Source organism: Nicotiana sylvestris, chromosome 8, assembly GCF_000393655.2.
Source record: "Nicotiana sylvestris chromosome 8, ASM39365v2, whole genome shotgun sequence".
In the NCBI taxonomy this organism is placed as follows: Eukaryota; Viridiplantae; Streptophyta; class Magnoliopsida; order Solanales; family Solanaceae; genus Nicotiana; species Nicotiana sylvestris.
In genome coordinates, this window is record NC_091064.1 from 192,559,734 (window position 1) to 192,631,822 (window position 72,089).

General features: G+C 38.5%; 4 protein-coding genes across 10 annotated transcripts; 2 read left to right on the forward strand and 2 right to left on the reverse strand.

The window, feature by feature from the left end:
* Positions 1-12,173: 12,173 nt before the first annotated feature.
* Positions 12,174-19,347, reverse strand: LOC104245676 (uncharacterized). 7 transcript variants are annotated; one of them, XM_070155619.1, is made up of 7 exons: positions 19,149-19,347; positions 16,391-16,542; positions 15,964-16,073; positions 15,786-15,871; positions 13,041-13,142; positions 12,789-12,967; positions 12,174-12,479 (listed from the first exon to the last, which is right to left on the reverse strand). In XM_070155619.1, the coding sequence occupies exons 1-6, from the start codon at positions 19,256-19,258 to the stop codon at positions 12,832-12,834; spliced, it is 696 nt and encodes a 231-aa protein (XP_070011720.1). In that variant the 5' UTR covers positions 19,259-19,347; the 3' UTR covers positions 12,174-12,479; positions 12,789-12,831. The 7 variants fall into 7 exon arrangements, with proteins under 7 accessions (XP_070011720.1, XP_070011718.1, XP_070011716.1 ...); XM_070155617.1 differs by having other exon boundaries at positions 12,174-12,482; XM_070155615.1 differs by having other exon boundaries at positions 12,174-12,513.
* An 8,971-nt stretch (positions 19,348-28,318) lies between these two features.
* LOC138876180 (uncharacterized) lies at positions 28,319-31,244 on the forward strand. The gene is made up of 5 exons (XM_070155084.1): positions 28,319-28,523; positions 28,894-29,464; positions 29,661-29,864; positions 29,972-30,236; positions 30,393-31,244. Exons 1-5 carry the CDS (start codon positions 28,319-28,321, stop codon positions 31,242-31,244), a joined length of 2,097 nt encoding a protein of 698 aa, XP_070011185.1.
* Positions 31,245-57,148: 25,904 nt separating this feature from the next.
* Positions 57,149-59,007, forward strand: LOC104248856 (probable methyltransferase At1g29790). The gene has a single exon (XM_009805190.2). The coding sequence runs from the start codon at positions 57,294-57,296 to the stop codon at positions 58,554-58,556; it is 1,263 nt and encodes a 420-aa protein (XP_009803492.1). The 5' UTR covers positions 57,149-57,293; the 3' UTR covers positions 58,557-59,007.
* A 3,807-nt stretch (positions 59,008-62,814) lies between these two features.
* LOC104248857 (protein IQ-DOMAIN 32-like) lies at positions 62,815-68,225 on the reverse strand. Its single transcript, XM_009805191.2, has 6 exons — positions 67,939-68,225; positions 66,371-66,688; positions 66,090-66,278; positions 65,751-65,831; positions 64,091-65,660; positions 62,815-63,134 (listed from the first exon to the last, which is right to left on the reverse strand). Exons 1-6 carry the CDS (start codon positions 68,020-68,022, stop codon positions 63,115-63,117), a joined length of 2,262 nt encoding a protein of 753 aa, XP_009803493.1. The 5' UTR covers positions 68,023-68,225; the 3' UTR covers positions 62,815-63,114.
* Between the last annotated feature and the right edge of the window lie 3,864 nt (positions 68,226-72,089).

Consider the following 72,089-nt stretch of genomic DNA (forward strand, 5'->3'; position numbering starts at 1 on the left):
CCAGATAATAGAGGCATACATTCCACGTCTTACCCATAGGAGATGCATTTCCTCCTAAGTTTAGTTTTACCCATAGGAGATGCATTTCCTCCTAGGTTCGTTTCAGTTTCACCCATAGGAGATGCATTTCCTCCTAAGTTCAGTTTCACCATAGGAGACGCACTTCCTAAAGCAAGTTTCACCAGTAGGAGACGCACTTCCTAAAGCAAGTTTCACCAGTAGGAGACGCACTTCCTAAGAAAGTTTCACCAGTAGGAGACGCACTTCCTAAGAAAGTTTCACCAGTAGGAGACGCACTTCCTAAGCAAGTTTTATCAGTAGGAGACGCACTTCCTAAGATAAGTTTCACCAGTAGGAGACGCACTTCCTAAGCAAGTTTCACCAGTAGGAGACGCACTTCCTAAATCCATTGTACCAGTAGGAGACGCACTTCCTAAAAAGTTTCACCAGTAGGAGACGCACTTCCTAAGTTTATTTCACCAATAGGAGACGCACTTCCTAAGTTTCAGTTTCACCAATAGGAGACGCACTTCCTAAGTTTCAGTTTCACCAGTAGGAGACGCACTTCCTAAGTTTCAGTTTCACCAATAGGAGACGCACTTCCTAAGTTTCACCAGTAGGAGACGCACTTCCTAAGTTAATTTCACCGATAGGAGACGCACTTCCTAAGTTTATTTCACCAATAGGAGACGCACTTCCTAGGTTCAGTTTCACCAATAGGAGACGCACTTCCTAAGCAAGTTTCACCAATAGGAGACGCACTTCCTAAGCAAGTTTCACCAATAGGAGACGCACTTCCTAAGTTAATTCCACCGATAGGAGACGCACTTCCTAAGTTTATTTCACCAATAGGAGACGCACTTCCTAGGTTCAGTTTCACCAATAGGAGACGCACTTCCTAAGCAAGTTTTACCCAGTAGGAGACGCACTTCCTAAGAACAGTTTTCCCAATAGGAGACGCACTTCCTAAGCAAGCTTCACCAGTAGGAGACGCACTTCCTAATTTGATTCATTTTAAGTTCGACCATAGGAGACACCATTCCTAGTCCAGTTTTTGAAGTTTACCCGTAGGAGACGCACTTCCTAGTCGAGATTTTATTCATAGGAGACGCACTTCCTAGTTCTAGTCACTGAAGTTTTCACCCTTAGGAGACACACTTCCTAGTTTAGCTCATTCCGATTCAACCATAGAAGACACACTTTCTAGTTTGAGTCATTGAGGTTTTTATTTTAGCAGACACATTTGCTAGCAAGAGTTTTGGTTTTACTCCTAGGAGATGCACATCCTAGCCTAGTCTTTAGTTTACTCTCATCATTGCATCAGTAGTGTAAGTGAGTTACAATTTTGCTAACGACTCACAAACCTTCCCAGTACAAACTGGGTTAGGAAATTTTGTTTGTTTTGTTTGTTTTGATTGTCAGGGACCCGCCTGTAGAACGGAGAAAACATTTTTCAAAATCAAGCAGTGACCCACTGGAGAGCAGAAGGATTACAACAAAAATCCCCAGCACTCAATCCAAGATAGAAGCAACAAGAATCTCGCCCCAAGAATGCGAGTCAACAGTCTGAGAGGGTCAACAAAAGCTAGTCAAAAAAAAAAAAAAAAAAAAAAAAAAAAGAAGAAGAAAAAGAAAAAGAGAAAAATGAATGAATCCGAAGCACGGATGTGGAGAACAAATGTGATCTGCTCAAGAACTAGCGCCTACAAAAGTATCAAGGTTCAAGTCCAAAAGTCTGTATGAAGCACCATTCAAGACTCAAGACCAAGTTTCAGAAGACTTAAGAGATAGGAATCCTTGTAACTAGTAGCTGATAGGCTTAGTTAGTCTTTTTCAGTTTTCATTTTTGTTGTAATGACAGGACCGCGGACCGGAACCTCGACGGAACGGCACCTCGATCGGCTCTCCACCTCGGTACACTTCACTATCTCTCTCATTCCCGAACTACACGTGGCCTGATTCCTGTATAACCAAGGATATGTAGGCAGCTCAGGTACCAGGGCTCGGTCACATTCCCTCCCTTTCCTTAAGTGTAGTCCGTCCAAGTAATGGTCGGGTCAAAAACACGTCCAGTCGTTCTTTGTCGGAAAACTCTTCGTGTTTCCAGTCAAAGAGGGGCAGCTGTAAGCACGTGATTTTTGACCCTCCCTGAGAATTTTCACATTTTTAGCGTGAATATGTGAAATTGGGTCCAACACGGTCATTTTAACTATTTTTACTTTATTTCGGCGCAAAAAGAAAATTTCAAAAAATATATATAAATTTTAGTTTATGTATCTCTCATAAACTTGAAAAATACAAAAATTGTACTTTATTTTGGTACTTTATATAAATTCGAAAATTACAAAAATATAGTTCTATTAATGTTTGCAGTCATTATAACTTTGAAAAAATACAAAAATATTACATCTTTATTAAAGAACGAAAATTACAAAAAATAATTTTATTAATATTCTATAGTCATTTTTAACTTTGAAAAATACAAAAAATATTACTTCAGATTTTATCTTAATATTTAAGAAAAACGAAAATTACAAAAAATATAGTTTCATTAATATTTTGTAGCTATTTTAAATCTTTAAAAAAATATATTTAAAAAGAGATAGTTTTGTTTAAATACTAGTCTTATTTTTGGTAGTTATTTTGCTTACATAGGACTAGTTAAGCAACGTGTTCCTATTTCTCGGGTCCTGGCAAAAGAATAATATTCGGGTTTAAAATACCCGGTTTTAGGCCTAATTTTCGGACCTAGCCCACAATAAACCGTGTCCAGGACACGTGGGGAACCCCACCACGCGTGGGGGACATATGCCTTGAACCCCACCACGCGTGGGGCTCATTTTTTGAGGGCAAAACATTACAAATACACGGACAAAACATGAAAGGGGGGAATTTTGGACTTTTGGTCAGAAAAAAAAAAAAAAAAAAAACGAAAAAGAAGAAGTACTGTTCCATCATCTTCTTCAGGAGAAAAAGGGAAACCTACTGTCCATCTCCAAAAAACGAACAACCCGTCAGCCACCCCCCCTCGTCGTCACCTCCACGTCAAACCACCCAACGACCACTGCCCACACTCCCAAACGTCCCCTCGCACCCCAGCAGTACCCAAACCAACCAGTCCAAAACCCTCACCCCAAAACCACTGCCGAACAGCCCCCTCCATCGCCCATCTCCATCGACACCGCCCAAACGACCCCTCGCTCACCAGCAGTGAATCGAACCCAGTGACCATAATCCACTCCCTCACGTTGTCGCTGCCTTTCGAGCGAGGCTGCCCAAGCAGTCCAGTAAATACCCACCGTAGCCACGTCGAGGAGCAACTGTGTTGCGGCGTGCCAAGCAGTTGCGACTGCGTTTCTGAGCAGCTGTTGCTGCGCATCTTAGCCTTCGACGTACCGGACCATCGTCCACTACCCGTCGTCACTATCCCTCGACCCCACTCCCTCATTGCCCAAGCATCCACCCCTTCTCCTCCCCATCTCCACGTCTAGTCCACCAAACCTCCGGCTCGACTTCACGTCAGTCATCGCCAAAATAGCCTACAGCCCGTCAAGGTCGTCGAAAGAGAGAAGGTGAGCGTCGAGGTCGTTGACAACCTTGGTTCGAGTTTTGTGTCCGTTGAGGTCGTCGTTGTTCGTCGAGGTCCGTTACGTTAAGGACAAAGTAAGGTCCGTTTCTAATCCTTCTCTTGGCATCTTACTCTCCTTAATTTGATGAATGGTAGTTGAATGAAGTTATTTTCTTATAAATATTGTTACTGTATTCAAATGCATCTTACTTGTGTTTGTTGTGATGGATGTTCAACATGTTGTAATTCTTACTTATTAGGATGGTCAAGTATTAAGAATTGTTGGTGCAGGCGAGAAAAATCACTCATATTATAATTATATTTTTGGCAAATAATCTATTTAAGGCATGCACTTGGGTATGGAATGATGATTCGAATAAATTAATTGTCGTTTCTGTTTCGTTGTGATTTGTCAAGTAACTTGTAGGGAAGAATTTTTTTGAAAGATTTTTATTTACGATATGTCTTTTGGGTTTTAACAGTTAAGTCGTTCATTCCCTTTTAGTAAAGATTTTCCATAACTCATGGCCCTTAATTAAATTTCAACTCTTTAGAAATCGAGGTGTGCTATTGGTTGGATTTTCCGTAGCCCTCGCAAAAAAAATTAGAAAATGTAGTTGCCTTTAGGTCTGCCGTTGTAAATAATAAATGAGACGAGCCTCGCCAAAAATAAAAAATGCAAATCGCGGGGCCCTCAATAATTAGTCATAATAAATGCTTAGAATTCGGGATGAGCCGTTTAGTAAATTTCACGGCCCTACCCCAAAATAATAATGCGCTAGTTGCTTTAGGCGCGCGTTTAATAATGTTATCTCCCTAAACTCGGGTGCACATTTATGTGACCCAAATCCAAATCTCAACGAAATCGAAATGTGCCTCTAATCACGGGTACATTGACTGTGACGTGGTATGAGATGCATTTCCATGACGTTGCAAATTCCTTTTAAAAATAAGCATGAGATGAGCCTCGCCGAATAACAACACAAATCGTGGGGCCCTCAGTAAATACTTGTTTAAAATTGCTTAGAATTCAGGAGGGTCGTTTGGCGAATTTCACGGCCTCCGCAAAATAATAATCCGCTAGTTGCTTTAGGCGCACCTTTAATAATTTAATTTTCTTAAACTCGGGTGTGCATTTCATGCGACCCAAATCCAAATCCTAAAACATCAAATAAAATATGTTTCGGATTGTGGGTGCATTTCATGTGACACAGTCCAAAGATATATTTTAAGCGATGTTCACATTCCTAAAAACAATAATAGTAAAGTGGTTAAAAGATAAATTTGCACATAAGTTCATACTTGCATAAAATCAGATAATCAAGCCAAATATAACAGTTGAGCGACCGTGCTAGAACCACGGAACTCGGGAATGCCTAACACCTTCTCCCGGGTTAACAGAATTCCTTATCCGGATTTCTGGTACGCAGACTGTAATATAGAGTCATTATTTTCCTCGATTCGGGATTAAAATTGGTGACTTGGGACACCCTAAATCTCCCAAGTGGCGACTCTGAAATAAATAAACCAATCCCGTTCCGATTGTCCTTTAATTGGAAAAAACTCCCCTGCGCCCCCCGGGCGCGTAAAAAGGAGGTGTGACAACAGGTGTTACCTGTTCATGTAGTGTTTGGATCATTGACAGTAGCTGCGGTTTCTGCGGGTAATCTGTCTTCGATATCTCTCCAAATGGGTTTCTCGAGCATGTTGTTCAAGGTGTTTGTCAACCATTCTTCTAATAGCCTTTTGACGGCCGGTGGCGCTTCTCTTGCTACGGATATTGAGGTTTCCCTCTCGCGCAAGATCGTTAGATCCTCGTGCGGGGGAGGTGAGATCTCTCTCTCAGGTGTAACACTTGGTGTTGCATTTTCGTTGTCTTCTCCACTGGCTTCGTTGAGGGAATTCAGGAGGTTGTTTGTGATACTCACTATCGCCTTTAGCCTTGTTTCTCCCTTTCCCGCCATTGTTGGCCTTTATAAAACTAAAGAAAATGATTATTTCTTTCAAGAATCTAGATGAAAACTACGATCTCAGCTATAGAAATTCCCACAGACGACGCCAAATTGTTTGACTCAAAAGATATTGAAACTTTTTTGGACAAATCAATCAAAGATGAAGGGGTAAATCTTAGCTAAGTATAATAATCTCTAGACGGAAAGATGGATAAGGAGAAGAAAGGTAACAAGATTTCTTTATCGATCAGAATTAGTAAAATCATTTCGAGAACACTTCTCATTCACAAGTAGAATTATAGCCAATATTCTAAAAATCCCCCTTACAAAGTTATGGTTCGCTATATATATAGGGAGTCAGTCTCCTCTAAGCTGTAAAAGACAGATTATAAGGAATATTCTTAGTATCTCCTAACGGGCCTGTATTATTACAAGGGTCGTACAATCTCTTGTTTGTCTCAAGGTCGTCCTCTGCAAGGCGTCAGGTTATGGGGAACTCGTCATTTCGTCGTACCCATCGATGGTCATGGTTGTTCAAATTTAGACCCATACACAAGTCATAGTAGAAATTTAGCATCACTAGGAATCAAATGGTTGGACAACTTCCACTTACAATTTGTTGACAATGTTGATCACTCTTTACGGGAAAAGTTAGACAACTTTAGTTTTTCTAGTGTTAATAGTTACGTTTTGTTAGAGCAATTTCAGATTTATCAACTTGCTTGTCACAAAATCAACTCCCTCCATATCATAAGAATTAATTGAACTAGTAAATTTTAAGTAGTTGAAGATGTTTTCTACTATATTAAGAGTATCCCTATATCTAGTGTAAGTAATATGTTGCTCAAAACTTAAGGGAAGTTTCTACTTCATGGTATGTATAGTAGTCAATGTTCCCTAGTTGAAGTTTATGAAGTTAGGTGTTGAATTATTCAATTCTAATTCTTCGTGTATTTTTTCCACTTTTCTTTTCTGGATTACAAGGTATTGGGACATCCGCCACCGTGCAAAATGAGGACCTTGAGGAGATGCGACGAACGATTCAACAACTTTCTAGAAATTGTACGGATAAACGAGAAAAAAGAAAGCATGAAGAGAATATTAGAGACGCACTTAGGAATGACATCGACTCCCTCAAGGCTCAAGTGAACCACTTAATCATTCTGCCCCGCTCTCCGCCAAAAAGCTACAATGAAGATGAAGAAAGTGATGGAAATAATATAAACGATGAAGAAGATGAGGGGGAATCCGAAGAGGAGGAGTGATTTTATGTTTGGTTGGATTGTTGTTTAGTTGGATATTAACTTTGAATGTCACATTTTGAAGTTTGGTCGGATAGTTTTGATGTTTGATGGGATAATATGGATGTTTGAATAGTTTGTAAAGTTTTGTTGTTGTTGAGTTGAGTTTTATTGTGGTTGCATTTTTATTTCTATTGTAATGTTCTAGCTGCCAGGTCTATTGTAATGTTCTGGCTGGCAGGTGGTGCATCAAAAAATAGGCACTCCCTCGCAAAAATGTACAAGATTTACCGAGGGACTTACCGACAGAGTCCGTCGAAAAAATTATTCATTTTCAATTTTCAATCCAGAATTCTTAATTAGCGAGGTAGTCCGTCGGTAGAGTTAAACCAAATTTTTAAATTTTGTTGAAAATACCGACGGATATCCATCAGAATATGAATTTATTCATATTTTTAATTTTTAATTTACTAAATTAAAATTTTAAACTTACCGATGGTATCCGTCGGTATTATTAAATTATTATTTTTAATTTACCAACAGATATTCGTCGGTATTGATATTATTAATATTATATTATTTTATAATATACCGACAGATATCCGTCGGTAAGTAAAATTATTTGACCAACTACTGTCAGAAATGTACCGATGGCTTTCCGATGGGGTCTATTGGTAATTACCGACGGATTCTGTCGGTTTATTTTACCGAGGAAGGAATTACCTACCAACCACTTACCGACGGACTTCCGTCGGTACAGCCTTGTTACCGAGGGACGTCCGTCGGTAAACAACTGTTTTTTTAGTAGTGGACTAGGCATAGAGTTTAACAAAGTAAGAATTTATTTAAATCTTGTGATCTTAAACTAAAGATTGTGTAATGTACCAAAATACCCTTGACTCTTATGGTCTTAAATATGTCGTATTTAAAGTTAGAGTTAAAAAGTTACTAATATAAACAAAGGTATTCTTTTTTAAACAGCCAAAAGAGAAAGTAAGACATAAATATTAAATAGAGGGGATATAATTTTTCGCAAAATACCTCGCACCATTATGAATATCCATACACCTTTATGTCTTGTATTTTTTTCTTAGCAACTTTCAATATAAAATTTTGTTTGCACATCTAAAAAACTTTAATTTATTTGTTGAAAGTGCAACGCGATTCCTCACCTGTGTCCTATCTTTAGATATATATTGTTGATAGGGTGACTGCAATTTGGAAAGGATATTAAGATACTCAAATACTATTTATTAAACTGTGCGAACATCTTATTTAAATATATAAGCATAGTGAATTATATATTCTCTGGTGAACTTAATACCTACATGTCTTGCTCCCCTCTAATCTCTATTATTATATTTTTCACTTTCCATAAAAAAATTGTGTTTCTATATATGATGAACATTAACAATTGTTGGGGTTCTCAATATTTGACCGAGACCCATGTGCGAGGATGCCCTTTCTTTTTTTATCCTTAACATTCCTTAGCTTAGGTGCCAAATATGAAATAAATGTTCTCCTGACCGATTATTCTAGCATAGCCCCTTCATTTTGAACAAAAAATTTCAACTGAATAATAATTAGTTTTTCTGGTAAAACGTTTGATCACTTGAATACAAAGTCTGTATCAAAATTAAAATTTTGAAATTTACATAAGATAAGGACAATATTACATAAATCTTGATGTTTCTATATACTGGGATTAAAAGCTTCTCACGTGGTGTTCGTACCTAAATTAAAACAAACGACAAAAAAAAAAAAAAAAAACATGCATGCATTTGCAAGATGGGTACTGATTAATTTTGTAATATTAAAATGTTCAAAACCTCATATGACGTTCAACGAATAGCAGCTATGCACTATTGGATTTGATTTTATTTGCATCAACCACATGCATTTCAATTCTCCAATTCGAGAATAATTAAACATATCTAATTAACTTTGTTCATATGTGTCACGACCCCAGTTTTTCCATTTTAGGATGTCGTAATGGAACCTAATCACTAAGATTAGGTAAGCCTAATATATGCTGATTATTATCAAAATCTAACTATTTAACTGCAATACATTAGATAACGACTGATACAACATAGTTGACCCAACGTCGATTGTAAAATTCCAAAACCGGCAGTACAAGTTATAAGTTTTTCTAAGAGTCACTAGAAATAATAATACATCACTGTCCCGGAATAATAAGAAACAATGAAAATAAAAGACAACAGAAGATGACTTTGAAGCATGCGAACGTCAAGCAGGTATATCTTGAAGTCTCCAGTTGCGCAGACATAAATCTCAAACCAACTCGATCATAAGTACCTGGATCTGTACAAAAATGTGCAGAAGCGTAGTATGATTACACCACAGCGGTACCCAGTAAGTATCAAGCCTAACCTCGGTAGAGTAGTGACGAGGCCAGGTCAAAATACTTACCGGACATGTAAACATGTACAGGATATAACTTAAAGCTAACAATAGAAAGAACGCCAATGTAAGATCAACAGCATAAGGATCACAAATTTACAACCAACACTGAATATAATAGAAGCACAAATAGCAACAAGAAATAGACAGTAATAAAGAAACGGATGACGATTCAATCAATCAAATCATTCCAAATGTACAATTTACAACAAGAATTACCCGAGGTACTACTCCTCATAATCTCAAATCATAAGTCGCAACTTTCAAATCTTACACATATGGCACCTCGTGCCCACATTTGTTCAAATCACTTTCGCACGGCAAAGCCCACGTGCCACCATGTACTGTACCCGTGTCAAATGCTAATTAAAATGTTCAAGAGATTTATTTATAAATGATAAGGCATAATAACAACCTTGAATAAAGTAGGGTATCAAATGAGAAAATAAGTTTAATTTAGAAATCATTTGGGTGAAGAAAATTAACATTTTCCAAGTAAAATGAAGCATCGGATAAGCTACTGAATTAAATATAGAATTTGTTAAATTAAAACATAATAAAAATTCTTTTTAAGTAAAGTAAAAACATCAGGTAGGGTAAGGATATTATGTCGAGAAATCAATTAAATTGAAATATGACGATTATTAAGAATAGTAAAGTACTGAATAAAATGTCGAGTTTTAACTTAAGAGTCACGTAAGGTAAGCATGTTAATAATTCTTTTATTTAAAACTATTATGTTACCAACAACTCAGCAGGGTATGAGATAATAATTTTATGCAGTAAATTCATCTTGAAAATCAATTCACCAAGTAACCACGAAAGCACAGATTGACACCTTGAATTAATACAACAGTTCACGTAGGATGCATGAGTCACACAAGACATAACAACCACAACAAGTATAACACACACAATCCATTGTAGCGCGCAACCCGATCCCACTGTATTATCATTTTATCAATATCATAATCCTCCATTATTCCACCATAGTATCAATAAACAATATCAAGTATCACATATACAAGTCGTCGTGGCGCGCAATCTGATCCCACTGTATCGTCATATATTGATATCATAATCCTCCCTTATTTCATCTATTGCGGCGTGTAACCCGATCCCACCGTATTATAATATATCAATATCATAATCTTCCGTTATTTCATCCGTTGCGGCGTGTAACCCGATCCTACCGTATTTCAATATCACAAGCTCCCTTATTTCACCCGTTGCAGCGTGCAACCCAATCCACAAGCAATTTAAATTAACAAACAATAATCCAATAACTCAATTTACAAGAATTTCTACAATCAAAGGGTAAGAGTACACGGTAATAACGGAACCACGTGATAATCGGAGGAATGCAACAATTATTACAGGACAACAGGACAAGTGAAGCACGTGACAACTAAGGTGTGCAAGTACAACAATTAAGGCAGGTAGCAAATAAGCACGGAGCCATGGAAGGGACTCAACAGTTAAGAGGAAGGAAGGCAATAACTTCAGCTAAAGCATATAAGGGCAAGACAACAAGAAAGAGGTAGAATAAGTACTACAAGTCAAATAGAGCATGTAAGAGTAGATTAACAATGAGGGATATAACATGTCATGACAATTCAATTAAAGGCATGGAAAGAGTTTAGATAACTTAAACCGGTCAAATACCACATATAGCCCATGTACCCACTTGTCACCTTGCATACACGGCTTTTACATAACACAAATAGCACAATCGACTCGAATCGTAAGGGGTAATTTTCTCCCCTCCCCATAAAGTTAGACAAGACACTTACCTCGAAGAAGCTAAACCGATACTAAAGTGTTGAAAACCTCATATGTCATTCAATGAATAGCAGCTATGCACTATTGGATTTGATTTTATATGCATCAACCACATGCATTTCAATTCTCTAATTCGAGAATTATTAAACATATCTAATTAACTGTGTTCATATGCGGTGCTAATTGTTGATTAGGGGTACTTATGGTTCTTGTCTCAAGATTGGCCTACGCATAGATAAGATTTATCCAACACACTTTTGTCTTTTCTCGAAATTAAACCTAGATTAGATTAAAAAATGAATTAGATTACTTCTAAATCGTGATCATCCTTATTACATTGTTAATGTTGAATTCGGGCGGTGAAGAAATGACGAACTTATTTGGTATATTCTGTTTCAATTCGAATTCCGGTTATTTCGATGTACAATATTTTAATAGGAAAAAGAAAAAAATGATCTTTATCAAGTAAGAACAGCACTGTTTGCATCAATTTATATATATGTAAGGTGTAACTTATACCCATCGGTTAAACAGTTTTCATATTAAAACCATTGATAAAGCCAAAAGATATATCAATTAATTCGCTTTAATTATAGAAGTACTTACGTCGGCCTAACTTTAATTGATTCAATCTTTAAATAACGGAATTCAGTAGAACATGATTACAAGAATCAAGGAGAAAATGAGTTAGAGCTCATACCAGAAAATAATTTAAATGGAAAGTGAGGGAGGAAAAAAAATCTTCGACTATTTGCTTAATTGAGTTCACAGCTGTGACGGTCTCAGTTGATGTGCAATTTCTAATTTGATAATTTTGGACCAATATGCATATAGATATCCAGCTATTTGTGGGGAAATTTTATAGTTCTTTTTTTGGGGGTGGTCTTTAACCAAAATATTTGTCCTTCCAACTAGAGCCAAAAAACCCCCCATGCAAGCCACCAAAAAAAAAAGCAGAAATATGACACCTTCAGAGGTGGACACTCGTTAAACTTGAAATTATGCCCATGGGCCAAGTGAGAATAAAAATTCGAGACCATCCACTTTGAGGGTTAGTTGTGTACTTCACGCCCTCCCAAGCCCCAAAACTGTTCTTGTCAAACCAGAAAAGGAACAAAAAAACATATTTTTGCCACGCCAAAAAATCCAGAAACCTTCGAAAGAGTATACAGAGCAGCACACCGAACCAACTTCAAATTCCAAGTGTACACACAAAATTTGGACATTAATCAATCAACCAATCATCCCTCATCAATTAATTGAGAGCAAGAATATGAATGCAACAGCTATTAGCAGCATAAATTTAATCAGAAGATTACATTGATATAGATAGTGCAAATTAACATATTATCTCCTATATAATCTTTGCCATCAAGGGCAGTAACAACAACAAAGACCAGTATAATTGTGGCCATCTGCAACCATATTTACCAGTCCGTTCTTCACAAACCACAGAATATATCACCTTGCATCCAAGCTGTTAACCAATTCTCCGTAGTTTTTGGCATTCACCTTCTGAGGTCAAATTCAATGCATGTAAACTAGCCTGAGAATTTCGCGTAAATGAGAATATTTGGTTGCATGAGAATTGAAGTGCTACAAAAACTTCCTATGTATGTGAATGTAGCTAAGTACAAGTATAATTAAAGAGGGAGGAGGTGCATTATAAGTCAGATCAAAACATCAAATTTAATTGGAGAACTATGGATGGATATTGATTCGAGATCAGGGGAACGAGTGAAAAGATCAACAAATACAGAGAATTAAAGAGCACAATAACTGAGACATGGAAACAAAAACAAAAGAAAAGGAAATGACTACCTTATCAAAAAATTGTCTTGATGTATGCATACAATTAGCACATTCAGCTAGCTCTGTTTTTAGATCTTCTCGATTTCTTGATATGATTTTCGGATTTCAATTTTTCCGAGTAGGGCACTAAGTTATCAGTCTCAAGCACTTCAACAGGCCTTTTGTTGCTTATGCTCTTTTCAGTAACACTGAAGTATCAGAACAATGTATGAGGCACAGTGATAGAATAAATAACTGAATAAAATTATACAGCTTGCAAACCTGTCAGCTTGAGACTCTTCTGCCTTCCTCTCCAACCACTGAACACTTCCCGTGTTAGTTGGAATTAATGATCCACATACATGCAGCATCTCTTCATCAAAACTACAATAAAAAATCACGATATGAGGTTAAAGTTATCCAGGAAAATAAAAATAAAGGGTAAAGCTGAAAGAAGAAGCAAAAAAGTAAAGAAATGCATTAGCAGAACCATTCTAAGGATTATTATCTAACCACAATAGCAATTCCGGAACCAGAACATGCAAATTCAGTAATCAGTAAATCATTTGTGAGGACAACCAACAAGTTAGGGCCACTATAGCTCATTGAAAGTATACAAGAATGATAACCCTCAGGGGTTGGCCTGGTGGCAATTGACTTGAGCCTTGGGGTTTGCTCCCTTTCAAGGTCTCAAGTTCGAAACCCACTGGGTGCAAACAATTTCTGAGGGCCATCGGACTGGGTAAAACCTGAATTAACCGCGGTGCACTTGCGGGAAACTCCTTGCCGAGGGCCTGTGCACCCCGGGAATAGTCGGGGCTCGAAGAGACTCGGACACCCGGTGCAAATCAAAAAAAAGTATACAAGAATGATTTTGAACACAGACAAACCAAGTTCTCTTGGTCGTGAAAGAAGATCCAGCCATGCTAGTAAAAACTAAAACTCACAAGTGACTTCAACAGTTCACCATGCATCTAAGATAATTAGCTGAAGCAATAGAAAAGAAATTTAAAAAGAAAAAGAGAAGGAACATCGATCTGCTGACATTAACATCACTTCCAATGGGGAATCACTTCTATTAAAAGCCATTTCATTAAGTAATTAAACAAACACAGGGGAAGGTGTTTTCCAGGCATAGAATAAACATCATCGATGAGCATAAATTCTAACCCCAAACATGAACTACACAGCAGCAAACTCACATTTCATCGTTGTCACATTTCATGCATATGCTGCTCTTTGTTTTACATCATGAATCAGGCCTAGATGTACATAATAATTCTTAACTATCTCTCTCCCTACCTCTAACTCTTGTTGTTTTCTTTTAAGATCAAATTAATTTCCCCTTTACAGAACCTCTATGAAGAGGAAAAAGATAAAAAGTTGTTCAAACCATGAGAATTTTTTAAAGACAACCAAACTTTTTAAAACAAAATGTTAAAAACAACCAAGCAGATAAGCTTACCTACCTTAAACAAAACAAAAGTCACCTCCAAGCTATTTCAACCAGAGACTTACATCTCAAATAAAAGAAAAATTATGTCTGCACCTTGCAAGTAATGGATTTTCTTCCTAAAAATGAACATACGAGGCTTGTCATTAAGCTAGACTACCAATCTTCCCAGAGATCGTGTAGCGTAAATTCTATGAGTATTTGAATATCACTTTGGCTCAGTTCTGATCACATAACGTAAATTCTATTTACTCATATAATTCACATTTTCATTCGACCATTAATTCGTATAAGCAGCAAAAAAAAAAACTATACTTTGACCAATGTCCCATACAAGAGAATGAATTTACATTACTGCTTCACTTTTAGAAATCTATAAGTACCAAATCAACCTAGCACAAATATGAGGCAAAAGTCAAACTGTTACAGTTTTTAAATAAAACTGACTCCAAATTGGAGAACGAAATATGTTTCCTTTTTTCTTTTTGTTTATAAGCATATTGGAGATGGAGTTATCTTATCCTTTGGGTAGATTTAGTCTTATGTACTTTTAAAAAGGAGCTAATGACATCTCACTGGTAATATGATACCCAAAAAGTAATTTACATTACTGCTTCACTTTTAGAAATCTATAAGTACCAAACCAACCTAGCACAAATATGAGGCAAAAGTCAAACTGTTACAGTTTTTAAATAAAACTGACTCCAAATTGGAGAACGAAATATGTTTCCTTTTTTCTTTTTGTTTATAAGCATATTGGAGATGGAGTTATCTTATCCTTTGGGTAGATTTAGTCTTATGTACTTTAAAAAAGGAGCTAATGACATCTCACTGGTAATATGATACCCAAAAAGTAATAGGAAGATAAGAGAATAGAAGTTTCTCCAAAAGTGGACATATTTTTAGGACAACAGAGATCAGAGGGATAGTTAACTTGGTACATAGAAATTAAATGACTTCTTTTTTTCTTTTGATAGACGAGAAAGCAATTAGCGTACATGAAACAATAAAAGAAGCAATTCATATATTAGATACATTATTCATATAATGGAATGGTAAAGAACCGGAATCATTAACACACTTGACATGAGAAGCAAGAAATGGAACAAGCTTGTATCAGCCTTCTATCCTACAAAACATCTGTTTATCTTGTCTCTTGAAGGGTGACTATTTGGAATAGACTTATTCTCATGGAGAGCTACCGAATTAAATCATCTGAACTATTTACATGATATTATAGCTTTCACACCATCCTAAATGGACAATTTAAAAAGTTGTGCCGTTGGATCATCCTTCATCATACTGAGACCAGATGTAACCGCTATTTGTTGCTAGAGTGTCTAGAAGTCCTCTGCGTCCAGGATGAGCTTGAAACATAGTTTAATCACAGAACAGATAGAGAAGAAAGGGGAAAAATGTGACTCTTCCTATTTTATTCTATACTATCATTGTTAGGCATCACTTCCAAATTTAGAGTAATGGAAAGTTCTAAATTAAGGTTGAAAGTTAACTTCAAGTGGGTACATGCAGGACAAGAGTTTCAGTGCTGGAAAAAAAAACAAAGAACATCTTACCTCTTGACTGAGAAGAGTAGAGTAGTTCCCACTTTGATCCTATGTTTCTTGTCAGATCTGCTGATATAAACTTCTTTCCCATGTTTCTACAAAAAGAGAAACAAATCCAAAGACAAATCAGGTATCAAATCTAGATCTCAGCTCAAGTTCTCAGTTCTCATCAGTTCAAAGTGCTTACAATTTTATACTTAAAATCTTCTCGAATGTCTTCATCTGCTATGAAGGCAGAAGCAAAACCAAGAACAATTATGTGAATAGACTGCTGGCCAACTTTGACGACCTCACCTTCTGAAAAGATAAAAATAAAAGAAAGATTAAAGAAACAATGTTAGCCCAAAAGAAGTTACAATCTTACATCTATCACATTCCACTTTTAAATATTTATTTATCTATCTCCGGGTGGGAGTTGAGTTTTGAGTTTTGAGTTTCTGAAATCAAGGGAGAACAATGAAGGTGGTGAAATTATGACACAATTTATTTTAACTTCACCCCCACCCCCCCCCCCCACCCCAGAAAAAAGCCTGGAAGATAACTGAACTAGAGTTTTCCAAAAAATCATATAGTGTGCTTGATCCACAAACACACATGAGAAGTTGCAGGAGTACCTAATAGCATTTCTGGCTTGGGATAAAAAAGTAGCAATTTTGCTTCAAATCTCACACCAAAATAAGGGTGAATTCCTGGCAGAATTTTAGCCAAATTGCTACTAAACTTTGGTTCATAAGTCAATACCACACCATCTAAAGCTTCATTGAACCTGTAAAAAATAAAAGGGAACCTGATGAACAAAAGTACCCAACAAAACAAGTGGAGTGGAAGTCCAATTACACTTAGACATCGAAATCCTTAGTGATAAAAGGAGAGCAGAGACAAGAAAGAGAAGATAGAATAATTAACGCATTAAAAGTTGGAGCTCTTAAATAACAGGATTGACAGCCCAACATAAAACAGGCAGGAAAAGGAAGGCTATCAGCTACCTCCTGAAATAAACTCAACACTACGTCCAATTGACTGAACAAGCTAAAACAAATGGGCTACACAATCCATTTACAGTCAATCATTCAATTAATCAATTAGGCATCAACCCCAAACTAATTGCAGAGATGTAATGGAACCTCTTTCCCATTTAACAAGATATAGCGCATGTCTAGTTGAGCACATCCTAACGAAGACAATGTTTAGAGGATTTATCATGTTATGACTACTTTTATGTTGTCAGTCAACCTACCACAACACTCTTCTATACGAAGCTCATATAGACAGAGCTCAACAGAAGCCCTATTCAAACAAGAAAATTGAGCATCAATTAAACGTATTTATAAAACCTCTATTCAAAAATACGTTGTTAGCTAATTAACTTTACACCAACAATGAGCACAGCCAACAATTTCTGATACCAAGAAAGTGATTTTTTTTAAGGTTCATCATATGAAACCTTAAATTCTCTACGACCAAAAATAGAAAATAGAAGTGAGAAGGATAATGGAAGATTACTTGAAAAGAAGAGAGCTGAGTTCACGATAAACAGCGTCCATGACATTTTTGGCCTTCTGTGGATGTAAATACACAACCAAATTCGCTCTACACTCTTTCAATGCCTCCATTTTATTGATTCAACAGATACTTTGATGCCAATTTTGTGAATGACAGGAGTGTAGAAATTGGGAGCAATAGGGTTTTTACATAAGCCTTGGAATCCTAGCAAAGTGTATACAAGTTTGTAATATTAAAAATTTTATCCTTGAGGTTTGATAAATAGCACTTAGACCTCTTTATTAGTGTTTGAAAAGAGTTCGACCTTTTCATAAAAAAATTAAAAAAAAACACTGTAACAGTTAAAACTTTTTTTCTTGGTATTTGGTTAAAAATATTATTTGCAAATAGTTGAAAAAGAAAATGGCTGAAACTTCTTTAAATTTGAGTCACCTAATAATTATTAAGGCATGCTAGAATATACTTGACTAGCGGACTCTTAATATCGAGAGTTAAGAACTCAAATTCCTTCAATTGCAATAGAGGTGTCAAATGAGTGGGTTGAACTGAATACGAGTAAATAGGCATATTCAGTAAATGAATTCGTAAAACTACCCAAAATTTACTTAGTCTAAGATGGAATTAGGGCAAAACATGTTTTTATGAATACGATTCAAGTTTGAAGCAAAAACAAAACATAGACAAGAATAATGCGTATTTAAGATTCAAGCAAAAACAAAAAATAGACAATAATAACTTCTTATCTTGCAATATAAATATACAATATTATATTTCTAACTAGAAATAACTAGTAAAACTTTTCGGATTTAGAATATTGACTTTTTATATTCACAAATCTTAAGAAACAAAACTGAGCTAGGAATCAACCAATGTAAATTAATGCGGAAATAATGTTTGAATATATAAACTGCATAAAAGCATGAAATGACATTGGTTTACATATCAGCGGATGCAAGAAATGATTTTAAGTAGTTGGATTTTTGAGCCTAAAGAATTTTATTTGATGATAAAAACAAATTCTGACCACTTAGGTCAACTGTCATTATATTCATTCTATCCTCCCTCTTGAAGTGTGATATTATCTGCTTTAAGTTAAGTTCGTGTCATTTTCATGTGAAACTTTTGTTTACATACCCTAATAATTCTTTTTAATAATAAATATCTGCAAATCCCGCACCTTAAATATCAGCTACCTCCTGAAATAAACTCAATACTCCGTCCAATTGACTGAAAAAGCTGAACAAATAAATGGGCTACACAATCCATTTACAATCAATCATTCAATTAATCAACTACATATCAATCCCAAACTAGTCGTGGAGATGTAACGGAACCTCTTTCGCATTTAACAATACACCCCGATGACCATATAGTGCATGCCTAGGTGAGCATATCCTGACGAAGCCAATATTTAGAGGATTCATCATATTATGACTTTTTCTTTTTTGTTGTCTTAACCTACCACAACTCTCCCTTATGCGAGCTCAGAACTGATATCAAAGCTCACATAGTTAGGAATGGTGGTACCATGAGCTTCAAAAGTTACATTGATATTTGAAGATGCTGAGTCAGTTTCTTCAACCAATATAAAGGTACTACTCCTAAAGCCCAATGTACCACCATTTTTAACACACATATGCAGAATTCTACACAAGCCCTCCTTTTTTTTTAATCGTCAGTTCTTCACGAGCCATCTTCAAACAAGAAGATTGAGCATCACCCTAAAGTATATTATAAACCAATGCATCATTAGCTATTTAACTTAACACCAACAATGCAGCATACCCAATTTTCCGATACAATTCATTTAGATTCACTGAAAAGCACAAAATCCAAAATCTGTAACTTCAAAGGATAAAGAAAGATTACTTGAAAAGAAGAGAGCTGAGTTCACGATAAACAGCATCCTTGACCCTTTTAGCCTTCTGTGGGTGTAAATATACAACCAAATTCGCTCTACACTCTTTCAATGCCTCCATTTTATTGATTCAACAGATACTTTGATGTCAATTTTGCGAGTAACGAATGGGGGTATTAAAAACGAATTTTGGGGTTTTTACATAAACCCTAGAAACCTAGCAAATTGTATGTATAGATAAAAGTTGTAATATTATAACTTTTATCCTTGAGGTTTGAAAATTAGCACTTAGACCTCTTTAGCGTTTGAAAAGAAGTCCCGACCTTTTCATAATTACAAAAAATCCCTCTTTAACAGTTTCATAACTGGAAAACGTTTTTCCTTGGTATTTTGATTTTAAAATAAAATTTGCAGCAGATGGAAAAGGTTTTGGTAAAGACTCCTTTTCAAATTTTGAATCAAACGTAACTTAAAAATTATTAATGTTTAAGCAATAAAGGCACCGTGATCAAGATATGGCTTAAGATTTAGCATCTTGTTTTAGAAAAAAGTTTAGGGTAAATTTTACAAATTGTCATATAACTATGACTCTTTTTTAACGAAAATCATATAACTTTATTTTCTCCCACAATAATCATCAAACTTTCACTAACTTACACAAAAATCTCAGTGGAAAACACAATTTTCCATAGTACTTTTTCTTATTCCGGGTTTTTTAATTTATTTTCAGTCTAATAAATAATAACTCAATTAAAATAAAATAAAAATATTTTTCGCCGCTCTAAAAAATAATAGCCGATAAAGAATATAGTTTTGTATATATTTATATAATGTACATATTCTATATATTTTTTGGCTAGCGAATAACAATTAGTTTTGACCGAATAGTTAATTTTATATTTTTCCCTTAAAATAGGAATGACTCAACTCAACGTGACTCAATTCCTATTTACATAAATTAAAATAATAATAAACTTGAAACCTTCTCTCACAAAAAATTTAGCGTGGAATACATGAGATTCTAACACACAAAAAAAAGGAAGAAATAAAATAATTATAGAGCACTTAGAAAAATGCCATCAATTTGAATGAATATCTCGAAAAGAAAAAGAAAATATAGAAGTATCGTGTTTTGAAGGATTCACTTTTTATATTATTTTAAGTTTTATATACGGTTATTGTGTCGGGTAAGTTAGACCGAGTTGGGTCACTCCTATTTTAGTTGGATTATATTATTTATTAAACTGAAAATAAAAAAATAAAAAAAGTTATGGAATAAGAAAATACTATTGAAAAGTTATATTTTCTGGTCACTATGATTTTGTGTGAGTTAGTAAAAGTTTTATAACTTTTGTATAAGAAAACATAATTATATGACTTTAGTAGGAAAAAAATCATACTTATCTGCCCTTTGAATTTACTATCGTACTAATTTATTTGAACATGATCAAACTTTAAAAAATAAAAGGCAGACAACCTTCCTTTTTTTGAGTTATTATGAAGGGCATGATACTTACAATGTAGATATATCTTTAACATTCCTGGAGGAGTCTTCAGAAATGCAAGCGGAAACTGGGTGCTGGGCTTCATGGGAAGCATGCAACATACTACCAACACACATGCAGAGCTCTTGGCAGTGCTGAGAGGATTGCAAATTGCTGAAGAAAGGCAGTTAACGCCTCTAGAAATTAACACAGACTCCACGGAGGTAATAAGAATGCTTGACAATGAAAATCTTGTTTTTGACTCACTTATCTTTGAATGCAGGTCAATCATCCAAAGGCTAGGAGACGTAGTGGTGAAACACATCTACAGGTAGACGAACAAAGTTGCTGACATACTAGCAAAAGAGGGAGCCAAGAAGGATTTTTTTGATAATCTTTTTGTAACAACAATTCCTCCGGTGTTTGTTATGTCGAGGAAGAAGCAAACCCGAAAATAAAGAAGATAAAGAACACCAAATTTTAACGTGGAAAACCCTTCAAATCGAAGGTAAAAACCACGAGATCACAAAGATCCAAAAAGCTCCACTATAATAATAAGAGGGTTACAAAAGTTCTCTAAATTGGCTACACAACAAATGCCAAACACGGAACAACAATAGCAACAAGAGCAACAACTAATCAATTGAAGAAAGAGTATAATCCACAAAAATGAAGCTGTTGTTCGAGGCTCTAAATCAGATTCTAAGAGCTTCCAAATCCGATCTCACCATTCAAATCCAAGACCAAGATGTTACGAACACTCAGTCAAAATTTCAGCCCGATCTAACGGTTAACGAATTAGAAAACGTGATTTGAACTTGGCCGGTCGGAATAAAAATTTGCAGCAAAACAAATACTTTTCTTCTCTCTTCTCTCTTGATGAAAGCTCTCTCAAAAACCACTTTTATGTGCTTAAGTCTTTCAAAGACTTGTATCAATGATCATAGAATAATTCTCCAAGGTTGTCCTATTTATAGATCATGAGTGGTGCTTTCTCTTAAAGCCAAAACCCGCTCAAAATAGGAATAAACTGAATCCAATTCCAAATAGGAATTGAAACCAAAAGAGAATAGGATTAGGCCATTGGGTCTTTGGCTGGACAACATGGGCATGTGCCCAACAAACTCCCCCTCCAACCAAGGGGCCAAATGTGTCTTCAAGTAGAGGAACTATTGACAGACTTCATGCCTGCCAATTTTCTACAAAATTCATGTTTATCTGCAACCAACGCCTTTGTCAGCATATCCGAAGGATTTTCATCAGTGTGTATCTTCTCAACATCAAATAATTTCTCTTCTACGGCCATTCTTATCCAATGATACTTTCTATTTATATGTTTGGTTTTAGAATGAAAAGTGGAGTGCTTGGTGAGACAGATAGCACTCTGATTATCATAAAATAAGATGTACCTTGGCTGCTCAAAGCCAAGATCATTAATAAATTCCTTCATCCATAATAGTTCTTTGGCACCTTCTGTGACAACAATATATTCGGCTTCTGTGGTGGATAGAGCTATGCACTTCTGTAGTCTAGATTGCCAAGAAACAGCTCCCCATACAAAAGTGATCAAATAACCGAAAGTGGATCTTGAATTATCAAGATTGCCTCCTAAATCAGAGTCTGTGTAACAAACAAGTTCAGGCTTGCCATTACCAAAGCACAACTTCAAATCTGCAGTACCTTTCAAATACCTTAATATCCATTTTACCGCATCCCAATGTTCTTTTCCAGGATTAGAAAGGAATCTACTAACAATACCAACGGCATGTGCAATATCTCGTCTAGGGCAAATCATAGCATACATCAAGCTACCAACGGCAGAAGAGTAAGGAATACGAGACATCTCCTTTTTCTCTTCATCAGTAGATGGACTCTGACTAATACTCAATTTGAAGTGTTTAGCAAGAGGAGTACTAACCACTTTTGCATCTGACATATTGAACCTCCTGAGTACCTTCTCAATGTATTGCTTTTGGGATAGAAATAACTCTTTTCTATCTCTGAGTCGGTGGATTTGAATGCCCAAGATTTTCTTTGCTGGCCCCAAGTCCTTCATCTCAAACGATTTACTCAACTGCTTCTGAAGGACTGCAATTCTGGATTTATTCTTGCCAACAATAAGCATGTCGTCCACATAAAGCAATAAAATAATAAAATCAAATCATCATCAGAGAACTTCTGGAAGAATACACAGTGGTCTGAAGAAGTTTTCTTGTACCCTTGTTCTTTTATGATAGATTCAAACTTCAAATACCATTGCCTTGGAGCTTGTTTCAATCCATACAGGCTCTTTTTCAATTTGCAAACATAATTTTCTTTTCCCTTAGTTACAAAGCCCTCAGGTTGCTCCATATAAATCTCCTCATCTAAATCACCATGGAGAAAAGCAGTTTTGACATCCATCTGCGCAACCTCTAAATCTAGACTTGCAGCTAAGCCTAGAACTACCCGAATAGAAGACATCTTCACAACAGGGGAGAAAATTTCATCAAAGTCAACTCCCTTCTTCTGGCCAAAACCTTTAACAACTAACCTCGCCTTGTATCCAGGCGCAGAGGTATGGTTATCTTGCTTTATTCTGAATATCCATTTGTTAGATAAAGCTCTCTTACCTTTCGGCAATTTCACTAACTCGTATGTGCTATTATCATGGAGTGACTTCATCTCATCTTCCATCGTTTCGATCCACTGATCTTTGTGAGTATCTTTCATGGCTTCATCATAATTCTCAAGTTCTCCCATGTCAGTCAAAAATACATACTCTTCAGGAGGATAGTGCATGGATTTTTGCTTCTCCCTTGTAGATCTTCTAAGAGAGGTTTCAGGAGCATTCGAAGTAGTTACCTGTGCAGGAATTGGTTGTTGATCAACCACAACTTCATCAACTGGAGCATCCATAACATCTACACCATGATGATCATTTTGATCTTGATCACTATCTCCATCATTGTCTTGGGTTCCTTCATGTGCAATAGGTGCCTTAGCAATTGAAACTGGATCAATATCAACTAAGCTCTCATTACTCTGAGAATCTATCTTCTCAGCTTTGTCAATATCTTCAATAGTTTGGTCTTCAAAGAATATTGCATCACGACTTCTAATAATTTTATTGTCAACTGGATCATAAAAACGATACCCAAACTCATCTTGACCATAACCAATAAAGATGCACTGCTTAGTTTTGACATTCAGTTTCGATCTCTCATCTTTAGGAACATGCACACAAGTTTTACACCCAAAAACTCTCAGGTGGTCATAAGAAACATCTTTGGCAAACCAAACTCTATTTGGGACATCACCATCCAAAGCAACTGTAGGAGACAAATTGATAACATAGGCAACAGTGTTAAGTGCTTCCGCCCAAAATGTATTTGGAAGTTTAGCCTCTGAAAGTAAGCATCTAACTCTCTCAACTAGAGTTCTATTTATCCTCTCTGCCAAACCATTCAATTGAGGTGTCTTGGGTGGAGTTTTATGATGACGAATTCCTTTTTCCTTGCAATAGTTATCAAAGAGGCCACAATATTCACCACCATTGTCAGTACGAATACATTTTAATTTCTTCCCCATCTGTCTCTCAGCTAAGACCTGAAATTCCTTAAACACGCTAAGTGCTTGATCTTTAGATTTCAAAGGATACACCCAGAGCTTACGAGAATGATCATCAATGAAGGTCACAAAGTAAAGTGCACAACCTTTTGACTTTACTTTAAAAGTACCACACAAATCAGAGTGTACTAGCTCCAATAAATCGGGCTTTCTTGAGGGAGGATGGCTATGAAAGGAAACCTTTTTCTGTTTGCCAGCTAAGCAATGGATACACTTTTTCAGCTTTGCTTGTTTCACTTCAGAAAGCAAACTTTTCTTAGCCAAACACGTAATCCCCCTCTCGCTCATATGACTCAGTCTTCGGTGCCACAATTCTGATAAAGTATCACTTTCCACCAGATTTATGGAGTCATTAAGAATAGATCCTTGTGTCACATATAATTGACCAGACTGACTCCTCGAGCTACTACTAACGAGCCCTTGGTGAGCTTCCATTGGCCATTAAAGAGGGCATTATGGTAACCTCCATCGTCTAATCTTCCTGTGGAGATCAAATTGAAAGTAAAGTCTGGAGCATGCTTGACATCTTGAAGAACTAATGTTGAACCATTATTAGTTTTCAAACAAACTGTGTCAACACCAAACACCTTAACTTCACTAGCATTGCCCATTTTTAACACTCCATAATCAATAGGAGTATAAGATGAGAAAAAGTCTTTTCTTGGTGTGACATGTAAGGTAGCTCCAGAATCTACTATCCAACTCGTCTCATGGGATACCAAATTGATGACGTTTTCATCATAAGCAAAAAGAAGGTCATCTCGAACAATAGCAGCAACATTGTTCTCGTTATTTTCAGCTTTCTTTCCTTCTCTAGTGTCTTGATTCAACTTGCGGCAAAACCTTTTGATGTGTCCTTTATTGCCACAGTGGTTGCATGTAATATTATAGTATTTGGACCTTGACTTGCTTCTACTTTTACCTCTATTCCTTGAGCCTCTTGTTCTATCTCTCCCCCGGTCTTCTGTAACCAAGATATCTTCTTGTGAGGACGAACCCTGAGATTTTCTCCTTACTTCCTCGTTCAACACACCACGCTTGGCATATTCCATGGTCACCTTACCTCCAGAAGCTGAATTTGTCAAAGAAACACGAAGAGTTTCCCAAGAGTCTGGTAGAGTATTAAGAAGCCAAAGTCCTTGTATCTCATCATCAAAATTAACTCCCATTCCAGATAGCTGATCAAGGACGCCCTGAAAATTATTTATGTGATCAAGGATAGGGTTGCCTTCCTTGTATTTAAAGGTCATCAATTGCTTTAGCAGAAATAATTTGTTGTTCCCGGTTTTTGAAGCATAAAGAGTCTCTAGCTTTTCCCATAATTATCTCACATGTATCTCGTTCACAATATGGTTGCGAACATTATCTTCAACCCATTGTCGTATATATCCACATACTTGTTGGTGCTCGAAATCCCAATTTTCATCGGATATACTCTCAGGTTTATGAGCTGAAAAATGGGTAGATGCATCTTCTTCACGAACAACAAGTCTTTCATCTTGCTTCTCCAAACATTATAATTTCTCCCATTTAAACATACCATCTTGCTCATATTCGCCTCCATTCCGTAACAATCCGGATAAATAACCAAGGCTCTGATACCACTGTTATGTCGAGGAAGAAACAAACCCAAAAATAAAGAAGATAAAGAACACCAAATTTTAAGTCTTTCAAAGACTTGTATCAATGAGCATAGAATAATTCTCCAAGGTTGTCCTATTTATAGATCATGAGTGGTGCTTTCTCTTAAAGCCAAAACCCACTCAAAATAGGAATAAACTGAATCCAATTCCAAATAGGAATGCAAACCAAAAGAGAATAGGATTAGGCCATTGGGCCTTTGGCTGGACAACATGGGCATGTGCCCAACAGTTTGCTATTCATGCTTTTTGGGCAAACATAGCAGGAACTGTTTTCTCAAGACAAGTTTTGGATTGTAATAGTGTTACTTATGCTCATAGCGAGGGGGAACTAGTATACACTTCGATAAACAATGCTACTATATTATATCCTAATGGGTAGTATTTTAATTAATGTTTGAATTGCACCGTTTTACCAAAAAAAAAAACATCCATGGATATGATACCGAACTCTAACAACGAGAGCCTTAGGTCTTTGTCGGGACCGATGCTAGTAGTTAAATTCAATATTTAAAAAGTTTTAAATCAGAGCCAAGTTCAGTTAAAAAGAGACGAGCACGGTGACATCCATCAACGGGATCTCGATCGAGACAACGATTCCCATGTTTGTAGTTCGAAAGATAGAGGAACTCAAAAAATTCATTTGAACCTAATTCAGACTAGACGAAAGCTTCCTTACCTAATAGGCTGCAACTACATTCCCTTACCTAAAGTTATGCTTGACTGGCGGGACCTTTAGTTGGAGCATTAACAAAATGCATTCATGAATAAAATCATTGCAGATTTTATTAGCCTCATGTTCAGATCATTTCTATTGAATCTGTGTCTAGCTCCAATGGTTGAAGATTCAAAGCGCAGGCAGTCCTCAAGCTTTGCTGGATACTTCAACGAGTTGATTGTTCATTAGTACTATTTACTACTACTACCTAATAAAATTCCTGACTCAAATTCTTTCAATTTCACGGGGTGTTAAATGAGTGAATTGAGCTGAATGTAAGCAGATTAAAATGGATAGGATTTTTATATGTTATAAATGTTTAATTCTTAGTTAAATACTTTTTGTCATTTAATTTTATGTGACTTTATTTGATTAAACATGAAGTTCAATCAATTTTTTCTTCAAAATGATCTAAAATATGTCTCCTTGATTATAAAGTTATATTATTAAGAATTAATTGAGAAATTTAAAATTAAATTATTTTTAACTAGAATTTTTTTTAAAATAAATTAAAAATATATGGTACATAAAATAAAATGGAGGGAATATTAACATATAAATTACTGACATATACTTTCTCAAGAAAATTATTGATATATAGAATGAAACAAAGAGAGCAAGTAATAATGCTTGCTGGCCTTTTCCCACAGTGCAGTCGTGAACACAGCCAACTAGCCCCAGCATTGAGTTAGTCCTTCGGTTTAATAAATGGCATTATTAGGTTTGGATTAGCTGATTTGAAGTAGCAGATAAGCATTATGTGCTGAAAAACACTTTTAAGTGTTGAAACTGATTTAATAAATAAGTAGTTATGCCTTTGGGTACAAGTGGTGAAATTGATAATAAGTTGTTGTAGTATGTGATAAAGAAATGTTGATGAGCTCTTTTTCTGTTAAAATGACTTAAATAACCTTAGAATTGCTTACACTTATAAGGGCGTAATTTCTTCAAAATTTTAGATTCCAGATCGATTCAAATACAAAATATTCTATTTGACATTTTATTTTAAATACATCTGTATTTAGATAAGATAATTTTTGTGATAAATATAATTTATTTTATGATAAGTATATAATCATAAGTTATAATAATTAATAAATTAATAAAAGTTTCTCAGTAAAAAATAAACCTAAATAGGACCAAATATTTGAAAAGAAACAAACATTGTCTTCATCACCACAACACTTAGAAAGCAATACACCAAAATATTGATATGTCCTCATTTATTACATACAGTTCAAAGATTAATACACAATCACATAGATACAAATATGCAAAGGAATAGAGAATTTGTTTATCTTAAATAGTCAATGAGAATTGTAGACTTAAAGAGGCGGGGGGATTTAGGTTGAAAAAATACTTGAGGCGGTGAGTATCGATGTAGGAGTTTTGTTCTAAAAAGAAATATTTTAAGGATAAAATAGTAAAAATCTTGGTCAAACTTAAAGTGTTCATAAGCTAAAAATTCATAAGCTTGTTGTGACCAGCTTATGGCTTATTTTTGACTTAAAAGCACTACAACATCATTTCTCTCTCAACGCACGTTAAGCGAGGTCTGCTAACTTGCGCTGGTAGGGATGGCAAGTTAGAGGAAGAAGAACTCCATAGCTAAGGTAACGAGTGCAGACAAGGAAGATAAGGTAGAAGATGAAGATACAAGGTTAGTTACACCAGAAACGGGGATTCCCCAAGATTTATACTCGGTGCAACTGTTCCATTGAATGAAAGGCATGGGTAGTGCACCAACTATTCTGCATGGACAAGAGAGGAAGGAATCGGAGGAGCTGGTGGCAATTCAAGCACAGGCAGCTCCGATAACAAAGACTCCTGCAGATCTAGCACTAAATGAGGCGGACATGACGACGGCAACAAGGAAATTTACCTTCTCGATTGGCATAGGGACTTCAAAACCAACTCTAACTGTTGTGGTTCAAGGTAATCGATCTATACAACAGGGTTTGAAATTGAACTATTACCCCTTATTGTTAAGGATGGAAGGAAAATTGTTAGATAGAACCATATAGAAGTAGAAGAGCAGAATAGGAGATGGAGGACTAACTTAATTGGCTATGTTATAGGTGGATCTCCTCAATTCAAAGAGATGCTGAAATTTGTGTATGGAGTTTGGCAGTTTGTTTCAACTCTACTTCATGATGAATGATACTTTATTTTTAAATTTGAGTATGATGATGGCAGAGATTTTGTTCTTCAAAATGGACCATACACTTTCAATAACAGATCAATGATTTTGAAAGAATGGGAACTGGATTTCCAAATGTGTAAGGAATCCACAAAAATGTTCTAGTGTGGGTCAACTTCCCTGGGCTACCTATACAGTACTGGACAGTGGAGAACTTGGGGAGAATTGCAAGCTCGATTGGGAACCCAATTTGTACTGATAAACTAACAGCACAGAAGGCTAGAATATCTTATGCTCGTATGTTGATTGAGATGGATGTGTCCCAAGCATTACCTGAGACAATGCTGATACAAACTGCTGAAAGAAAAATAAGGGAGCAAAAATTGAGTTATGACTGGCATCCTTCCTTCTGTCAAGACTATCTCACAATAGGTCATGACACATGGAAATGTAATGGCCAAACAGAGATGAAAAAGTACACAGGACCTGATGCCAAAGGACAGATAGGTGGACAGAAAAAAAGGAAAAAAAGAATAACCACTAAATGGATTGCTAAGCCAAAGACAATTGGGGAAGCACAGACTCAAGAGGCTAGAGTTGAGGTCAACAAAGAAGAACCAATTGCACCACCAGTCATCAATACAGAAATAGAGCAGAAGGACAATGATTTTCAGATAGCTAAGTCAAAAGCAAAAACAGGTGCAAAGTTCCAAGGAGAAAAGCTCAATGAGAAAGGGTATGACTGATGAGACTATTAAAGCTATGCTGCATAAAAAAAATTCAATGCCCTGGGAATTCAGGAAATGGAGGATCCTAGTTTGGCATCAAAAGAAGGAACAATACCTTTGGTTCACCCCCCCCCCATGATTATTAGTTCATGGAATATTAGAGGGCTTAATAAAAACCGTGATTATTAGTTCATGGAATATTAGAGGGCTTAATAAACCCTATAAGCAGAAAGAACTCAAGGTTTTTCTGCTTAAGAATAAAATTACAGTATTAGGGTGCCTTGAGACCAAAGTGAAAAATGGAATGAAAAAAGAGTTAGAAGGAAGATTGGGACTGAATGAGAAGTATTCTCAAACTATTCATATGCTCCCAATGGGAGAATATGGATATTGTGGAAGGCTCAGCAAGTATATGTTAATATAATTCAAGCTGGAACTCAATTGGTGCACTGTGAAATCAAGGACATGAATTCAACTTTTAGGTGTTGGATTACTTTTGTATATGGTTATAATAGTGTTACAGAGAGACAGGAAATATGGAGTCAAATTAGACAGATAAATAGCACTATGGTGGAGGCATGGTTGATCCAAGAAGACTTCAATACTATGATATCTGTTAATGACAGAATTAATGGTAATCCAGTTCACCAGAGTGAAGTGGTTGATTTTCAAACTTGTGTTGATGATATTGGTTTAGGATTGTTGAACAGAAAAGGATGTCAATGGTCTTGGTGCAACAAAATAGATGGTACTAATAGTATATACTGTAATATTGATTGGGCATTGGGAAACTCTTACTAGTTCATGTAGTATGGCTATATAGAGGCAGTATATGAGAACTACGGGGTCTCTGATCATTCACCCATAGTATTATATACTGAGATAATTAGAAACCACTTACCAAAGCCATTTAGGCTTCTTAATGTGCTTTTGCAGGAAGATGAATTCAACAAGCTAGTACAAGAGGTGGGGGATCAAAATATAACTGGATACACTATGTATTCAATTTGGCAAAAGCTGCAAAGACCGGGGAGCAGGGCAAAAGGAATGAATAGAGGTTATAATTCAGTAGACAAAAAGGTTGAAATGCTTAAAGATCAGCTACAGGAAGTTCAAAAGAGGATAGATAATGATCTATTCAACAATACTATAATTTTGGAGGAGAAAGAACTACTGATGCAAGTAGAAAAGTGGCAAGGTATACAAGAGAATGTCTACAGGCAGAAGTCTAGGGCAGTGTGGATTACAGTAGGAGACTCAAACACAAAGTTTTTTCATAGACATTTGAAGGCAAGGCAAGCTAGAAACAGAATCTGTACTATCTGTAATGAACTTGGACAAAAACTGACTGATCCTTTATTAGTTGAGCAACAGTTCATATCTTTCTTTGAAGATCTTCTAGGAACAAGGGATTCTGAATTGCCCTGCCTTGATGTAAACATAGCCAGGAATGGTCCTTGCTTGAATAGAGAGCAGCAATTGAATATGATCAAGAGTGTATCTGATTCTGAGATCCTACAAGGGCTTAAGGAATTACCAAGTGATAAAGCACCTGCCATTGATGGATTTCCAGTAGAGTTCTTCAAGAAATATTGGAATATAGTTGGAGAAGAGGTGATAAAGGCAGTCAAGGAGTTCTTTGAATCAGGAAAGCTAATGAAGAATGTATGCAATGCAACTATTACATTAGTACCAAAAGTGGCTAGTCCTTCTTTTGTCAAAGAATTCCGGCCTATTGCTGTACCACTATCTATAAACTCATTGCCAGAATTCTCACTTCAAGACTAAAAATAGTGGTGGACTTCATTGTTGGACCAGCTCAGTCAGCATTCATAGAAGGAAGAAGTATTCTAGACAATGTTATCATTGCTCATGAATTGGTGAAAGGGTATAACAAAAAAGGGATTTCACCTAGATGCATTATCAAAGTGTATATAAGAAAGGCCTATGATTCTATTGAATGGTCATTCTTATAAATGGTACTGTTGGAGTATGTGATACCTACTAAGATGGTGCAGTGGATTATGAAATGTGTAACTAATACAAACTATTCTATATTGATTAATCGTGGCCTCACAAAAAGATTTCAAGAAAAGAAGGAATTGAGACAAGGGGATCCTATGTCCCCATACTTATTCGTCCTAGTGATGGAGTATTTGAGTAGAACTTTGAAGACTCTCAAGGACATTCCTGATTTAAATTTCCATCCAAGATGTGCCAAAATGAATCTCACCCATATCTATTTTGCAGATGATCTGATCATGTGTTGCAGGGCTGACATGATCTCTATCCAACTACTACTAGACAAGTTCAACCATTTCTCAAAGGTGACAGGACTCATGGCTAATTTAGATAAAAGCTCTATCTATGTAGCTGGAGTTACCTAGGGGTTTAAAGAAATTATATGCTCTGACTATCAATTCAAGATGGAATCATTGTCATTCAAGTACTTGGGAGTCCCTTTATCCTCAAGGAAGCTATCTATTCAGCAATGTATGCCATTAGTGGAGAAGATTACAAACAGAATAAAGTGCTGAACATCAAAACTCCTATTGTGAGCACGTGATTTTTGCTTCACACGACAATCGCTCCAAAAAGAAATAAAAACAAATATAATTGGCCCTGCTGTACAATTTCGGATTTCTGTGCGGCACTTTGTTGATTTATTTAGGACTTTGGCCCATTTTTATTTACTTTATTAAAATAAAATTCAAAAAAATATATGTGTCCTGCATAATTCAAACCGTAACCCGGTCGTTAAATAGAAAATCGTGATTAGGCATTTTCGTCCGTGATTTTATTTGGTTTGACCTTACCTGTTTTGAAATATTTTAGTATGTGTGCAAATAATTGTATTTGAGTGTGTATTTAATTTTAATTTGATTTTTGGCTTAGTTTTGTTTTAAAATAAATAAGAAAAAAAAGAAGAAAAAATAATAAAAAAAAATAAAGAAAAGACCCCTTCCGGACTTGGGCCAATTTTAACAAAATTGGCCCAAACAAACAGCCCAAGACCCAGGCCTGCCCGGCCCAGGTCACCTGATGCCCAGGACGTCCAAACGACGTCGTTTGAGTCGTGCCTGATCTGGGCCGTTGATCTCAGAGTGATCAACGGCCAAGATCAATCCCCATAACCCATCAACAAACCCGACCCGTTTACACCCGGACCAAACCCAAACCCTCAACACTTGAAACGACACCGTTTCACTTAAGACCATCAGATCCAAACCGTAGATCTAGATTGATCTAACGGTTGAGATCAACCCACCCACTAACTATATAAGCCCAAATCCTTACCCTACCCCCCTATCCAATACCCCAGCCTCATCGTCTTCACCCAAACCCCCGAACCCTAGAGCCGCCCCTGCACACCTTCACCAAAAACCCGGCGGCCTGAACGCCGATGACCTCCACTTGAACACCATGGAACCTCCTCACCACCCTGAACATAGACCTATTAGCCGTTTGGTTCGAATCACCCCCCAGGTCCTCGAATCTTCATTTGAAGATTCGAGTCAAACTCGATCTACACGGTTTTACCCCAGCTTCACACCAGATACTCCCCAGACCCCCCTCGTGACCGAACCATACTTGGTTTGGTCCGAATCTGACCAGGGAAGCATGAATCCCAGATCTGAGTTCTGAGAACTTTGTAGTTCTTCATCGCTGGCCCATGCCAGTCCGAGCCAAAGAGATTAAGGTTTAATGGACCTTAATCAAAGTGTTTCTCATCTGAGAAACACTTCGATTAAAGTTCGTTCAGCCTTAAGAAAGGTCTGTCCAAATCCGGGTTCAAACTTTTTTAACTTTTCAAGTTTAAGGTGAGTCTGCTTTCTTTCCTTTATTTGTTTTAGTCCGTGTGATTTGTTTTAAAAGACTGTTCATATTTGTTTTAATTTTATCAACTTTTGTTTGTCCACTTTGTTTGAACCTCTGTGTTTGTCTAAATTCCCCCCCCCCTCCTATTCTGATAAGGCATTGTGTATTTGTTCGTGCAAGTAGCTGATTTTCGAATTTGGACCGATTAATTGACTCCTCGAGTGTATTCCTGTTTAGTCAGTATAATGCGAACCATGTATCAATACTGTTTAAATGTTTGATTTTTGGCTACGATTGTGTATGTTATAACTAATATAGTCGAGTCGACAAATGTCGTCAATTAATTTCAGTAGTTCGAATGTTAACGATTGAACATTTTGCCTGCTGCAACTTTGTTTGAATCAAAAGTAAGAATCAAGTAGGGTCATTTATAGTTGTATTTGAATCTGAAAATAAAAGGATAGATTGTTAAGCTGCAATCTGAATTGAGGGCATGTGCACTTGTGCACAGCATGTGCATTGTGCACAGCCTGGTTCCTGCACAAAGGCCCCTTTTGAATTAAAAATAGTTTGACAGCATGTGCTGTCAAAGCACACCCCTGCTGCCCATGCTCTACTTTAGTTTAAGAAGTATTAAACCTCACTTAAAAGAGTAAGACTGTCAGGGAATATCATGGGGGGATTTTGTTAATACTTAAATAACTAATGGGAATCTGAAATGGAAATGCACATGGGAGGGACTGGGGTATTCTGAAAAAAGGCTGTTAAAAAAGATAGTTTTGAGGTTTATAAAAGGGGGGGAGATATACAGAAGAAGGAGAGGATATACAGACTGGATCTTGAAGGCTGTAAAAAGAAAAAACACAGACAGAGATATAGGGAGGGACAGAATTAGGAGAAGGAAAAAAAAAAGATAGAGAGAATCAGAACTGAAAAAGAAGAGAAAAGACAAACATTGTGAGGAATTTTTGAAAGAGAGAGTGGAAATACATACAGATATATACACAGAGACAGGAATAGATATAGGGAAGATAACACAGGAAAGAGGAACTGCATCTTTTCCTCTTTGTCTTGATTCTCATCTGGCCGGATTTCCCTGTTCCATATCATTTCTCCTAAGTTCTGTTTGAGATTTTTAGTTGTGTGTAGCATCAGTGCATCCCCAGATCTGTTTTTTTTGCCTAAATTTTGATTCATATTACTGGGAACTTGCCACACCCTGTCATCTTTCATTGGTTCCAGCTGCATCTTGCACTGGGATTCTGCTTTCTATCTGGTTACCTGCTGTTGCTGCTGCTATTTGTTTTCCTGCTGCTGCTGACCTTCTGCTTCACTTCTTCTTTGCATTTCAGTATTCAGTGTTGTTCCAGGTACACATTTCAAATCCCACTTTGGTGTTAACTGTAACTGTTCAAAAGCACGAAATGAAAGGAGTTCTTAAAGAAGATTCAGATGTCTGTTTTGTACTGCTTGTGATACATTGATCTCTGTTGTATAAATTGTTTTAGTGTAATCCAGTAGTGAAAGATTAGCTAGACAATACTTAATCAAGTTTACCTTTTTGCATCTTAGTTTCTAGTTGTTTGCTAAGTACAAGATGTAATAGTATAATATATAGAAGGTGTGGATAATTAGCATAGAACTTTCAACTGGTTTCCATCAAATAATGACATGTATAAGATTAGAATATTTCCACCTACACAATAATATTCTGTGTTATTTTCTTTCCATCTATCAAGACCGTTAGGCAACATATGGGCACCTGTTCGAATCCCCATTGGTAACGATGTCTAGCATTCAATTTCCTTAACCTAGTTTAAATAAGTCTAGTTAAGCTCGATTCGAGGAAATGTTCGAATTACGTATTGCATTTCATCCATCTCCATATAGATTCTTTGTTCAACCAAAAATATTCCGTAAGGTACGGCGTCTTTTCATTTTTATAAGTGATTAGAAATTGATAGTGATCCGGTTTTTACATTTCAATTAGCATACATCTTTCCTTCTTCTATTTCTGGAAACGAAAACAATAAGAAATGTAGTCATTGTGGGCTTTATTTTAATGAGACGAGCCTCGCCAAATAAAAAAAATGCAAATTGCGGGGCCTTCAACTAATCATAATATTTAGAATTCGGGCTAGGCCGTTTAGTGAATCTCATGGCCTTCTCAGAAATCATAACGCGTTAGACCCTTTAGGCGCGGCTTAATTAAATCATATTCTTAAATTCGGGTGCACATGGATGTGACCCAAATCCAAATCTCAACGAAATCGAAATGTGTCGACGACCACGGGTGCATTGATTGTGACGTGGTTCGAGGTGCATTTTCATGACGTTGCAATCCTATAAAAATAAATGATAATAATAAAAGCGGTTTAAACTTAATAAAAGCACGTAAGTCATAATATGTATTTAAATCAGATATTTAGCCATTATAACAATTTAAGCGACCGTGCTAGAACCACGGGATTCGAGGGTGCCTAACACCTTCCCTCGGGTCAACAGAATTCCTTACTTAGAATTTCTGGTTCGCAGACTTCATTTGGAAAAGTCGAAAATTTCCTCGATTTGGGATTCAAGATAAACCGGTGACTTGGGACACCAAAAGCCAAACCTTTCCCAAGTGGCGACTCTGAATTAAATAAATAATCCCATTTCGAATATTGTCACTTAAATTGGAAAAACTCCACCCGCGCATTTAACCCTTCGGGGCGGGCGCGCAAAAAGGAGGTGTGACAGCTCTGGCGACTCTGCTGGGGATGATGGACCCAGAACCACTGGTTCAGGGTTCAAGAATTCGAGCTTAGAATAATTGTTATATTTGGCTTTATTATCTGATCTTTATTACATGTTTTTGCATAATGTGCTAAATGCTGTCTTTTACCGCTTTGATATTATCTGAACTGTATATAAACTGTGCCGAAACCCTTCTCTTCTTACCTCCGGGGAGAAGCTCGCTGGTCGAGACTCCCTATTCTGTTAATGTCAATACCTAAAATAAGAAAGAGGACGGACAAGTTACAAAGCCGGACGATCTCGCGGGTCCCCGGTACGTAGCCCCTCCTCGACTCGAGTTGGTCCGCTCGGGTACACAGTCTAGAACAAATACCAAGGTTTAAACCTAGTATAACGAAACTTCATGCCGGATCCCTAGTAGGAACGTTTATTTGCATCATGTTGCATTTGACTTAGGGGGCTCAACACAGGGGTTGGGTCCGTCTAGGACAGGCAACCTGAATTGAAAAGACCACCCTGCTGCATCCTATTTGGTTTTGTGCATTTATTTGCTTCGATTCCGCATGCTGACCGGTTTCTAAAAAAGAGGAAAATAGCAACGTGGGAAGATAATTACTTATTTTGGAAAAATAAAACCAATGTTCAAGTATTGTCAAAACCTCATTGGAATTGTTCTAAAGAAAAAAAAAAGAAAAAAGAATAAAAACAAAATTTGTCTTCTTAGTTTGAATTATTAAAAAAAAAGGGGTATATATATATAAAAAAAAAAAATTCTTTCACTTTCAAAATCAAAAAAAGAAATGGTATTTATTTTAAAAGTAAAAAAAATGGAAAACTCATAATTCAAAAAAAATTTTTTTTTGTAATACCCTTTCTATAAATTCAGACGGATAGTCCAAATATTGCAAAAATTATTTTTTCTTTAGTCTTTATCTTTCTTCAAAAAAAAAACAATAAAAAATACTTATTTCTGATTTTTAAGACCCCGAACTACGCCGGTTTGATTCTCACCGGAGGTGAGATACGTAGGCAACCCTCGTCGGGCTCAACCCCCATTTTGCTAAAATAGCCAAAATCAAAAAAAAATATGTGTTTCAAATTTTTAAAGAGTCATAAATAAGTCAGGTGATGCTGTTTTGACATGAATAGCCGAATGTTCCCGAAAAGGGACGCCGGAAGGCTGACTTTGCATAAATAGCCACTTTTGGGTTTTCCTTAGCATGTTTAGACCCACACAGCCTTAAAATCTTCTTCCCCGGAGTGCTTAAAGGCCGTGTTCAAAGCTTGGTCCCCTCTGTAAAATATTTTGAGTCAGTCATTTTTGTTAAAATCACCTTAATAAATGTGCAGGATGAGCACGATGCAAAATGAACATTTTTCAATAATGACCAAAATCCCTATCAAGTTACGGCTATGGTGGAATGATCTAGGTGTTGAAGGGCAAAATGAGGTTAAGAAAAATCTGAAAGGTCTTGTGGGTCTGTTGGAAATCCAGCCTCGGGGAGATATCATAAGAGCTTTGGTTACCTATTGGGACCCGGCGCACAATGTTTTCCATTTCCCTGATTTTGAGCTCACCCCAACTTTGGAAGAAATGGCCGGATACATCGGGAATACTGAACTTCCGTTGAGGGAAAAATACTTGGTCGCCCCAAGAGTCGTCACGGTACATCGGTTCCTGGATTCATTGAAAATACCTAGAACAGTCCACAACCCGGATCTAGCAGCCGGATTCTGTACTCCATGCTTCATATATGATAGATACGGTCACGAGGGGGGATTCAATAATCCAATCAACAAACTGTGCAGCAAAGGAGTTCGTCAGAAGTGGGACGAGCACAGACGGGTGGCGTTCATGATAACGTTTCTGGGTCTTCTGGTATTTCCCAGGAAAGATGGAAACATTGATTTGAAGATATCTGGGGTCGTCAGCACTTTACTCACGCAAAGCAACAGTACTCTCGCGCCTATGGTGGTATCCGACATCTTTCGAGCTCTCACAGCTTGTAAAGCTGGGGGAAATTTCTTCGAAGGTTGTAACTTGCTTTTGCAGATATGGATGACCGAGCACCTTTGCCATCATTCCGAGATTTTGAGCCATGGTTCCCCGGAAAAGACCCGCATAGAAGAATCTTACGCGAGAGCCAAAGAGATCAGTTTGCCCGAAGGAGTCCTGGCTTGGACCTCGTTCTTTCAAGCTCTTACTGCCAGCCAAATACAATGGAAGTTGGGATGGTTGCCCGTTGATGAGGTCTTATATATGTCAGCGACTAAAACTCATTTCTTGCTGATGGGGCTTAAGAGCATTCAACCTTACGCACCCGGCCGAGTTTTAAGACAGTTCGGAAAATGCCAGACAGTACCTCATGAGGAAGATCTAAGCACTCAAGCAATCGAGATAAGTCCTAACGGACAGTTCCCAGAAGCAAAGATTCGCCAAATCTGGAATGAGGGTCAATATTTGAAATCAGATACTTGCGTGCGGGATCAAGCCAAAGGAGAAACGGCGCCAGGTTACCTTGCATGGTACAGAAGGGAACTCGAGCATGAAAGGCCAGCTAAGAGACCCCACATCCGGAATTTTACCGAATCATCACAAAAGCAGTGGGATTGGTTAGCAAAAGAAAGAGGCTATTGCACCGAAATCAGCAGGTTAAAGCAACAAGTGGAAAAATTGAAATATGAACACAACGTGCAAGTTGCTACCGATCTGGGAGAGCGGAACAGGTTGATTCAAGAAAATGAAATGCTCAGAGCCCAGATCAAACAGATAAGGTTGGATGCAGATAGACAACCAAGGCGTCGATCGGACGAGCAGCTGATAAAAGGGCTAAAAGGTGAAATCAGGGAATGGCGAGATGGTTTGGAGAAATCTGAAAACATCATAGCAGAGCTCAAGGCACAGTGGGATACAAGAACGGACAAGCATCGCAGGTACCTGAATCGATTGGAAAGCAACCATGAGAAGACTGTTGTTAAAATGAAAAGAGAGATGGCTGCACTTGAGATCAAAACAGTTAATCAGGCCAAGGATTTCCAAATTGAGAGCAGATACTGGTATGACTCAATAGCCCAGATGAAGGTGGAAGTACGACGACTGAAGCATCAGCATGTACAAGATGCTCAAGTTTTCAAGATATGCAGCGATCAGACAAAACGCCTGCTCGTAGAGAAGAAGCAAACCAGAGATAGGATCAAGGCCATTGCCCATGCCATCACCAGACGATGCCTACGATGTGAGAACATGTCCAGCGCTACCGTCCTCTCGGCAGTAATGGGTTATGTCAAGCAGACTATGCACGAGCTAGAGCAACTTGAGAGGGATCTCACGCCTAGGACCGCGGCGAGGCCGAACGACGCCCCGCGGAAACCAATTTTTAAAACCATAATGCATTCATAGGTCAAATCTGTATCTTAGCATCTTCTGCCTGTTTTTTCATCAGGGTGATTTTTAGTCTATTTTTGAGTCTAGGTTTATTTTCAAAGTTTGCTTTTTCTTTTGCAAAATGTAGTTTGTAATAGACTGCTCCAATAATAAAGAGTTTGCTTCTTTCACGCTCATTCGTGTGTTCGAACTACGTAATGATCTGATTCACGTGAGTATCGTGATACGTAGGCAATCCTCATCGGATCCGATCGCATTTTATTTTGCTACAAAAAAAATATAAAAGAGAAATAAATAATAAAAAAAAAAAAGAAAAAAAGGGGGGGGAAATAAGAGGAAAATACCGGAATGACGCATGCTCTCGTAGCAGACATATAGTAATCCACTTAACTGTATAGGTGCATCATGCCCAACGTGAGATTAACTATCTGTTATTTGCTACAAATTAACCGTGCGCTTGTCATTGAGCATGTTTCCAGGGTTTTTGAAAAGACGGTTGGTTTGGTGAAAGTCTGGCCTCGCACTCATACTTCACGAGGTCAAGGAGAGGTGTTCAACTACCTATTGTTAGGACCAGAAACAGTACTCACACCTACTTCACCAGGTCAAAAGGAAGTGTGGAAATGTCTTCGGAAATTCCATTGCAAACAGTCCCCGTCTCTGAGGAGAGCTCAATCTCAGCCGTCCTCACGCCTGAATCCGCAACTGCAGAAGAAAATAGAATCCTACGGCTCCGCATGTTGGAAATGCTGGATGATTGGAACAATGGGAAAGAGCCGCCAAGTGTCGTCCCCGGATTCCCTGAATTATTCTCCAGGTCAGGTGGGACTTCTAATGTCCCCATAAATTACCCTGCTACCCCATTCGGGTACCCAGCCAACTCCGTTTTCTCCGCCGGATCACCTTCTGAGCCTCATCCCCGAATGTCGGCCACCGATGCAAGCATGAATATCTTTACTGCATCGCCTTGCCCAGCTACGGCACAGCCTGCCACATACAAGCCAAGCTTTGACTCATCCTCTTTTACATTCCAAGCACCATCGTTCTCAATGGAACCAACCAGGTTCGCTACCAACAATAATCCTCTACCGCCTCAGTGCGAACTCGCACCAGGACAGGATCAGAACCCCAGGATTGCAGAACAAAATGAGATTGCTAAGAGAATGAGAAGCCTTGAACAAAGTTTGAAGAATATGCAAGGTTTGAGCGGGCAAAAGGGCGTCTCTTACACCGACCTGTGCATGTTCCCTCACGTGCACCTGCCGACGGGTTTCAAGACCCCCAAGTTCGAGAAATACGATGGGCACGGTGACCCCATTGCACATCTTAAAAAATACTGCAACCAATTGCGGGGAGCCGGCGGAAAGGAAGAACTGCTAATGGCATATTTTGGGGAAAGCTTAGTAGGGATAGCTTCGGAATGGTATATGGATCAGGAAATGTCCCGATGGCATATATGGGATGATCTCGCCAGAGATTTTGTAAAACAATTCCAGTATAACATCGACATTGCGCCAGACCGAAACTCTCTGTCGAATTTGAAGAAGAAGCCTTCGGAAAGTTTTAGAGAGTATGCTATTAAGTGGCGTGAACAGGCGTCGAGAGTAAAGCCTCCCATGGATGAAGTGGAAATGGTCACTACCTTTCTCCAGGCTCAAGAGTCTGACTATTTCCAAAACATGATGTCGGCCATGGGTAAGCCATTCGCGGAAGCAATCAAGATAGGAGAAATGGTAGAGAATGGGCTGAAAACGGGTCGGATTCTGAGTCAAGCAGCCCTAAGGGCAACCTCTCAGGCCATCCAAAGCGGGTCTGGAGGGACGACAAGGGGGAAGAAGAAGGAAGAAACGGCTATGGCAGCCTCTGAAGCAAGGGAGTATCGTCATCACAGGCCCCATTTTCCGGAAAGGGCCTCACAACACTACTACCCCCACTCAAATGCGGCATATGCTCATCAACCTTATATGGTCATGAATGCCCAACCTTATAACCATTCACCACAACAAGCCAACCGAGGCCCAGCTCCACCTCCCAGAAATCAGCCTCCTTACCGCAACCACTATAACCCACAACCCCCGCAAAATAACTACCGCCCCCAAGAGCCACCTCGACGGCGGACTTTCACGCCCATCGGTGAGCCATACTCGACTTTGTTCCCAAAGTTGGTTCAGTTGGGTTTCCTACAACCCATCCCTCAAACAAGGCAAAACCCGACATCTCCTTCTTACAAAGCCGGAGTCAGATGCGCCTATCATTCAGGGGCCGAGGGGCATGATACAAACGACTGCTGGTCATTGAAAAGAGTGGTCGAAAATTTGATAGAGCAGGGGAAGATAGTGCTAAGGGACGAAGAGATCCCAAATGTAACTAACAATCCATTGCCCGCTCACAATAATGGGCCGCTGATCGGCATGATTTGTGAAGACAAAGAGTTCGACCCTGCCTTGAAAGCCATAATTGCCATTGTCGACACAGCGAGGAGGCCTGAAACAGACCAGAAATCAGAAAGGGGGGAGGAGGCCAAGGCTGCAGAAAGCAAGCCCGAAAAGAAGGTGGAGAAGAAAGTAGTACCAGCAAAGGGTGGAGTTCTTTACATACCACGAGGTCAAGCCAAGAAGACGCAGAACTTCGGGATCAAAAAGACAAAACCTATGTATGTGCCAAAAGGGGCCTATGTGGTCCGGGGGACGATTCAACCACCTCGGCTGAATGAGCCAGTGGTTATCGGACGCGTGCCACAAAAGCCAATGACCAACCCGTCCACAGTGCCGTGGAATTATCAAAAGACTTTGGTAACGTATAAAGGTAAGGAGGTCAGGGAAGAACTTCCAGAAAATACTTTCGTTGGAGGGTACTCAAATACCCAAGAACTGAACAACGCCACACAAAGGCGCTTCCCTCCAAAGGAGCCTGTGAGTGTTGAAGAAGCGGAAGTGTTCTTCAAGCAGATGAAGATGCCGGATTATGAGGTGATAGACCAGCTGCGCAAGCACCCTGAGCAAGTGTCCATGCTGTCACTATTAATGAAGTCAACCGAGCATCAAAAGATCCTGCTGAAAACCCTGAATGAAGCATACGTACCGGTCGAAACCTCGGTGGAGCAACTAGAGCGGATGACAGAAAGATTCTTCGCCGTCAACCAAATCTCCTTCAGCAAGAACGATCTACCCCCGGAAGGAGCAGCACACAACAAGGCATTGCATTTAACAGTCAAATGTGAGGACTACTATGTCAAGCGGGTGATGCTGGATGGGGGATCAGGTGTTGACATCTGCCCGCTCTCCACGCTGCAAAGAATGGAAATTGAGACCGGAAGAATCCGACCCAACAACGTCTGCGTGAGAGCTTTCGATGGTATCAAGAGAGACACCATGGGAGAAATAGACCTGTTGCTGGTCATAGGGCCAGTCGAATCTCGAGTCACTTTCCAAGTGATCGACATGGACACATCTTACAATTTCCTCCTTGGCAGGCCTTGGATCCATGCGGCAGGAGCCGTGCCTTCTACTCTTCACCAGATGGTGAAGTTCGAGTATGAAGACCAAGAGATCGTGGTCCATGGAGAAGATGAACATGCCATTTATCGGGACCCATCTATCCCGTATCTTGAACCAAGAGAAGGGACTGAGCATACGGTCTATCAAGCTTTCGAGGTGGTATTGGCAGAGCAGCACGAAGAGGGAGTACCTTGCCCCCAGCCTTTCTTGTCTAACGCTTCGGTTATGGTGGCCAAGGAGATGATCCGACACGGATTTAGGCCAGGGAAGGGGCTTGGACGAAATCTTCAGGGAACGACGGAACCCATTACTTTACCAGTCGTCAAGAAACCTTTTGGACTAGGTTTCAAACCTACTCCAGCAGACGAAAAATGGGCAAAGAAAAGGAGAAATGAGGGCTGGAAGTTGCCTCAACCACTGCCGGATTTACATGCGACTTTTGTCAGGCCAGGGTACACTGAAGAAGAAGAAGATGAGGTCTTCACAGTTGAGGAAATCGAGGAAATATGTGGGGCAATGAGGGAAATGCTCTACGAGGTCCACATGGTTCAACCAGGCGAAGGCACGAGCACTGCTGAGATGATATACATGGGGCCAAACGCCAAGCTCCAAAACTGGGAGATCACGCCATTCCCAACTAGACGGAAGTCCGGGTAGACCTGTCCTGCCACCTTTCCTGTATCACAAGTTATCTCCGGGACATAACTTGAACGTTTTCTTCTTTTCATTTGTTATTCCGAATTCCTAGTTGTAAACGTTGTTGTCTTCCAATTTTCAAAAGAAAAAAAAATAAAAAAAAATCATCATTGCTTTCCTATTCTTTCTTTCGTCCTGATTTTATTACTTTTCCTCTTATCTTCCTTTTCAGTCCTAATAATGCGGCTTTAAATATGACATGCTTGCGGACTTCACGCCCAGGTCACAATGAGCTATTTAATTGCGAATTAATGAATCCAGAACCAGAATATGATGCGGAAGAGGCTTTTAGGGAGATAAACCGAGAGTTGGAATATTTCGAGAATAAACCTAAGCCGAATCTGAATGACACTGAACCGGTAAATTTAGGAACCCCGGAAGAAATCCGGGAGACCAAGATAAGCATTCACACGGACAAGAAAACGCGAGAGGCGATAATTCAACTTCTTCTTGAATTTAAAGACGTGTTTGCTTGGTCATATGATGACATGCCGGGACTAGGTGTCGATCTAGTGGTTCACAAATTGCCGATTCATCCTGATTGTCCTCCGGTTCAACAAAAGCAACGAAAGTTCAAAACCGAGGTCAGTGACAAAATTAAAGAGGAGATCACCAAGCAACTGAAAACAGGAGTGATCCGGGTAGTCCAATATACAACATGGTTGGCGAATGTGGTTCCAGTACCGAAAAAGGACGGGAAAACTCGAGTATGTGTAGATTACCGAGATCTGAACAGAGCAAGTCCTAAAGATAATTTCCCGCTGCCCAACATCCACATCCTCGTTGATAATTGCGCCAAGCACGAGATACAGTCTTTCGTAGATTGTTACGCTGGGTATCATCAGGTATTGATGGATGAAGAGGATGCCGAGAAAACTGCCTTCACCACGCCTTGGGGCACCTACTGTTATCGGGTCATGCCGTTTGGTTTAAAGAATGCTGGGGCTACTTACATGAGGGCCATGACCGCCATTTTCCATGACATGATGCATCAGGAAATAGAGGTGTACGTGGACGATGTAATAGTCAAGTCCAGGACACAGGATAATCACATCCAAGACTTGAGGAAATTCTTCGAGAGACTAAGGAAGTATGACTTGAAGCTAAATCCAGCAAAATGCGCTTTCGGAGTTCCGTCAGGTAAACTTTTGGGTTTCATCGTAAGCAGGAGAGGTATCGAGCTAGATCCGACTAAGATAAAATCTATCAAAGATCTACCTCCCCCAAGAACGAAGAAAGACGTGATGAGTCTTTTGGGCAGGCTGAACTACATCAGTCGGTTTATTGCCCAGCTGACGAGCACGTGTGAACCCATATTCAAGTTGTTAAGAAAAGATGCGGCGATTAAATGGACAACGGAGTGTCAAGAAGCCTTTGACAAAATCAAAGAGTACCTTTCGAATCCCCCAGTCTTGGTCCCTCCCGAACCAGGGAGGCCACTTTTCTTGTATCTGACAGTCTTGGAGAACTCCTTTGGCTGCGTCCTGGGGCAACACGACGTGACCGGGAAAAGGGAACAGGCGATCTACTACCTGAGCAAGAAATTCACCAGCTACGAGGCCAAATACACTCTGTTGGAGAAGACATGCTGCGCTCTCACATGGGTTGCTCAAAAGCTGAGGCATTATCTCCAAGCCCACACTACATTCCTCATAAGCAGGTTGGATCCCTTGAAATATATATTTCAGAAACCAATGCCTACTGGGAGACTGGCTAAATGGCAAATCTTGCTTACGGAGTTCGACATAGTTTATATCACTCGCACGGCAATGAAAGCCCAGGCGTTAGCAGATCATTTGGCCGAAAACCCGGTCGATGAGGAATACCAGCCATTGGATACCTATTTTCCAGATGAAGAGGTAAACACCGTAGAAGCGATCTCGGAGGAAGCTCATGTTTGGAAGATGTTCTTTGACGGAGCCGTGAATGCCAAGGGTATAGGGATCGGGGCAATTTTGATCTCACCTGCCGGTCAGCATTATCCCGCCACAGCTAGACTTCGTTTCTTCTGCACAAATAATACAGCTGAATATGAAGCCTGCATTATGGGCATACATATGGCAATCGATCAGGATGTCAAAGACTTACTGATTATGGGAGATTCTGACCTGATCATCCGGCAAGTTCAAGGCGAATGGGAAACTCGGGATGTCAAACTTATCCCATACCGACAACATGTGGAGGACCTCAGCAAGCGCTTTACCTCAATAGAATTCAGGTATATCCCGAGGTGTCACAATGAACTGGCAGATGCACTTGCTACTTTAGCTTCTATGCTACCCTACCCGGGCGACGCCCACGTCGATCCTTTGGAAATCCAAATCAAGGAAAGACACGGTTACTGCAGTGTAATCGAGGCGGGATCAAATACGCAGCCTTGGTACCATGACATCAAGAAATTCTTGAAGACACAAGAATACCCCGAGCATGCAACTGGAGATCAAAAGAGGACCATTAGGCGACATGCAAGTGGTTTCTTTTTGAGCAGTGAATTGTTATATAAGAGGACTCCGGACCTCAATCTCTTAAGATGTGTCGATATCGAGGAAGCGAGAAAGATCATGCACGAAGTACACGCAGGTGTGTGTGGACCTCACATGAACGGGTATGTCTTAGCGAAGAAGATCCTTAGAGCAGGTTATTACTGGATGACCATGGAAAAGGATTGCTTTAGCTTTGTCCGGAAGTGTCATCAGTGTCAGGTGCACGGTAATTTGATTCATGCACCTCCCACAGAACTGCATCCCATGTCCGCACCTTGGCCATTTGTCGCTTGGGGCATGGACGTCATTGGACCAATTGAACCAAAGGCTTCGAATGGACACAGGTTTATACTGGTTGCCATCGATTACTTCACAAAGTGGGTAGAGGCTGTCACTCTCAAGTCGGTCACCAAGAAAGCTGTAGTGGATTTTGTACACTCAAATCTTATCTGTCGCTTCGGTATTCCTGCGACTATCATTACAGATAATGCAGCAAACTTGAACAGTCACTTGATGGGAGATGTGTGCGAGCAATTCAAGATAACACACAGGAATTCCACTCCTTATCGGCCAAAAGCCAATGGTGCTGTAGAAGCTGCAAATAAAAACATCAAGAAGATTTTGAGGAAAACAATACAAAGTTCCCGACAGTGGCATGAGCAGTTACCTTTTGCGTTATTGGGGTATCGCACTACGGTGCGCACATCGGTGGGAGCGACTCCTTATCTTTTGGTTTATGGAACCGAGGCCGTAATACCGGCAGAGATAGAGATTCCTTCACTTCGAATCATTGTCGAAGCAGAAATCGAGGACAGCGAGTGGGTTAAGACTCGACTGGAGCAATTGACATTGATTGATGAAAAGCGGATGGCCGCAGTTTGTCATGGACAGTTATACCAGCGAAGGATGGCCCGCGCCTACAACAAGAAAGTCCGCCCCCGGAATTTCGAAGTAGGACAATTGGTACTGAGGCGTATTCTGCCGCATCATGAAGAAGCAAAAGGAAAGTTTTCCCCAAATTGGAAAGGCCCATACATCGTAAGGAAAATATTGCCAAGAGGAGCATTGTATTTAGGTGATATCGAAGGAAATGACCCTGACACAGCGGTGAATGCAGATGCAGTCAAGAGGTACTACGTCTAGATCATACTCCAAGTGGTCCTGACACGTTGAAAAGGGCGAAGGTGTTTATTCCCCACTACTCCCCAAACACTACCCAATTCTCGCTACCACCTTTTGAGCCGTTAAAAAAAAAAAAAAAAAAAAAAAAAAACAAACAAAACAAAACGTTGATTGAGGCCTGAACTACGTTTGACTTGATTCCGAAAGGATACGTAGGCAGCCTCTCCCTGAGGTTCAGTCACACCAACAACAAAATCCCATTCACCCTGAAATTGAAAACCGGGGCATGTCGGACACTTGAGAAGTTTAGTATCAGCTACCTCTCTTTACCAAGTACAAGCCTTCAAATCAATTACCAAAGATAGTGGGAAACCAATAAGCATCACAAATGGAAACCGGCACACCCTGAGTTGAGAGAAATAAAATGAGAGAGTCTCGGCGGTGAAAACCTTCGGGCACCACGAGGCGACGGGAGAAGAGAAACCAAAATGAGAGAGCTTGTTTAGTAAGAACTCGCAAAGAGTGCTATCAAGCGATGACAGGAAGAGAAATGAGAGAGGTCAGCCAGTGAAAACCCGCAAAGGGCGCTGTCGGCCGAAAAGGAATGACGCCACTCCAAGAAGGTCTCGGCGAAGTTCCACCGGTTTTGGAATCACAGATCTGTTCTGGTTCAGGAAAACGCAAGTTCATGGAAGGTCGGACGTCCAGTCCAAAGAGCATGTCATGTCATTTAAAGCCAGCGTTATCTTCCTCAGATAAGTCTTTCTCACCCCGAAAAGGGTATTCCTTTTCTGATTTGTTTTCCCCTGCTTTGTTTCTTTTCGAATCCCTTTTGTATTTTTACCCCGAGTTCAGAACACACCAGAAAGAGTAGGTGGCATGGTTTGTTTTCACGGAATCCCGTCTCATGAAGGAAAGCACCTCATCTCGTTGATATGATTACCCAAGCATGATGAATCATGACGTTTGATGGTGTTCCGGAGTAAAGGAAAAGAGAGAAATCTTGAAATCTTCCCCAGCAAGTCCACCTTCGGACAAATCCCCACAGAGTCTCCCCCTGTACAAATCTCAACAGAGTCTTGTACAATCTCCCACAGAATCTCCCCAAATCAAAAAAAAAAAAAAAAAAAAAAAGAAAAAGAAAAATGGAATCTCCCCAGCACATCCCAGCGAGTTCTTTTGTAGACATCCCCAACAGGCTTGCCCCAACAAATCCTGGAAATCCCACTTTGAAATAAATCCCCAGCATGCCCATTGTACAAAAATCCACACAAAGAATCCACTTTGTGAATATTCCCCACAGAGCTTCCCTTTGTACAAATCCCCACAAAATACCTCCAGTAAAATCCCCGTTGAGAACCCCCAAGCAAAACGGGACACAGAATCTTACGAGGCAAATCATCACAGAATCTGGAAATACAAGCCTGAGCGGTCTAAAGGGTTTCGGCATATGAATCAAATCAATGGCGGGACTTCACAACAGAAATGAAGACGCAACAAAGCAACCGGGAACGATCGAGGTCACCAAACCGACCGTCATTTCCGAACTAACAATTGTCCTTTGTCTGAAAAGTTGAAACAGGTGTAATCCAAGACAATCGTGCAAAGAGCAGGTGTCGCCCAAAGAAGAAGGTACATGGGTACAAGAAATATTTTGGCAATAAGGAATTCACTCGAAAGGTAAGTTTCCACGAAACTCCCTTGTATCCTCTACTAAAACAAAAAAAAATTCAAAAAAAGAGGTCGTTTAGTATTCTCGAACTTTGCCCCTAGCCAATCAGCATTAGGGTTTTAAACCCTAAACTGAATTTTCCTTTTAATCAGCATTAGGGTTTTAAACCCTAAACTGAATTTTCCTTTAGTCAGCATTAGGGTTTTAAACCCTAAACTGAACTTTTTCCTTTTAGCCAGCATTAGAGTTTTAAACTCTAAACTGAGCTTTTCCATGCAATCAGCATTAGGGTTTTAAACCCTAAACTGAATTTTCCTTTAGTCAGCATTAGGGTTTTAAACCCTAAACTGAACTTTTTCCTTTTAGCCAGCATTAGAGTTTTAAACTCTAAACTGAGCTTTTCCATGCAATCAGCATTAGGGTTTTAAACCCTGAACTGAATTTTCCTTTAGTCAGCATTAGGGTTTTAAACCCTAAACTGAACTTTTTCCTTTTAGCCAGCATTAGAGTTTTAAACTCTAAACTGAGCTTTTCCATGCAATCAGCATTAGGGTTTTAAACCCTAAACTGAATTTTCCTTTAGTCAGCATTAGGGTTTTAAACCCTAAACTGAACTTTTTCCTTTAGTCAGCATTAGGGTTTTAAACCCTAAACTGAACTTTTTCCTTTTAGCCAGCATTAGAGTTTTAAACTCTAAACTGAGCTTTTCCATGCAATCAGCATTAGGGTTTTAAACCCTAAACTGAATTTTCCTTTAGTCAGCATTAGGGTTTTAAACCCTAAACTGAACTTTTTCCTTTAGTCAGCATTAGGGTTTTAAACCCTAAACTGAACTTTTTCCTTTTAGCCAGCATTAGAGTTTTAAACTCTAAACTGAGCTTTTCCATGCAATCAGCATTAGGGTTTTAAACCCTAAACTGAATTTTCCTTTAGTCAGCATTAGGGTTTTAAACCCTAAACTGAACTTTTTCCTTTAGTCAGCATTAGGGTTTTAAATCCTAAACTGAACTTTTTCCTTTCAGCCAGCATTAGAGTTCTAAAACTCTAAACTGAGCTTTTCCAGCCAATCAGCATTAGGGTTTTAAACCCTAAACTGAATTTTCCTTTAGTCAGCATTAGGGTTTTAAACCCTAAACTGAACTTTTTTCTTTTAGCCAGCATTAGAGTTTTAAACTCTAAACTGAGCTTTTCCATGCAATCAGCATTAGGGTTTTAAACCCTAAACTGAATTTTCCTTTAGTCAGCATTAGGGTTTTAAACCCTAAACTGAACTTTTTCCTTTTAGCCAGCATTAGAGTTTTAAACTCTAAACTGAGCTTTTCCATGCAATCAGCATTAGGGTTTTAAACCCTGAACTGAATTTTCCTTTAGTCAGCATTAGGGTTTTAAACCCTAAACTGAACTTTTTCCTTTTAGCCAGCATTAGAGTTTTAAACTCTAAACTGAGCTTTTCCATGCAATCAGCATTAGGGTTTTAAACCCTAAACTGAATTTTCCTTTAGTCAGCATTAGGGTTTTAAACCCTAAACTGAACTTTTTCCTTTTAGCCAGCATTAGAGTTTTAAACTCTAAACTGAGCTTTTCCATGCAATCAACATTAGGGTTTTAAACCCTAAACTGAATTTTCCTTTAGTCAGCATTAGGGTTTTAAACCCTAAACTGAACTTTTTCCTTTTAGCCAGCATTAGAGTTTTAAACTCTAAACTGAGCTTTTCCATGCAATCAACATTAGGGTTTTAAACCCTAAACTGAATTTTCCTTTAGTCAGCATTAGGGTTTTAAACCCTAAACTGAACTTTTTCCTTTTAGCCAGCATTAGAGTTTTAAACTCTAAACTGAGCTTTTTCCGTGCAATCAGCATTAGGGTTTTTAACCCTGAACTGAATTTTCCTTTAGTCAGCATTAGGGTTTTAAACCCTAAACTGAACTTTTTCCTTTCAGCCAGCATTAGAGTTCTAAACTCTAAACTGAGCTTTTCCAGCCAATCAGCATTAGGGTTTTAAAACCCTAAACTGAATTTTCCTTTTAGTCAGCATTAGGGTTTTAAACCCTAAACTGAACTTTTTTCCTTTTAGGCAGCATTAGGGTTTTAAACCCTAAACTGAATTCTTCCTTTGTTCGGCGTTAGGGTTTTAAACCCTACACTGAACCTTTCCCCAGCTAGTCGATATTAGGGCTCCAACCCTGAACTGAGCACGCATATCCTCTTTCATCAATTTTATGAACTACCTAGTGAATAATTAACGAAATTTTCCTAGTGAAACTGGGGCAGAAAATTTCGTTCGTTTTTTTTCTCCCGCAGGTCTGACCTCGAGCCACATGAATCGAAATGACCCACGAGATGAATCCCAGTTCGGAATCAAAGAAGAAAAAGACAAAAAAGAGATATCCCGAGATATCAGAGTAAAGGGAAAGCAAATCGACTCCAACATTTGACTAAGGTCCTGACCTCTGCCGGTCACATTTTATTCGGTATCCCGGAGATTAAAAAACAAGTCGCCACAACTCGCAAGCATCAAGATTCAGATCAGAGTCTACAAGCAGAATCAGCTAAGACCCAAGATCAAGTCGTAAAAGAATCATAGATAGGAATCTTGTAACTAGCAGTTGACATGCATAAAAGTAGTTAGTTCAGTTTCCAATTTTCGCTTGGTTGTAATAAGGCGGTCAGTGACGTAGCAGTGACAACAGCAGCAGCAGTAGCGGCAAGCATTGCAGTCCCATGGTAGCCCCAGCTACCAAAACTTCTCGAACTACATTGACCTGATTCCTGTTTAGCCCAGGATATGTAGGAAATCTTTGAAGCAAGATTCGGTCAGATCTTTCAAAAAAAATGCTTCATACGGAGTGGTCTATAGGCAAAAATCGCTCATACACGCTCACTTGATCTTTGCACGAAAACCCTTCGTGTTTCCGAACAAAGAGGGGCAGCTGTGAGCACGTGATTTTTGCTTCACACGACAATCGCTCCAAAAAGAAATAAAAACAAATATAATTGGCCCTGCTGTACAATTTCGGATTTCTGTGCGGCACTTTGTTGATTTATTTAGGACTTTGGCCCATTTTTATTTACTTTATTAAAATAAAATTCAAAAAAATATATGTGTCCTGCATAATTCAAACCGTAACCCGGTCGTTAAATAGAAAATCGTGATTAGGCATTTTCGTCCGTGATTTTATTTGGTTTGACCTTACCTGTTTTGAAATATTTTAGTATGTGTGCAAATAATTGTATTTGAGTGTGTATTTAATTTTAATTTGATTTTTGGCTTAGTTTTGTTTTAAAATAAATAAGAAAAAAAAGAAGAAAAAAATAAAAAAAAAATAAAGAAAAGACCCCTTCCGGACTTGGGCCAATTTTAACAAAATTGGCCCAAACAAACAGCCCAAGACCCAGGCCTGCCCGGCCCAGGTCACCTGATGCCCAGGACGTCCAAACGACGTCGTTTGAGTCGTGCCTGATCTGGGCCGTTGATCTCAGAGTGATCAACGGCCAAGATCAATCCCCATAACCCATCAACAAACCCGACCCGTTTACACCCGGACCAAACCCAAACCCTCAACACTTGAAACGACACCGTTTCACTTAAGACCATCAGATCCAAACCGTAGATCTAGATTGATCTAACGGTTGAGATCAACCCACCCACTAACTATATAAGCCCAAATCCTTACCCTACCCCCCTATCCAATACCCCAGCCTCATCGTCTTCACCCAAACCCCCGAACCCTAGAGCCGCCCCTGCACACCTTCACCAAAAACCCGGCGGCCTGAACGCCGATGACCTCCACTTGAACACCATGGAACCTCCTCACCACCCTGAACATAGACCTATTAGCCGTTTGGTTCGAATCACCCCCCAGGTCCTCGAATCTTCATTTGAAGATTCGAGTCAAACTCGATCTACACGGTTTTACCCCAGCTTCACACCAGATACTCCCCAGACCCCCCTCGTGACCGAACCATACTTGGTTTGGTCCGAATCTGACCAGGGAAGCATGAATCCCAGATCTGAGTTCTGAGAACTTTGTAGTTCTTCATCGCTGGCCCATGCCAGTCCGAGCCAAAGAGATTAAGGTTTAATGGACCTTAATCAAAGTGTTTCTCATCTGAGAAACACTTCGATTAAAGTTCGTTCAGCCTTAAGAAAGGTCTGTCCAAATCCGGGTTCAAACTTTTTTAACTTTTCAAGTTTAAGGTGAGTCTGCTTTCTTTCCTTTATTTGTTTTAGTCCGTGTGATTTGTTTTAAAAGACTGTTCATATTTGTTTTAATTTTATCAACTTTTGTTTGTCCACTTTGTTTGAACCTCTGTGTTTGTCTAAATTCCCCCCCTCCTATTCTGATAAGGCATTGTGTATTTGTTCGTGCAAGTAGCTGATTTTCGAATTTGGACCGATTAATTGACTCCTCGAGTGTATTCCTGTTTAGTCAGTATAATGCGAACCATGTATCAATACTGTTTAAATGTTTGATTTTTGGCTACGATTGTGTATGTTATAACTAATATAGTCGAGTCGACAAATGTCGTCAATTAATTTCAGTAGTTCGAATGTTAACGATTGAACATTTTGCCTGCTGCAACTTTGTTTGAATCAAAAGTAAGAATCAAGTAGGGTCATTTATAGTTGTATTTGAATCTGAAAATAAAAGGATAGATTGTTAAGCTGCAATCTGAATTGAGGGCATGTGCACTTGTGCACAGCATGTGCATTGTGCACTTGTGCACAGCATGTGCATTGTGCACAGCCTGGTTCCTGCACAAAGGCCCCTTTTGAATTAAAAATAGTTTGACAGCATGTGCTGTCAAAGCACACCCCTGCTGCCCATGCTCTACTTTAGTTTAAGAAGTATTAAACCTCACTTAAAAGAGTAAGACTGTCAGGGAATATCATGGGGGGATTTTGTTAATACTTAAATAACTAATGGGAATCTGAAATGGAAATGCACATGGGAGGGACTGGGGTATTCTGAAAAAAGGCTGTTAAAAAAGATAGTTTTGAGGTTTATAAAAGGGGGGGAGATATACAGAAGAAGGGGAGGATATACAGACTGGATCTTGAAGGCTGTAAAAAGAAAAAACACAGACAGAGATATAGGGAGGGACAGAATTAGGAGAAGGAAAAAAAAAAGATAGAGAGAATCAGAACTGAAAAAGAAGAGAAAAGACAAACATTGTGAGGAATTTTTGAAAGAGAGAGTGGAAATACATACAGATATATACACAGAGACAGGAATAGATATAGGGAAGATAACACAGGAAAGAGGAACTGCATCTTTTCCTCTTTGTCTTGATTCTCATCTGGCCGGATTTCCCTGTTCCATATCATTTCTCCTAAGTTCTGTTTGAGATTTTTAGTTGTGTGTAGCATCAGTGCATCCCCAGATCTGTTTTTTTGCCTAAATTTTGATTCATATTACTGGGAACTTGCCACACCCTGTCATCTTTCATTGGTTCCAGCTGCATCTTGCACTGGGATTCTGCTTTCTATCTGGTTACCTGCTGTTGCTGCTGCTATTTGTTTTCCTGCTGCTGCTGACCTTCTGCTTCACTTCTTCTTTGCATTTCAGTATTCAGTGTTGTTCCAGGTACACATTTCAAATCCCACTTTGGTGTTAACTGTAACTGTTCAAAAGCACGAAATGAAAGGAGTTCTTAAAGAAGATTCAGATGTCTGTTTTGTACTGCTTGTGATACATTGATCTCTGTTGTATAAATTGTTTTAGTGTAATCCAGTAGTGAAAGATTAGCTAGACAATACTTAATCAAGTTTACCTTTTTGCATCTTAGTTTCTAGTTGTTTGCTAAGTACAAGATGTAATAGTATAATATATAGAAGGTGTGGATAATTAGCATAGAACTTTCAACTGGTTTCCATCAAATAATGACATGTATAAGATTAGAATATTTCCACCTACACAATAATATTCTGTGTTATTTTCTTTCCATCTATCAAGACCGTTAGGCAACATATGGGCACCTGTTCGAATCCCCATTGGTAACGATGTCTAGCATTCAATTTCCTTAACCTAGTTTAAATAAGTCTAGTTAAGCTCGATTCGAGGAAATGTTCGAATTACGTATTGCATTTCATCCATCTCCATATAGATTCTTTGTTCAACCAAAAATATTCCGTAAGGTACGGCGTCTTTTCATTTTTATAAGTGATTAGAAATTGATAGTGATCCGGTTTTTACATTTCAATTAGCATACATCTTTCCTTCTTCTATTTCTGGAAACGAAAACAATAAGAAATGTAGTCATTGTGGGCTTTATTTTAATGAGACGAGCCTCGCCAAATAAAAAAAATGCAAATTGCGGGGCCTTCAACTAATCATAATATTTAGAATTCGGGCTAGGCCGTTTAGTGAATCTCATGGCCTTCTCAGAAATCATAACGCGTTAGACCCTTTAGGCGCGGCTTAATTAAATCATATTCTTAAATTCGGGTGCACATGGATGTGACCCAAATCCAAATCTCAACGAAATCGAAATGTGTCGACGACCACGGGTGCATTGATTGTGACGTGGTTCGAGGTGCATTTTCATGACGTTGCAATCCTATAAAAATAAATGATAATAATAAAAGCGGTTTAAACTTAATAAAAGCACGTAAGTCATAATATGTATTTAAATCAGATATTTAGCCATTATAACAATTTAAGCGACCGTGCTAGAACCACGGGATTCGAGGGTGCCTAACACCTTCCCTCGGGTCAACAGAATTCCTTACTTAGAATTTCTGGTTCGCAGACTTCATTTGGAAAAGTCGAAAATTTCCTCGATTTGGGATTCAAGATAAACCGGTGACTTGGGACACCAAAAGCCAAACCTTTCCCAAGTGGCGACTCTGAATTAAATAAATAATCCCATTTCGAATATTGTCACTTAAATTGGAAAAACTCCACCCGCGCATTTAACCCTTCGGGGCGGGCGCGCAAAAAGGAGGTGTGACACCTATCATACAGTGGCAGACTACAACTGATAAATTTTTTTTATTTGAAATGCAGACCTACTGGGGGCAAGTGTTTTTGATACCTAAGAAGATTATACAACTAGTAAACTCTGTTTGTAGAACTTTTCTGTGGACAGGAAGTTATAGTCCTTCAAAGAGAGCTTTGATTTCCTGGGACAAAATATGCATGCCTGTATATACTGGAGGTTTAAATGTTATAAACTTTGAATGGTGGAACAAAGCAACACTGTGTAAGCTAATGTGGGCAGTACATTCAAAGAAGGATGCTCTCTGGATCAAATGGACACACTCAGTATATATAAAGAAGAAGGATTTCAAGATTATGCAGACTCCTACCCAAGATTGCTGGCTGGTAAGGAAGGTATTTGATGTTAGAGACTGGTACATAAATATTGAATCCTTTGCAAATATTAACAAGTTTTGCAGAAAGGGACAATTCAGTATACAAAAGATGTACACTCTATCAAGACCTCAGTATCCAAAGATTGGGTGGAAAGCCTTACTACTGGGAACAAGTATCCCTAGACACAAATTTATTACTATGGCTAGCTCTAAATCACACACTTACTACCGTGGATAGACTAGTAGCATGGGACATACAAGTTGACCTTGGATGTGTTTTATGTAAGAATGGAAAGAATGAAACTATGGCTTACTTGTACTTTGAATGTCAATACTCAAGGAGCATATGTGACACTCTGCTTAACTAGATAGGAGAGAAGCATCAGATTGGCTCATGGGAAGAGGAAGTCAAATGGCTGAGTGCAAGAACAAAAAACAGTCAAGCTTATGGTAGTATTCTGGCATTTTGTTTACAGTAGTAATATACCATATTTGGATAGAAAAGAACATGCGCAGATTCCAGGGAAAGTAGATTGATATGAAGAAGAAGATACGAGACATTGTCCTTCAATTACATATCAAAGGGCAGCAGAAGACAAAATGAAAGAAGTACTTAGAAAGAGTGAATAGTTTTCCTGTATGAAGTTTAGTGTAGTAGAGGAACTATTAAGTTTGTAAATGTTTTTTATAGTTATTTTGAATCTAACTCTTTAGTCCAAAGGAGTTAGAGGTGCTGTAAATTTCATTACTGGTTAAATAAAATTTGATATTTGACCAAATTTTTTTTTTTTTTTTTTTTACCAAAAACGTAAATAAACTTGAAAGTGATTATGAGCTGGTTTGCTTAGCCAAACACCCTGTTAATCTTGGCTACCCGTGAACGGCGGACCATCTCAGCACTAAGATTAACCACTCCACAAACCAACCGACAAGCATCAGATCACCAAAGTCACTGTCCTAAATTAAATTTCCCTTAGCTATACCCAAATTCAACTTTCCTTTCAACCCTTTTCTTCCCACTTGCTTACTTTTCAATGCTTAAGTAAGTACACTAGTAGCTTACTCCAACACTAAGACAAAAACACCCTCTTTTTTCTTACTCACAAAGATGGGATCTGTATCTCTGAAAATAGGTGATGGAACTGCCAGATTCAAGAGAGCTTCTTACTGTTCTTCAGCTCTAAATCTGCTTATGCTCTTCTCTGTAGTTACAACTAATCTTTTTGCTTTATATGCTTTTACTTCTTCACCCAAGAACCATCATAATGCTTCTCATCTACTTCTACATACTCACAAGAACATATCTTTGATCTCAGAACAAGTTTCTTTAATCCTCAGAGAGATTGATTCATCACAAAAGAAGTTAGCCCAAATGGAGAAAGAGCTTTTAGGATATGAAAGTATTGATCTTTCTAATTCCAAGATTGCAACTGAGCTGAGAACTTTCTTGCAACACCATTTACTTCCTTTGGGTAAAGATTCAAGAACTGGGATTACTGAAATGGTAGCTTCTGTCGGACATTCTTGTGTTAAATCTATGGATTTGCTGTCTCAGTTTATGAATTATAAGGTTAGTGGGCCCTGTCCTGATGATTGGAGTCTTGGTCAGAAGCTGATTCTTAGTGGTTGTGAGCCTTTGCCAAGAAGAAGGTGTTTTGCTAAGATTATTCCTAAGGTTGGTTTACAATCTTTTCCTGATTCACTTTATAAAAATTATAGTGATAAGATTTATAGTTGGAGTGGTCTCGGTTGCAAGAATTTAGCTTGTTTAAATGCTAAGAAGTTGAATAGGGATTGTGCTGGTTGTTTTGATATAGTTAATGGGTATGAGACTCAGAGATATGTTAAGGGTAGGGGAAAGAATGATTTCCTCATTAATGATGTGTTAGCAATGGGAAATGGTGGAATTAGCATCGGGTTCGATATTGGTGGAGGATCTGGTACTTTTGCTGCTAGAATGGCTGAGAAGAATGTGACTGTAGTTACTGCTACTTTGAATGTTGATGCACCGTTCAATGAATTCATTGCTGCTAGGGGTCTTTTTCCTTTGTATTTAAGTTTAGATCATCGATTCCCCTTTCATGATAATGCATTTGATTTGGTTCATGCGGGAAATGTATTGGATATTAGCGGCCGCCCTGAGAAATTGGAGTTTTTAATGTTTGATATTGATAGAGTTCTGAGGGCTGGAGGATTGTTTTGGTTGGATAATTTCTTGTGCACCAGCGAAGATAAGAGAAGCGCGCTAACTAGGTTAATTGAACGTTTTGGGTACAAAAAGCTCAAATGGGTTGTGGGTGAGAAGATCAATGGATCTGGAAAATCTGAGGTTTATTTGTCTGCTGTTCTGCAGAAACCAGTTAGAGTTTGATGGTATTGCACTTCTCTGTGATCGTCGGGGCATATAAATGGTGCTTCTAGGGGTAGATTTTCTCTTAGAGAAGTTATGCAAGTTCATCATTTGACATCTCATTAATTCCTTTTGCAACATAGAATAAGTGAATACAGTCATCTTCTTTACTCAACTGGTAATCAGCATCTGAAGGAGACTGTTTTGGCTTTATGGCAGGTATCAATATATCTACAATCTGTAATATTATTCACTTATCCTTGTAGTCAGCTAGATATTGAAAGATCCACTTGAGGTTAACGGGAAAATGAACATGGAATCTATTGGAATTGGCTTGAGCCGTCTGTATCAATTTTTTATTTGAGTTTACAGAAAAATGTTTTTTCCCAAATTTCGTTCACAGTCCAGAATTCCAGCTTCAGTTAAATTGTATTATTGGGATATAAATCCTCTCATCTTGTCCCTTGATTAATTCATTTGTTGCTGCCTTTCAACTAGTTATTATTTTCTGATAATCCGTTTTGATATAACTTGTGGTATGCAACTTAGAACAGATGTACTTTCTAAGATGCAATAATGAAATTTGTTTACCGGGAAAATCGTTTACATGTTGTAACAGTAGTTTTGGGGTTAAAGGCAAGTGAATCGAAGATGATCCAAAACCCTTCGTGAGCTAGTTTGATCCGTGTGAACCATTTGAAAGTTTAAGATAAAAAATTAAAAGAACAACAAGATAATGTTTGGGATATCAACAAAATAGAATAATCCACTTTTTGTATTGACAAGTGTTCTTTCTTCTAAGGATCATACATAGAGAGACCCAGAGAGAGAGAGAGAGAGAGCTTCTTGTGTTGTAATGGACGTGGTGCTTAGATTCATTGAAAAGTTAGCTATATAAAACAAGAACCTTTTTTGTGATAAGACCCTTCGACAGTGAAAAAAGGACTATTGAAAAGGCGTCTCTGGTTCAGCACGAAGCTCGATGATGGCTGATGTCAGAGAGTTGGTGAGAATGCGTTCCAGCTAGGGCGGGCGTCTGGATCAAAGGAAAAAGATCCGTTAGACCTGGTGCCATTGCGTCACTGGTCCACGATGTCCTTAATCACTTTGAGCCGGCACCGTTGCTTCGAGGAACTGGTTATCACAGTCTCGGAGCCCCTGGCCAAGGCCACCGACTACGTTACCATCAGTGCCGGACTTCCACTCTGCCCGGACTCCCACCCTTTTTGTACACCTGGCAGGTCTGGATTTTCACCTCATACAGAAATGGCTACAAATATTATACTAATAGAAAGTTGACTATTTGAATTCATTTTGAACTTTATTCCCAAGAAAGGTGTGAGAGGAGGACCCTCCAAGGATATTGACCGTCGTAGCAGTTACTTAGTTAGGTATTATTCTTTTTCTGCAAGTTAGCGTAATCCTCCAAAATGTACGCACCTCCAATTGTTGTTAGATTTTACAGTGTCTTGAGTACCGTCCATTGCCTAGGATTAGAGAATTATGAAGTTATCGCCTCTGGTTTGCTTTATCTATCAGTTGCGATACCAGGTACCTTTCTTATCGAAATCCTTAATTCATATCGATATTTACTGTAGTACATACAAAGGCTAGTTTTTGTTTATCTCATAAAAAGTGTCCAAATCATCATCGTCTAGGTTTGTTAGGAACACAGACAGCTCCATTCTCATCCTAATTGATTAGGAGGAAACATTAGACCCTTCTTTACTTTTTACCGAATGCTAGTAAAGGATACAGGGGAGATGGTAGAAGAGGCTTTCCGTGTCTCTTCTTTGAGTACGGAGGTATATTACAATTCAAACCATGATCTCGAATAAACAAAAGGGTCGATTCATTGTTAGCTTTGCCTTTTTCCTTCATCTGGGGTCCGGGTTGAGGCTAGGATGGGGTACTATAGGGGAAAAACTAAATAATCCTTGTAGCATTGTGCATAAAGTTAATTGAACATGTACCATAGGAGTGGTTTCCATGCACAGGGATTATTGCGCTTTAGCCTGAGGGTCATGTTTTCTTGTGTCTATTTTCAGAAGCTTACCAAATTACTTAAGTTACTGCAGGAATGTGCATACAAAGACTGCATTAAATATCTGCACTTTCTATTCTCTGGGATAGAACAACCAGAAGACAATTCCAATGGTGGTTTCAACTTTGAATTTACCTTTAGTGCATGAAGTGCAAAATCCTTGTACCTGGCTTCGAATTCTTGCATGACAAATGCTTCAAGCCGTTTTTAAGATGAGAAAATTGTGATCCTACTTCACAATCTTCACAGGAAATATAAGGCTTTGGCATGGCTACAATGAACTTGATTAGGCATGATCACACGTTTAATGTTCCCTCTCAAGCTGCTATGTGGAAAACCTGAGATAAATTCGAGTTCTTTTGCTGTTTTCTGAATATTGTTTGAGCATACAAATTTACACCACCGCTGCATAGCAGACATACACACAATTTACAACTACTTGCATTCCTATTATTATACACCAGTGGACTCCCTTTGTTATAATGAAGGTGATGTACCTATGGACCTTTTTTACTAGCAGGTACTAGCATTGCAGGGAGTCCAAAATCATCTTTTGCAGTAACCAGCATTGCAGGGATTACAGTATAAACACGGTGCTAATTCACTTTTGAAGTTAATTTGTTGGACATGATGTTTTTGTTTCTTTTTCAGAGGGAGAAGTCAGAAGTGGGAATAAGCATTTCTAAGTTTCACAACACATTGGAGTACATAGTCCTTTCTGAAGCTTATTTTTACAACTGAAATCTTCTAGGATTCTTGGAGGGAGGGATGCCGAGGGTCTATTGGAAACAACGTTTCTACCCCAGGGTAGGGGTAAGGTCTGCGTACACACTACCCTCTCCAGACCCCACTAGTGGGATTATACTGAAATCTTCTAGGATTCCTTTTCATGAATTGGACTAAGAAAATGCCCTATCCAACAGAAGTGACTGATTGTTGCTTCTTCTCTTCTACCTTCCCGGTTTGAAAATCAGTAAGAAAATGAAGTCAATAGGATAAATATCCAACTAGCCATCAGCAGTACTTTTGCAAATAGATTTAAATTAGTAGTAGGCACAATTAGCTAGCAAAGAGGTTTAGCCATACCCACAAGTGGGGTCTGAAAATGATAGGGTAGTGTGTACGCATACCTTAGCCCTACCTTGTGAAGATAGAGGGACTGTTTTCGATAGACCCTCAACTCAAGGATAGAAGAAAAAGAAGCTCACTCTTTCTCAGTCACTCACTCCCAAATAGGTAATAATTTCAAAAGGTTACAATGTAGGGAGAGGTGATGATTTCAGAATAGATAAAACTAAATCAAATCCTAAGAAATCAACAAAATAGGAAATTTACCTATATTGGTGGGCGATTAAAGGTACTATGTGGAATAGTTAAAATGTGCACAAATAAATAAATAAAACAAAAACATAAAAAAGTTTTCAATTGTATCAACAACATGATCCTTGCGGGATCCTTATAACTTAACTTACACTTTATCCAATGTGTTACATATTTATCTATCATATCATTCATCGAAAAACTAAGCTTACATGTATGAATTTTTCTACATTTAAGCACGCGAATGCTCGCTTTACCTTCGTCATTGCTAGGGGTGGCAAAATGGTAAAAAGAAAACAGTTAACCACCCATATTATCCACTAAAAAATGGGTTGGATAATGAACTTTTTAGAAACGGGTCAAATATGGATAATAACCATATTATCCATTTAGAAAATGGATAACCAATGGATCTAACTTTTATATTTGTAAAGCCTCAAATTGAGGGTTTCTTAAGTTAGGGAGACTAAGAATTCTCCCAAAAGTGATTATATGCAAGAAGTCATGGATAATATGGTTACCCATATTATCCGCCGGTTAATCCGTTAAATATGGGCCGAGTCGGATAATTTACCCGTTTTTTCTTTACATGTTTTCGACCCGACCCGACCCGCCAATTTGCCACTCCTAGTCGTTGCTATAAATAAAATTAATTCACCGCCTTTGCACAAAAATAATTGAAGGGTAATTTCCTTAACTAACTCAAGAGCTTCCGAGCTACATGTTGAATCATCATAAAAAATAAAGAGGATAAGTAATACGAGTTTGAAGACGGCAAAATGATTCGAGGCTGTTCATTTCATTGCTGTTCCAGGACTACCAATCGGCCATCTCATTCTTTCCTTTCGCCCTGTCCGGTGAGATTTCACTTCTAGAATGAAGTGAAGAGATAGGACGAAAAATGTTGACAATGCCTTAGCTGAAGGACTCTCAAATTTCTAGTAAAAGTCACAAGTACATCAGGATGAACACATAAATGTTAAAGATTCACAGAAATGAAATGCAAAGCATCTCATACAAAATCCTTGAAGGAGGGGTCAGGTGGGGGATTTGGAGGAGGAAGTAAGCTTGAGCATATGATAAATTTACATGAAAAGTAGCTCTTTCTACATTTATCTCCAAAATAGTTAATATCCATGGGATGGCTCCGCCACGGCGATCCTAAAAGCATATGACCACCATTAAGGCATTCTTAAGCGCCACAAAGAAAGTGATTCATCTCTGCCATTTCCTCTCTGAAAAAGCAGCATTAACACAGTCAACAAAAGATTACATGTGAGAATTTTAAAAAACTTAATGTCAAGAATCTTAGTGAGCCAAATTGTGATTGACAAGAAAGGAGTTTTTGGAATTTCATCTTTTTAAACCTTGAAGCAAGTGCTCACAGCCACAGACTGGCACAAAATAATTCACAGGTAAAGTCCTCCAGACCCCTGTGGTTTTCAATTTGAAAACATGGGGATAATTCAAGTATGGTTGAAAATCAGTTATTGGTCTCTTGCATGTGTTGAAGGCTAAGTGAATTTGACCCTACTATTTTATAACAAAGTGGACAAGCAATGACCAAAAACAAGAATATTATGATCGGAGTTGAGCAAAAAAATAAAAGCCAGGTACATGAAGAAGGGTTAGGTTTGGCATTACAAGTGCTGGAATTGGCAAAGGAAGATGGTTTTCCATTTGACTGACATTGTTACAGTTAATGTTTTCTCCCCTTCAAATTTTGATCAGTAAAACATTGTTATTATTAGTTGACACGGATTTGCTATGCTATTTGTTTTTAACGAGGACACTTTCAATTATGATGATACCACCTATGTTGTGCGGACTCTCCAAAATGCTGCCGCACTTATGTCGAATCCTTTAAAAATGCACTAGTTTTGGAGGATCCAACAAGCACCCGGAGTAATTTCTGGAGAGTCCGAGCAACATAGGATACCACATCAATACATCCTCATAAGTTAACATGGAGTAGTCCTAGGAACATTACATTTGTTTCTCTCCTTTGGTGTGGGGCTGGGGGGGATCAGAACAGGTCAGGTGACCAGGATGATCATTCAAACAAACACCTCCATCAGAAAGGAACGCACTTGCCAACTTATAGCCCTTTGTAGTTTCTACCCGTATTAGCTTTTTGTTTAGTTAAATATTTGCACAAGATATCTTTCAAGGGATCTAAGTTGGAAAATACCTTGCATAGATTGAGTTCCATTTCCCTTTGCACCCCGCTGTGCATGAGACGGAGACTGCCCGTCAGCAGCTGAACCCTGCCTACCACCGGAAGCAGCGAGGGAGTGTTTCTTTTTGATGAATACTTCTTTATTTTGGATATCTGGACTTGATTTCGGAGAGCTACTTGAGATTGCTTTGGCTCTTGCAGATTTTGTGGCTTGCATGTAACTCGGGAGAGAATTGCTACTACTGCTATCTCTAGGCTCCTGATCATCATGTTGAGTTCTCTCTGAATCGAAAGAGTTGTGCTGCTTGCCATTTCTGTGATCCTTTGTTAGTTGTTCTGAACTTGTTATGCCTGAATCGGTTTTAGGAGTTGATGCGAACATTATACCAGTGGATGAGGATCGACGTCTGGGATTCGAGCCACCTTTTTCACTTCTGATCTTCTTAGGATTCACTGATACCTGACTAGAAGGTGTCCCTTGGGATTCAGGGACAGTTAAATGGCTCCTTGCGGATGCTTCTGGTGATGACTTAACTATATTGTTCTCTTTCTTCTGCTCTCCATGAAATACATTTGGGCTAATAACATCAATATGCTCACTATTTGCATCATCAGTGGCATCTTCTCTCCCTCCATCAGCGTTGAAGTATGATGAGTCATTCCGAGGAATAGTTATACTATCATCTCCAATGTGTGAGCATCTATTGCTCTTATCATCAAAAGTACCATCCTCCGAAGCTTTTAGTTCCTGCTCAAATTCGTAACCTCCGGCCTCGTATCTATCTGGTGAATCAAGGGTGGAAGAAATAGAAAGCTCAGTACCACATTCAGAGCCCCCAACTTGAACCCTCATTGAATTTTCTGATACGGCAGTTTCCCTTGCTCCAAATCCGTGATCAGTGGTATATGAAACCATATCTGCACAAGACGAACTAGATACTTTGGCTGATTTAACAGCTGAACTCAGTTTTTCAAACTTTGTCTGAGCAGCAACAAATGCAGGATTACTTGCCTTTCTTGATCCATTATTGAACATTTTGTCCTCTGTCTCTGGAGGCTCAAGGGAAATGCGTGTAGCAGAATGTACATTCTGGTTGCCTTCAGAGTCATTCTTATCAGAGAGAGCAGTCGGCTCAGTCTCTTGGAGCTCATCTGAGTCCTTTAAGTGAGCAAGAATAAAATCCGAAGTGTCATCTCTTGAATTAGTTTCACCAACTACCTGAGGCTGAGGCTGTTCCAAATTACCATTTGAAGGAGGTGATGTTGGTTTGTGGGCTTTCAAGTCTACCCAATCTGCACCATAAGACATCAAATTTTGATCACTTTCAGATGGAAGAGGTGATGCTTCCACAGCCCCCCTGGAGTTGATTGACTTAGTTTCAAATTGAACTGTTTCCAAAAGGTTTCTCGAGTACTCAGTATTTTCAATCTCCTGCTGCTCTGCAGGTAATTCCGAATTCGGTGACTGTTGATATCCTGATGAAACAGACATCCATCTTTCCAACCATTTCCACGCTGAGTCAGATTTGGAAGGATCACACTTGATATTAATACTTTTGGTCCCTGGAGTAGATTCAAGGAGCTTGCACCAAAGGAAAAAATCAGTTCTAGACAAAAATAATGTGTGGTACCAAAAACATCCAGATCATGCAGAAATGTAAATCTTTTATACCTGTTGAGCAAATCTATTGTTAAGTAGCTTTGAAATAGAAGTGTATGTAACCTCCGCTTTTGTTCCCAAGTTCTCCTTTCCCTGAAAGCAATGAAAAAAGAAGATAAGATGTGATAGATCGGTTAAAAGAGAAGTTGCAAGTGCTTCTCAACAATTGATTACATGCGCAAATGAGAAGCACAAACACAATCAGAAAGTATAGCTAGAGACTGCATTCCAGAGTCAATTAAGAAGCAAAAGGGTACTTAGGGTAGAATTTCCCAAAATACATTTTCAGATTTATGCTTGAGCAAGAAGTATTACCAAGATTTTTTCGAATTTTAACTCTCTCGTACTTACATCTCGTTTGTCAGAGATATTAGATCCTTCAACAAGGCGATGAGCACGACGTGCTCGAACAAGTGCTTGCATTTTGACAATGGCTTGAACACATCGAAGAGTTCCCACAGCATGTCTTCGAACTAAATGTCCTCGTACAGCAGCTTGCAATTTGGTTATATTCTTATGCTTCAGTAGAGCTCTTTGAGCCTATCAGGTTCAGGACGAACCATCAGAGGACGACATAAAAATTTTATTTGCCGAAAGCTTTAGAACATGAAAGAAAAGAAAAATTGAGTTACCAGAAATGCTCTTATTGCAGTCTGAATGACTAGAACTTCTTGTTCATCTAGAATGAGGTCAGCTTTACTATCATTCACTCTAGTAGTGATTGGCTCTGATAGCTTCGAGTACACTGAGGCCGAGGACCGAGGCTCCTCATCTGCCAACTGTAAAACAGATGCCTTCTCTTGAATTGTAGAAATAGATTTTGTTTGTAGGACAGCGTTCGCAGGTTCTGGGCAGTCCTTGTTAGGAGATGGTGTTTCTGTAACTATCAAACGATGACTTGGAGATCTCTTGCGGAAACTCCATCTACGTTTATCACTGGAGCCCTTGATCTGGCAAATTTCTCAAATAAGTCACCAAATAAAGTAATAAAGAAAATGGAAAGAGAAAAGATGTATGCCAAAATCTTTTTAATTTTTTTTTTTACAGTTAAGTGATCTTTGACAAATTTCTTCAGGAATAAATTGTATAACAACTTCTCGACAGAAGTTTCTTTGCAACAACATCGAACCTCCCCTTACCATTGAAGTTTGAATAAAGATTGATACACAATCAAGAATACTAGTAATATAAACCTCAGAATCCTGTTCGTCTGTAGTAGGCAGACACATTGAAACAAGGAACTAGTCGAATTGCAAACTAATCCTTGTGTAATCATTTTGGTATTTACAGTCTTGTATCTGTGGTAGAGATCAAATTGGAAAGTAGGAAAACTAAGCTCCTTTCATCAACTGAGGGGTTAATGAAACCAGATAAACATCACCATTGTAAAGAATTCCCAAGTCCTGATGCAGTTACTAAAAAGGGCAGCCCGGTGCACAAAGCATCCCGCAGGGTCCGGGGCAGGGGCAGATTCAGAGCATTATGTACGGTGAACCCGAAACCAGAAGTTTTTGCACATACCTTGTTTATATATTACGAAATTCATTAAATATCTATAAATATTAGACTGTGAATCCAGTTGTTATTATTTAATAACTTGATAGGAACTCATAAACTTTAAATCCTGGATCCACCTCTGGTTCAGGGAAGGGCGCACACCTAGGGGTATATGATGTAGACAACCTACCCTAATGCAACATTAGTGGCTGCTTTTACGGCTCGAACCCCTGATTCCTGATGCCGTTACGAGTAGAACTCAAAAGTTATCCTTTGTCTAATCAGCCTACATTTGACAAACTCCCATCCCTGATGAAGATCCAGTGGTAAAGGATGAAACTTTCTTAAATATAATGCACAGAGAAAGCTCCTTTAGTCAAGTATACCCAAAATGAAAAGTTATTATTAAAGATAAACCCAATCATTGTAAATATCTTCCCATATTTGTAGAACAACAGACAATGACGGATCTATCCAAGTTTTTATTCCACACCATTTTCTCTTTAAAAAAAACATTTCTTTAAGGACAATAATAAAATCAGATAAACCCCATCATTTTGAAAGACTACCCAAATTTGTAGAACAACAAAAAAAACATTAGAAAATATACAGAACCTTCAGCTAGCATAAGTTAACACCTAATTTGTGTTAAAAGACACAATATTGCATATTCTTGTGCAAAAGGGGGTATATTTTTTTTTACCTCAGAAGCTTCAAATTGATCATGGTCAATGGAGTCAGTGCCACAAGAAATGATCTTGAAGCAAGAAGCGGTTGGTTTTCCCATTTTTTTTCTGCAATTTCTGTGTTACAGCACAGTTCAAGTGTGTAGCCTTTCTTGCTTCAGTGTGTAGCAGTGTAAGGTAAATATTCGATTTGTTGGGAATTGTACCTGATTGATGGGAGAGATGATGGAGAAATAGAAAAGAAAAGTAAAAAATTAGAGACTTTTTTAAGAGCACGGACCTCAACATTCTCCCAAAAAATGTACTAAAGCTGTGACTCTACTTTACCAGTACACGATATTATTTATGTAAATTCATAATACAGTTTTAAACTTTACTAAGCTATTATTGAAAGAAAAATAAGGTGAATAAACTTTGGGCTAAAGGCTTTTTTTAAGGTTAAACTTATGCTTGTTTAAAGGATTTTGCCCCAAAAAATAGCTTTTTATTTCAAAGCTTTGAAAATTATTTTCAAAAATAATTAGCAATTTTTTCTAAACATTATGACCCTTAATTTTGAACTCAAACCTACGTTAAGTAACAGTGAGCCGTTAGGCATTTAAGCAATATTGGAGTTGCAGTTAAAGCAATGTATTTAAAAAGTTAGTAGGTGTTTGGTACCTTGTATAGTATTTGTTATTGGTGGAAAGTAGCATGTATCTCGTGGAATTAACTGAAGTACGTGCAAGCTAGCTTGGACATCATGGTTATTAAAAAAAGAATAAAAAATTGTTAAAATTATAGTTGTATTTGACATAAATTTCATTTGAAAAAAATTCTTGACCACTATTTCACAAGAAATACATCTTCAAATTAATATTTAATATTTTACTTGAAGTTTAGCATTTATAAATAGTTTATATCAAACTTGTGTCTGCAAATACAAAATTTAGTATTTATACATACTAAATAGTGATTCCTAAATTAACAGATTGTCGATAACTGAAAAAGAGAAAAAAAAAAGTATAATTTACTACAATCAGTTAAATTATACAAATAATTTACACAGCTTTTTCATTTTTCACTCAAAATGGGAAATGGTGAGAGGGAAGGGAGGCTAATTTCACCGAGGCCAATTTGGTCATTTAATTAAGGTACCTCGCATAAAATATGCGATATACTGCATAGTAATTTCACCGTGCCGGAACAATAATGCGATGTACCGTTTATAACTTGTTTGGATGGTTGTTATTTATTGTATTGTATCGTATTGTTCTTTAAATATGATGTTTGTTTTGATTGTTATTTAAATTTTATTGTATCTGTTTGGCCAAAAAATATTGAGCTGTTGGTTAAACTAATTAATGATGAAACAAAGGGTGAATCTTAGTTAAATATAATAAGTTCTAGATCAAATACTGTAGGATATCGGTAAGATGAACGTCGTTTGAGAGCAGTAATAGCTGGTTTGTGCTCAGTAATTATCAATAGATATTACAACATGAACATGCAATAAATATAGACAATGGCAATAAATGTAATAAGAAAGAATCTACCACCCAATTATTGTATGATTTGGATGGTTCTTTCTCTTGTTAGCGACGTGGAAATGAGAAGTGAAGATGGATAAGGAATCTTTGGATCTCATGAACAAAGATTCAACAACGTGTGCTTCGATAAAATAATCAGCGAACGAGACAACTTTCGTATATCCTTTCTGGTCAGCCTTTTATCCTTGTCAAAAAGTGAAGATCCCCTTTTTATTCTCTATCTCTTCCTATTTATAAGGGATATTTCTAAGAAACCCTAAAAAGTACAAAATAAGGAATATCCAAAGGAATATTCCTTGTGTCCACTTCTGAACCTATCATACCATTATTTCTTTACCCTAGCTGCCCGTCCTCGACAATAGTCTTCTTGAAAATGGCTTCCCGCTATTACATCGTGGTCGACCCCGTCCTCGATCTTGTTTATCTACCGTTACCAAGTCGCCAAATTTAGGCCAATACAGTTAGTCCCTCCGCTTGTTGAGGTCGTGGCGTGGCACGCCCTCGATAAGCGGACCTAGTTTGCGTCCGTTTAGAAGAAATTTGGTTGTGTTGATTAATCGAATTGGGCGAGGTCGATAAAACGGCATAGCCAGCAAGGCTGCGGTTGGTGTGGCTGACGCGAGGTGACGTCATGGCCACACGCGTCATCATTACACGTCTTCCCGATGCACCTCCTGCATGTCTGCCGCTTCGATTTTGGTGCCATTGGCAATCCTTTGTTTCGATTCTCGCGCCACCCAACCCTATAAATAGGGGGTTATTTTTCGGAAGTTTTCCCCATTCCTTACTTTGCATGAGTATTGTTCTTCTCTGACCTTCTTCTCCAATTTCTTTTTTCGATTTCTCGCAGCTTCTTCAGTTCTAGTCCTTTCTTTCTTGCCCAGTTGCTGTGTCTTTCGTCAGACTTTGTTGCATGCGTTTCATTGCTGAAATATGTCATAATCTCCTCAATTTCATGACGAGGTTTCCGATGCCACTCCATTATCGGTGGCCCTTCCTCCAGGAGGTGAGGAATTTATGACTGAAGAGGATGAAAGCTTCCTTACCGCGGAGGAGATAGTCCCCAAAAACCCTTTGGTCAGGAATGATTTTTCGAAGGAGCCTGCTCCTACTCCTGCTCAGAGACTTTCTGAGACGGGACCACCTTACATAGCCCACCTCCGATCCAAATATCACATTCCTCCCCACGTAGAAATTGTTCCAGCCGGAAGCGACATTGTGGAGGTTCATCTTTTGTCACGACCCGAATCGATGGACCGCGACGGGAACCCGGTACCTTACTCAACCGAGTACCAACGTAACGTATCTTTCTTATTACATCATCATATACACATGACATACGAGCCTAATAGACCAACATGATCCTTTGTAAACTCAAAACATAGGCCGATAAGGCCGTACAATCTTTTATGTACACGACATATGTCTACAAGCCTCTAAGAATACATAAATATCATAAAGGTCGGGACAGAGTCCCGCCATACCAAACAATACACGTCTAAATCATACTAACCAAACGAGCAACTCCGAAGCAAATGGAGCGCACCAACATCTTTCGCTGAGCTGATAGCCTACTTGGAGGGCTCTCGACCTGTCTATGGGACCTGCGGGCATGAAACGCAGCGTCCCCAGGCAAAAGGGACGTCAGTACGAATAATTTACCGATTATGTAAAGCACATAATAAATACATAAGAGACATGGAATACATATAGAGTACATGAATCAACATGTAAGTCTGAACAACTTTATAAATCATAAATTACTTTTAGCGTCATGCATATGCGTATGAATGTTATGTCGTGCATAGGTACATATTTCATAACATCATCAGCCTCTGAGGGCATCCCATTATATCATATCGGCCACTGTGGGCAAAATCATCATCATATACTAGCTGATAAGGTGGTGGTGCGTATATAACGCCATAACCTTTCCCCATATCAAATATACATATATATACATACATATATACGCGTATATAACACCGTTTGAATCATATTTCAGCCACTGTAGGTAACATCATCATCATATACCAGCTGATCAGGTGGTGGTGCGTATATAACGTTGTAACCTTTCCTATATCCTATATACATATATATACATACATATATACGCGTATATAATGCCATCTGGTCATGAGTCAATGCACATGAATGCAATGCATGAAAAGTACATTAATAAAATCTTTCGGAGCTTCATAAGACCATTTTTCCTTTGAGTAATATCATAAAGTAAACTCTTTTCAACTTTCATATTTTTCTGAGACCCATGAACAGATGATAAAATATTATGACATACGGAAATTCAAGAACATAGATATCTCTAATACTTCTATGAATAAAGTCATTCATGGAATTTGTGCATTTGCATGTTTCGTTCGTATCGTATGGATCATGCCAAAAGAAAGAAGGGATAGCCTTAACATACCTGAGTCGATTCTCTTGGCAATCCCTTTAACACACGTTAATTGCGATAACACGTAATGGTAAGATCGGAGTAGAGAAAAATCTGTATGATATTCTTGAGAAAGATTGCACCGTACTCCGTTATAATTGCAAAACCTCACTTTGACTTTAATTATTGAAGCCATGCGTTGCTTGGATACACACAGATGTATATGAAATGACCCAAATAACAT

Coding starts and splice junctions, on each gene's coding strand:
- LOC104248857 (XM_009805191.2), bottom strand. CDS start 68,022: ATGGGAAAACCAACCGCTTCTTGCTTCAAGATCATTTCTTGTGGCACT. Junction 65,661..65,750: donor ACAATAGATTTGCTCAACAG/GTATAAAAGATT, acceptor CTTTGGTGCAAG/CTCCTTGAATCTACTCCAGG. Junction 63,135..64,090: donor TGGAACTCAATCTATGCAAG/GTATTTTCCAAC, acceptor CTGCTTTTTCAG/AGAGGAAATGGCAGAGATGA.
- LOC104248856 (XM_009805190.2), top strand. CDS start 57,294: ATGGGATCTGTATCTCTGAAAATAGGTGATGGAACTGCCAGATTCAAG.
- LOC138876180 (XM_070155084.1), top strand. CDS start 28,319: ATGGGTAGTGCACCAACTATTCTGCATGGACAAGAGAGGAAGGAATCG. Junction 29,465..29,660: donor GAAAAGCTCAATGAGAAAGG/GTATGACTGATG, acceptor ATGGAATATTAG/AGGGCTTAATAAACCCTATA. Junction 29,865..29,971: donor TATTGTGGAAGGCTCAGCAA/GTATATGTTAAT, acceptor TGGTTATAATAG/TGTTACAGAGAGACAGGAAA.
- LOC104245676 (XM_070155619.1), bottom strand. CDS start 19,258: ATGGAGGCATTGAAAGAGTGTAGAGCGAATTTGGTTGTATATTTACAC. Junction 16,074..16,390: donor CAAGCCAGAAATGCTATTAG/GTACTCCTGCAA, acceptor TTATCTTTTCAG/AAGGTGAGGTCGTCAAAGTT. Junction 13,143..15,785: donor CTACTCTTCTCAGTCAAGAG/GTAAGATGTTCT, acceptor TTTTTATTGTAG/TTTTGATGAAGAGATGCTGC.